Source organism: Tasmannia lanceolata, unplaced genomic scaffold, assembly GCF_043159265.1.
Source record: "Tasmannia lanceolata isolate RefF3 unplaced genomic scaffold, GAP_Taslan_0.1 ptg000013l, whole genome shotgun sequence".
Classification (NCBI taxonomy): Eukaryota; Viridiplantae; Streptophyta; class Magnoliopsida; order Canellales; family Winteraceae; genus Tasmannia; species Tasmannia lanceolata.
The window spans coordinates 48117762-48178709 of record NW_027518690.1 but is presented as its reverse complement, the minus strand read 5'-3'; the positions used below and the strand labels follow the sequence as shown (position 1 = coordinate 48178709).

At 39.5% G+C, this 60948-nt stretch overlaps 6 protein-coding genes across 7 annotated transcripts; 5 read left to right on the top strand and 1 right to left on the bottom strand.

The window, feature by feature from the left end:
• Positions 1-2383: 2383 nt before the first annotated feature.
• On the top strand, positions 2384-9280 carry LOC143890390 (transcription factor GTE4-like). The gene is made up of 6 exons (XM_077395038.1): positions 2384-2444; positions 2590-4231; positions 4317-4362; positions 4473-4586; positions 4739-4812; positions 8887-9280. The coding sequence occupies exons 2-5, from the start codon at positions 2642-2644 to the stop codon at positions 4795-4797; spliced, it is 1809 nt and encodes a 602-aa protein (XP_077251153.1). The 5' UTR covers positions 2384-2444; positions 2590-2641; the 3' UTR covers positions 4798-4812; positions 8887-9280.
• A 3913-nt stretch (positions 9281-13193) lies between these two features.
• Positions 13194-19462, top strand: LOC143890388 (diiron containing four-helix bundle family ferritin protein, putative (Protein of unknown function DUF455)). Of its 2 annotated transcripts, XR_013255183.1 has the most exons (8): positions 13194-13698; positions 13952-14193; positions 14889-14985; positions 17599-17782; positions 17871-17952; positions 18043-18091; positions 18169-18354; positions 18612-19462. XR_013255183.1 is itself a non-coding variant. In XM_077395036.1 (7 exons), the coding sequence occupies exons 1-7, from the start codon at positions 13249-13251 to the stop codon at positions 18238-18240; spliced, it is 1176 nt and encodes a 391-aa protein (XP_077251151.1). In that variant the 5' UTR covers positions 13194-13248; the 3' UTR covers positions 18241-18515. The 2 variants fall into 2 exon arrangements, 1 of the variants encoding a protein (XP_077251151.1); XM_077395036.1 differs by lacking the exon at positions 18612-19462 and having other exon boundaries at positions 18169-18515.
• A 526-nt stretch (positions 19463-19988) lies between these two features.
• Positions 19989-20822, top strand: LOC143890389 (signaling peptide TAXIMIN 1). The gene is made up of 2 exons (XM_077395037.1): positions 19989-20422; positions 20520-20822. The coding sequence occupies exons 1-2, from the start codon at positions 20316-20318 to the stop codon at positions 20641-20643; spliced, it is 231 nt and encodes a 76-aa protein (XP_077251152.1). The 5' UTR covers positions 19989-20315; the 3' UTR covers positions 20644-20822.
• A 9477-nt stretch (positions 20823-30299) lies between these two features.
• LOC143890386 (pyruvate decarboxylase 1-like) lies at positions 30300-35914 on the top strand. The gene is made up of 7 exons (XM_077395034.1): positions 30300-30996; positions 31591-31754; positions 32586-33147; positions 33367-33455; positions 33569-33686; positions 35165-35353; positions 35458-35914. The coding sequence occupies exons 1-7, from the start codon at positions 30532-30534 to the stop codon at positions 35626-35628; spliced, it is 1758 nt and encodes a 585-aa protein (XP_077251149.1). The 5' UTR covers positions 30300-30531; the 3' UTR covers positions 35629-35914.
• Positions 35915-37475: 1561 nt separating this feature from the next.
• Positions 37476-46502, top strand: LOC143890387 (malate dehydrogenase, mitochondrial). The gene is made up of 7 exons (XM_077395035.1): positions 37476-37930; positions 38033-38206; positions 38845-39013; positions 39108-39169; positions 39533-39660; positions 42020-42137; positions 45990-46502. Exons 1-7 carry the CDS (start codon positions 37655-37657, stop codon positions 46128-46130), a joined length of 1068 nt encoding a protein of 355 aa, XP_077251150.1. The 5' UTR covers positions 37476-37654; the 3' UTR covers positions 46131-46502.
• A 2958-nt stretch (positions 46503-49460) lies between these two features.
• LOC143890385 (protein trichome birefringence-like 39) lies at positions 49461-55384 on the bottom strand. Its single transcript, XM_077395033.1, has 5 exons — positions 55040-55384; positions 54758-54929; positions 52635-52810; positions 52302-52460; positions 49461-49861 (listed from the first exon to the last, which is right to left on the bottom strand). Exons 1-5 carry the CDS (start codon positions 55333-55335, stop codon positions 49567-49569), a joined length of 1098 nt encoding a protein of 365 aa, XP_077251148.1. The 5' UTR covers positions 55336-55384; the 3' UTR covers positions 49461-49566.
• Positions 55385-60948: the final 5564 nt, after the last annotated feature.

Here is a 60948-nt window from a genome sequence, read left to right as displayed (position 1 = left end):
TATGGTGGAGATCCAAATGCAACGCCCTTTTAGATGGCTCAAGACATAGTAAGTCTCTAAATGTAATGTTACTTTAGATTGAATCATCTGATAGCAAAATGCTAGTAGACATGCTCCTCAATACAGCCAGGCCTCCTTGGATCATCCAATACTACTCGTCGGAAATTTCCTGCCTTATGCAAGAGCTCACTCCGACTATTTGTCATGTATAGGCAATTACATTGAAGATACTTTTGCTAATGAAGTTTGTTAGAGCCAGAAGAAGCAATGAGATACAATAGTCTAAGGATCTCCAACTTCCGTCTTTAGAGTTGATTAATTGATTTTCTTATTTTTTGCAGCCTTTAGATTATATATGTGCTCTTTGTCTTGTAAGCCTGTCTGGGCCCTTACCCATTGGATTTCTTTAATAAAATCTTTGGGTTCAATCCGGGGCCTCACTACAAAATTCCCGGGTAAAAAAAGCTACCCATTCAGAAACGACTTTATAGAAAATCACTTTTACAATCAACGGTTAGAGGCCATTTTTGGCTCCTGAAAGTCACTTTTCTGATCAATGGTAAAATAAATTTTTTATTTTTGGTTTCCGCAAGGGGCATAGGAGGCATGGATGTGAGATCCAAACAACTAGTGGGCTAGGTGCTCAATGATCGAAATTACTTATTTGCATTGCTATGGATGAAACAAAGAGAACAAAACCATGCATACTTCAAATCATGACTACTAAATGGCCACTGAGAATATACAAAAGCAATGGTTTATATTCATCAAGAACGTCTGTTAACTAACCAACTTCTCCAAAAGCTTAAGCTGTTGGAGAAAGGCATTATTTATCTTTTATACTTTAACTCTCCCCACACGTGTGGCCAATTTGGCAAACACGTGGCACATGTGGTCTCATTTTGGGTCGACTATCGCATGTGAATTTTTGCTATCCGGGAGGTTTGAAATCGAGACCTTTGGCTCTGATACTATGTAGAATTTTGGATATCCAAATTTCATTTCTTAGAAGAGAAAAAAATGTTAACTAACCAACTTCTCCAAAAGCTTAAGCTGTTGGAGAAAGGTGTTATTTATCTTTAATACTTTAGCAACGTCTCTACAAATTAAAGGGTTAGGATCATCCAATGAGGGTGCATTTTGAACTGCGGCCCATCTTTAGCGATCGTCTTCCACCCCAAGATTTGGACACTTCTACCCTTACGAAATTTACCTGTAAGGGCTCTTAACCTTCCATAAAAATTCAATTTCATTGCAAGATTCTACTATCTATTTTTCTAGTCCTTAAAACGATTGTTAGAAACTAAAAATGTAATAATCTATAGCCTCCAACAAAGCTATTATGACATATGGGACTCAACTTTGGTGCATTCCCCATCTATACGAAATGGTTTGGATCATAATGTAAAAACTGTTTTGGAATAGTTTCTATATGAAAATGACTAGGATCAATAGTCAAGTGATAATGGTCTCGATGAATGATGGACAACATTTGTGTGAAAATTTAACTGTTCGATAAGGGTATTTTTGTCATTTTACTTTCATATTTTACTAAACCGGATCCCAAATTCTTTCCTTGGCTAAATGATTAACGACAGACCCCTGCTTAATGGGCAAATAACAATGATAGCAGCTTTTTGAGGAATGATAGACTGAAGGGCGCCCTTGCAAAAAACCAGTTACAAGGGCGCCCCTATCAGTCCATGTGAGCAAAATTTCAATTATAAGGGCCATACAAACATGAAAATAGCGCTGACAGATATAAAATTAGGGAAATGGAATCAGCACAACCATGTTTTGATATTTGCACTAACCCGCCTTGTCTTTTATTATTTTAAGAGCTGTCAAAGGTTATTAGAGTTTGCAAAAACCTCCCACAAGCCAACTAAAAATGAAAAGACAAGCTAGGTCTGTGAGAGGGAGATGATATTTTCACCCCTCTGCAGTACGCATGCGCTCCCCTTGTAAAGTGATTTGACGTGCAACTTTAACGTTTTTTTGACGTCAACTCACATTAAAAGTGGGGCGCATGCGTACTCTAACGGGGGTGAAAATATCATTGCCCTTGTCAAATTACTAAAACATAAGGAACGCACTTTGTTGAAAAAGGACAAATGGAGTCGTCTTCAATTTTATTAACCTCTTGTTTTTTAGCACTGAATTTTTCGCCCTCCCTGTAGGATGATGCGCCTCATTTTAAGTGAATTGTGAGCAGACTTTACTCTTTTTGACGTCAAATCACGTTAAGAGGGGGGCGCATCATCCTACAGGGGGAGCGAAAATCGAACGACTTGGATCATAAATGGATATGACACCTGTTGATTTATTGTGGGCCCCACCCTCTTTACCGCCTTAAATTCGACTCCTCCGAACAACGTCACTCAAAATGCTTTGTACAGTTGTACTTCCCCAAAATCAGACTATAGCAGGATGGGTTCAAAAAGGTTAGAAAACCCTAACTTTTTCTTTATGTTCCCTTTTTCTTCATTCAGGTATAAACCCTAATATCCTCATGTTCTTTACCCCGTCGAATCAGGGTTTTTCCTTTTACACCATAGCATTTCCTAACTTAGGGTTTCATTTATCCAGTAACACAAGATAAAAAAGGGCGAATTAGGGTTAGGGATTGTTCATTACATGTATGGCGACGGGGCCTTTGGTTGGGAACGGTGGCGATGGTTCTCGCGAGAAACACAGATGGACAGAGAGCAAAGTCTACACCAGAAAATCCCAAAACAAGCCCTCAAATCCCCCTTTTCAGCCCCTTTCTCAAACCCTAACTTCCACCACAAATGATGGCAATTCATTTCAGCACCAAACTCTTTCTCGCTTCGACGCCACTTCCGATGATTCATCCAGTCTCCGGCAAGTCTCTGTCACCGTGGCCAATGCCCGCGAGCCAAATTCCGTCCGGCCGTCTTTCCTCCGGCCAGAGAACCTTGTTACCATTAGTCTATCCTCTAGGTCAAAACAGGAGATTAGGGAGATTAGGCGGAAGCTTATGAATGAGCTTGATCAGGTGCGAAATCTCGGGAAGAAGCTCGAGTCTAGGGAAATGCAGCTCACTGGTTACTCTGGAGTTGGTTACAGTCATTCTCAGATGTCTGAGAATGATGGGTTGGATAATGGTGGTGGGAAGAGAGGGAATTTGAATTTCGAGGTCGCTTCGAGGGGCCCACAGGAATTGCGGGCGTTGAACCAGCTGAGTGTTTCAGTGGTAGAGAACTGCCAGGCTGGCATGAGTGATGTATTTGAGAAGGAGAAGAGGACCCCCAAGGCTAATCAGTACTATCGCAATTCAGAATTTGTTTTGGGGAAGGAGAAGTTCCCGCCTCCTGATAGTAACAAGAAGTTGAAATCCAATGGAAAAGGGGAAGGGGATTATGGGATGGTGGTGGACAAGCATACCAGACAAGTTTTCAAGCATTGCGAAAATTTGCTTTCAAAATTGATGAAGCACAAACATGGGTGGGTGTTTAATACCCCTGTTGATGTTAAGGGGCTTGGACTTCATGATTATTACAGCATTATAAAGCACCCGATGGACCTTGGCACCGTGAAGTCGAGGCTGAATACGAATTGGTACAAGTTCCCTAGGGAATTTGCGGAGGATGTTAGATTGACGTTTCGTAATGCGATGACATATAACCCTAAAGGGCAGGATGTGCATATCATGGCGGATCAGCTGGCGAAGATATTCGATGAACGATGGGCGGTTATACAAGCTGAGTATAATCTCAATCCGATATTTGTAGACCAAAATGCTGGTCTCCCAACCCCAACCCATATGATGAAAAAGGCTCCTCCTGAATTTAGTAGGACTCTTGATAGATCAGAATCAACGTCACTACGTCCTGATTCCAAAATGAATCCTATGAATCCCACAAATTACACTCCGACTGGTCGGGTTGCTGCTCCAAAGAAGCCAAAAGCCAAGGATCCCCACAAACGGGACATGACCTATGACGAGAAGCGGAGACTGAGCACGAACCTTCTGAATTTGCCTTCAGAAAAGCTTGATAACATTGTCCAGATAATTAAGAAGAGGAATTCAGGACTTAGCCAGCATGATGATGAGATTGAAGTGGATATTGATAGCTTCGATGCAGAGACCCTTTGGGAACTTGACAGGTTTGTGACCAATTATAAGAAGAGTTTGAGCAAGAACAAGAGGAAAGCTGAGCTTGCTATTCAAGCTAGACGTGAAATTAAGCAGAATGTGCTAGAAACGGTTAGCCACAGAATCACTTATCTCATTATTTTCTCCTTTTTTGAATGAGTTAGTGCCTACTTCAAAATTGTTTTGTTCTTTACAGGACCAAGTTACAGTCGCTGTGAAGGCACCAAAGGGTGGTAAAACAGGTATATAGCTTTTGAAAACATGAGGCTTATTTTTGGTAGTTATTCTGTGCCATTCATGAGTCAACGTATTTGTTATGGCATGATTTTTTGAAATCCATGGGGTACATCAGATGAAAAGAATGTATCTTCCTCATCTCCTGTGCAAGGAGAAACACATGGGCATAATGCAAGTAGATCAAGTAGTTCAAATAGCTCTAGCAGTGACTCCGGATCCTCTTCAAGTGGTACTCTTTTACTCTACAATTAGCTTAATTGTGATCAAATTTACTATGGTTGTGTGTTTGGTGTATCTGTGAAAACACTCTAATATCATCTAAAGTGTGGTCTTGTTGAAAGTCAGATTGAATATTGGTTTTTTTCAATGAGTGCTGTACAGAGTCTGACAGCGAAAGTTCATCTGCGGGATCGGATGCAGCTCATTCACCTAGGAATTGAATGGGTTTAATTCAGGTAGGAATAAATCATGGTGGGAACAAATTCCTTTAGATTTTTGTTTGTTGCATGACTCATATCTTATTTCTCAAAATCTTGATCTTTATGATTGGCGACTTTCACATCATTTTTTTTTTTGAACTCTTCTTCATATATTTGAGTCTGATAATGAAATACAAAGCATAATTTGACCTTCGTGGTTATCACAATTTGCAATATGGTTCTGTGCTAATACGTGACCTTGCACTGTTGTACTTGCTTTTGGATATCTTTGTTATTTTATATAAGTTCATACGTGACCTTATCTAAAAAAACACCCTCCCACACCCACACACACCAACCCCCCCTTTCTGTTTTAAAAAAAAGTCAATTAAGCGTTGGGGATTATCTTTTGGGACTAAATATGACTGATTGCATGGAGTTCCCATATTGTGTAGAAAATGTGGTTGGAGAGGCTTGTTTCTTAAGTGACCATTTCTTTTTAAGCCATGAAATGTGCGCTGTACTTTTGTGCACGGTCATTTGTTCTGTGTTGCAACCTGGCTATATGCCTTCATGCTGTCATGGTCTATACAAATGTGCAAACATGAAGCTCAGAGATCATTGTGTATGCAGGTAAGTTTTGTGGCAACCACTTCAATCAATTGCTTGTATTTATATTATGTAGTATGTATTTGTCATGGTCTATACAAATATCCAATCATGAAGACAAGTAATCATCGTGCAGGTAAGTTTTGTGGATACCACTTCAATCAATTGCTTGTATTGGTATTATGTAGTATGTTATTGGTTTGTTTCATGTATATGCATTTTTGCATCTTATCAAGTTGAACATGTCACAATTATTGTTCAGCCCCAACTTGATACAATTGGGATTTGGCCTCAATTAATAAAGAGTCTGATTCAGTTCTGAATTGATCTGGCTTGACTTAGTTTGCTTTCTATGAATCTGGTAAGTTAGGCATGGCAAACCTAAGTCACAAATATCGTTCTTGAGAATTTCTCGGCAAGGAAAAATCTCGGGATTGATTAGATTTTTTAAAATATTTTTGGGGTTTTATCTTGAAAACAAGATAAAAATAAAATTATTTAAAATACCATTCAAAAAAAAAAAAAAAATTATTTAAAAATATACCATTTAAGAAAATATAAGATACATTTCAAAAAAAAAAGGAAAATTGAAATTAAAAACTATCATAAAAATTTCACGATATTATAGCCGTTGATAGGCAAAATGGTGGGCCTCACTTGATACATGGATTTGAATTGGGTTAGTGGGACCCACCTATCAAATCATATCACTGAGCTTCATGGGTATTTTGGTCCTTTTACTAGGTATTTTTCATCTTTTTATATAAAAGGAAAGTTTGGTCGTTTACTAGTCAAAAAAACCATGGGCATTTTGGTCACAAATTGATGGCATGACCTGATTTGCAAAATTCACTCAAAGGTAGTGACCCTATTTGCAAATTGTGAAACTACAAGACTGTTTGTGCAAATAAAGCAAAGTAGAGGACTTCTTTTGCAAAAACCCGTTCTATTATTAACACTCATTGGGCATTGAAAGACTTAGAACTGATAGATGGGAATGCTTGCTAATGCTGCTTTTATGAGTGATGCACCCCCCTCGCCCCCCCCCCAAAAAAAAAAAAAAAAAAAAAAACCCACTCCAACAGAGACACCTCGTTTCGCTTCCACGTATCCTGTCTTTTTTTTATCTCTACTAAACATACCAACCTCCCCTCATCCCTAGTTTCCGCATGCTTGCTTTTGATCACTTCCCTCTAAGAGCATTCTATTTAGTTTCGAAGCACCAAAGCCATTTCCCAAAGAGAGCCTTATTCCTTTTGATGGAATTTCTAATTAGTAAACCTCCATTATTTAGGCATACTTGAGTCTAGTTCACTATAAAGAAAATTTCAAAAGAGAGAAAGGAATAGAAGATGTCAAACCACCCAAAACTTCGGCTATGCTCTGCAAATGATTATGATCCACATTGCTTCCTGCTATTGTTCTTTTACCCAGGTTGATTTTCAAGCTTGAAACCACTTCAAATCATCTCAGAATAACATGGAGATTATGGATCTGAACCTTGGTTGCGTTACATAAATAGCGTCATCTGCAAACTGATGATGTGGAATGGAACCCAAACCGCTAAATCCCCCCACCCCCCCCCCCAAAAAAAAAAAAAAAAAAAAACCCACTCCAACAGAGAGACCTCGTTTCGCTTCCACGTATCCTGTCTTTTTTTGATCTCTACTAAACATACCAACCTCCCCTCATCCCTAGTTTCCGCATGCTTGCTTTTGATCACTTCCCTCTAAGAGCATTCTATTTAGTTTCGAAGCACCAAAGCCATTTCCCAAAGAGAGCCTTATTCCTTTTGATGGAATTTCTAATTAGTAAACCTCCATTATTTAGGCATACTTGAGTCTAGTTCACTATAAAGAAAATTTCAAAAGAGAGAAAGGAATAGAAGATGTCAAACCACCCAAAACTTCGGCTATGCTCTGCAAATGATTATGATCCACATTGCTTCCTGCTATTGTTCTTTTACCCAGGTTGATTTTCAAGCTTGAAACCACTTCAAATCATCTCAGAATAACATGGAGATTATGGATCTGAACCTTGGTTGCGTTACATAAATAGCGTCATCTGCAAACTGATGATGTGGAATGGAACCCAAACCGCTAAATCTGACCCATTCCATTTGCCTCAAGTCTCACTAATGTCCTGCTCAATGCTCCTCAGCTCTCACTAACATCTTGCTCAAAGCTTGTCCTACGATCGTGAAGAGAAAATGGGAGAGCAGATCACCTTGTCTTAAGCCCCTTGAGCTTTGAAAAAATCCTTTAGATGAAAAGGGTGAGAATGAAGGGTTTGAAATGCAAACCATTATCAATTTCCTCCATGTCACTCAAATCTTATTTGTCCTATCATGTAATCCACAAACGTCCAGTCCACATGATCATACGCCTTCTCGAAATCAATTTTGCATACCACTCCTGAGATTTTCTTCTCGTGCCATGATTCCAAGCATTCTTTGGTGATAAGAACCCCATATAGGATCTGTCTGTCATTCACAAATGCTCCTTGGAATGGAGAGATAATTGAGACCATTCATGTTTTGAAAATCTTACGATTTACACTTTAAATCAAATCTCATGCATGATTATTTGAATCCCGCGATCAAATTTTAATTTGTATGATTCTTACGATTTTTTATTGAATCTAATGATTCGATCGTAAATCATACGATTCATATGATTTATCCAAATTAAGTTTTGTATAAAAGAAAATAGGACCTTCTTTTGAAAGACCTCATTTACTTCCTACATTACAAGAAGCCTACGGAACCGAAGACAGAGGAGTAGGAGTTCGAACAAATCGAACCAGTCAATCATAGTGCAGGTGCTTGAGGGCATTACTTACATCGATGTGGGAGACGATTATAATGAAGACAACACTGACGAATCCAGTCTTTTATGATTGATATTTGATGTTTGAGACTTTGACAATTGATATGATCTTGCGTCTTTTGGAAGGCTTCTTGTAAGGATTGATATTTTTCTTTAAGATTATTATACAATATGCATGGGTTTGGGTGAGAAATAGATGATTAGTATGTATTAAGTTTGTTAGCAAACCATTCGTATTACAATATTGAATGGCTAATCATGTAGTATCTATTTGAATTAATGAATTTGGAAAGAAATGAATGATTGGCTATCTTTATTCTTTAATTTGTTTATAACATATATATATATATATATATATATATCTTACGATTTACGGTCTGAAACAATTCGACCCCTATTACAATTTATAAAACATCATTGACTTTAAGCGTCCCACAAGCTTTTTTGCTAGAATCTTATATAAGCTATTGCTTAGACTTATGAGTCTAAAATCCTTAATCTTCCTGGCCCACATATTCTGATTCTGCGTTGCTTGCTGCATCGAGAATAGCTTCTCCTTCTGAACCTTCGTCATTGTAGGAATACCTGCAATTGGTACACCTTGATTGATTCTTATGAAACCCAAAATAACATTAACAACTGAAGTAATCAATTGTTTGTGACCTGTTTGCAGGACCAGAAGACCCGCAATTGGTACACCTGGATTGATTCTTGAGACGATCATTCCTTCTTGGGAAGGGTGGGGCAGTGGTACAGCACTCCTTGTTAACTCCGAGAGCCTCATCTTCCTCTGAAGAAAAGGATTATTGCCCTCTTATTCAGATTTGAAGTCGGTGAAGGCTGTAAGCATAACTAAGACTGCTTGCCTCGTTCATTAAAAGAACAAAAAGTACTAAGGGTGGGTGGTACCCATGTTAGTCTTATTTTCGAAATGTTTCCCATGTGAATTTGTATGTTATTGTAGGATTGTGATCCAAACGATGGTTTTGCTTATCATTCCTGTCCCAAAGTAACCAATGTACATCACTAACTGCTTCTGTTCATCTTAGTTTCAGCAATTTGCTCCACTCTTGATCCTGTAGTAACTCTTTCGACATTCTTGTTATCATACGGTTCAGAGCCGCAATGTGGTGTTTCACATCAAGAAGATGGTAATTCACATCAAAGGCTACAATCCATTCTACAACTGCAGGCCCCACGTGATAAGCGAATAGTGAAGATCGATATCCCATTCTTTTGCTTTAATGATATTGGTCTTCTGACTGATGAGTTAGTTAACTCAGTTTAACTACTAATTTCAACGGTATGTTTAGCTCTAGAAATTCATTTTGGCTCCCTAACAATTCTTTTTTTATTTGGTTAGAGTCATGACTTTTTTAGTTTCTTTTCCTGTTTATTTTCACTGCTTGAGTTTGTTATTTCCGATATCATAGTCATGCTTCCTTCTCATCTCTTACCTGAAACCTTTGAACCATCGGCCTCCCTAAGGCCACTGTTTATACAGAGCTTATTTGTAACCTGTTTTTTCCTTTTTTGTTATTTGATGTTGATAGAGAGGTCGTGGTATTGAACATAGTAGGATTTCTGGGATAACGTGGAATTGTAGGATCCCTTTAAAGATTGCTTAGTGACTTAGACCAAAGGTATAATTGCCAGTTGAGATTGATTTTTTTCTATCAATCCATATTTTTAAAAGAAACAGCCCGTGAGAGCCATTTGAACCAGATGTTTTATAACTTATTAAATTCGTAGCAATCCCCACGATTCCAATAAATTGGAAGGGGAGAGACTTTCTGAATGGAATCATTTTTGTGTTAAATTGAAGACTTTCTTCCCAAGTAATTTACACATCAATTTTGTAGTCTTTTCATGCATCATTCCTTTTTGTGTCAGCATTTCAGCAACATTCTCATAATTGTACTATGCATCACATAATACCACCCATTTTACAAACACTTATTCATGTGACAAAGAGCTAATAGAGCTGTCATGCCTACTTGCTTATTAATCTAAATTGGCAGAGGCAAGAAAAACAAAAGCTTAAGAAAGCGGTACAATCCGAAATTAGAAGGGTGTAAACCCCTTAATGCATATTTAAGTCAGATATCTTGAATTATCATTAGTGAGAGATCAACTTATCTTTTAAGTTTGTTAGCACTGAGTAAAAGTTAATGCATCTTTAATTTTAGGCTCTTGTAATATTTTAAGATGTCATATGATTGCTCGGGGATATGATGATTATATCATAGTAGAGGTGTTAATGATGATTTGACATTAAAATGAATATCCATTTGTGGGGCTTGTTAGAAATTGAGTGATTTTGAGCTTTGATGTATGGTGAAAATTTCTTCTTAGGCACTTATGTTGGTTGTGTGATGAGGATCATGGGTGTGTGGGACCCAATAAGTGGCATATTTGCTCAATAAGACTTTTTTCATATTATTTTACTTTTATGCTATATAGTTTTAGGGATTTTTTTCATGTAATTTTATTTTCAGTTGCCTGTATGTAGGCTGATGTAGGAGACAGGAGGCTTTTGGAATAATATTGATTACAGATTTCTCCCCTAAATTTCTCTTTCTATTCTTCTCCTCCTTCCTCCTCCTCCCTCCTTTTTCCCTTTCTTTCCCCTTTCTTTTACTCCTATTCTTCTTCGTTTCTTCTTATCTTCTTCTCTTCTTCATTTTCTTCTTATTCTCTTCCCCTGGCCTGCACCATAGTGCTTTCATCAGTCATGAAGAAAGTGTTCTATGTGCGGCAAACTGTGCTCCTCTTTCGTTATAATGTTTATATTTTGACTATTGGGTGTTGTCAAGGATCCAAGAGGTAAATAATTTCAGGTTCGACACGTTTGTATTGTGATTTGCATCTCCTTTGTGTTGGTAGAGAATAGAGAATTGGCAGCAAGGACTGCAAGAAGAACAACCATTGGTTATGACATTTTCAATTGAATTGGTCCCCTTGCAATTTTTTAAGCTAATCCTCAATATTTTTTCTTATCAAAATTCGTCATTGATTCTAAATCTGATTGAAGTTTGGTTATGTATGAAAATACTAATATTGTAAATGAAAGAGTATTAATTAGGCGTACTTTTTTCGTATAAAATCCTTAATCAAAATCTCTCTCTCTCTCTCTCTCTCTCTCTCTCTGATCCAAAGCCCCAACGATTTAGGTATTAACTTAAGCCCAGAGGCTAGATGCTTACATGCAGTTCAGATTAATTCACATTTTTACAAGCTTTATTGTATATGGAATTGTTGGCAGATAAAGGCTGATTTGAGTGAATACTATGGACAAACAGACTAACAGTGGACAAAATATTTTAACATTTTCCAAAAGGGAATTGCTAGAGACCGTTGCAGAAGGCCCTCGAAAGGCCTGCTGAGAGAGCAGCAACACACAGATCACTTTTCAACAGATTTTCTTTTTCATTTCATTCATATGAGGTGGGTGCTCTCTCATGCAACAGCTGGCCCGCAAAATTCCTTCTGCCATGGTACCTAGCAAATTCCTTTCCAAAATTCTAAGTGGACACTTCGACGGACATGACTCACATTCACATAGGTCATTTAGGAGATTTTATAGGGTGAGTGCACTTGAAATTCAGTATTTTTTTTAAAGGCCACACACCATAGATCATCTCCTAAGATGTTTCTAACCCTCCTGTCCGTAAGAGGGGACCCTACATTGTAAAAACCTCTACAGATCAGAGGGTTAGGTTCATCCAAATGGGTACAGCCCATTTATGTGGTGGCCCAACAAATGAATTGTTAGGATTATCCTCTTAAGTCGTGTAGTTTTATAAAAAGACTTAGTGTGTGTTTGGCGTACCGTTTAAAACACCGTTTGGCGTTTGAAACACCGTTTTGGGGCCAAACGGCCGTTTGGGAGTGTTTGGGTGTGCAGCCACCATTTGAAACACTGTTTGAAACACCGTTTTGAACCCTCAAAACGGCGTTTTGCAAACGGAGGGAGTGAGGTCCGTTTGCAAAACGCCGTTTTGAACGGAGTTTTTGGGCTGTGGGTTTTTACGTGTTTGCCCTCACCAAAACCCATTTTTACATATATGCGTGCGACTTTATGTGTTACGTCAAATACCAAAAAAGTGGGGGTGTTAATATCATTCTTGAGGACACAAATTTGTTAAATTGTTAATATTTAATTCAAAACAAGGGGCTGCTGATATCATTATATGATCTCTTAATTTTGATTCTTTAAAGACAAAATAATTAAAAGAAACTCTAGTTTCTTACTTTCTTCATCTACTTTGCAAAGTTGCAAACCCACTCGTCCTCCTCACTGCCTCAACGCCTCCATTCGTTCATCAAATCCGGCAAATCCGGCCGTTAAGAAGAAGAAGGAAGAACCCCAAAGGTATAGCCATTTTTTTTTCTGGCAATGATGTTTAATTTTAATAGTGTTTGAATGAGATCCTAATGACCTTTTAATATTGGGCCTAATGAGAGAGTAGTTGAGTTACATTGAAGCCAACCAAACAATGCCCTTTTTGGTCATTTTACCACTAAAACTCCGTTTTGGGGCATTTGCAATCAAACACACAATACTTCCGTTTGCCGTTTTGATCTGGCCAACCAAACATGAAAACGCCGTTTGGCAAAACACCGTTTTGCAAAACGGCGTTTTAAACGCTATTTCAAACGGTATGCCAAACACACCCTTAACACCCACCCACTCACCATATAAAAACTTGGCCATAAAAAATGAAGGTATTATCTGTTGGGTACTTTAACCTGGTAGAACTCGTCCCTAAAAGCTAGCCTTTGGAGAGAGGGTGCCCATTCCCATTCACATTCCCATTCCCATCCATCTTACTTTACCGATATGGGACTATTTGCTTATGTGTGGAACCCAGCATTATCACCATATTCCCCGCTGATGGGTCCTACATTATGGTTGATGGCCGTTAGATTATACCCCCATTTATCAGTAAGTTCTCCTCCTTAATTTAAATAAATTCCTCTGGCTGAAGCTATACGCAGTGAGCTATATTGTATTCGTACGAGCCCAATAGGGATGCAAATATCAGTTCCAGAACCAAAATTCTTAAACCCTAGAACAGAGGGAACTAGCATCCGAAAGAGCATGAGGAACCTGGTTTTGCCGTTTAAGACAATGCTCTCACTCCCCGCTCAATTGAGGTTAACAAAACCCTTGTCATCTCCTCCCTCTTCTTCTCTTCAATGCCAATGGCCTGGCCTCCAAAGCTGGAGAGAAAGCTCTCTCAACGAAAATAGGAGATGGGGATCCAACGGTCCAGAATCATCTTCTCTCGAAATCGACAATATATCAACGGCTTCGATCTCTTCTCTAGCCGAGTGGGGAACCCTAATCCTCTCCACCAGTGACCCTCTTGCTAAATCGAGAATCTCCCATCTCGCTTACTCCAAATGGCGCAGCGAAAATCTCCCCCTCGGAGTTTCCAGACCGCCCGACCGCCCCGCCCGTCTGCCCAATCCTTCCCTGGTTTGTTCTATGCTTCTCCATTGTATCATCTTTTGATCCAATGAAAAAACTATTCTTTGTGGCATTTCATCGAACATCTTCGTAGTGTTGTTATTTTGGTGAACTTCTTTCATTTTAAGATAATTTCAGATGTGGGCGAGACAGCTCTAGTACCCAAGTGCCTAATTTTGATGTATCTGGGCTTTGTAACTGTGGGTTCCTTTAGATTCTTGGTGTTTGATTGGATTTTTTTTTGTGTGTGTGTGTAATTTAGGTTTCTCCTAAAGAAATACCGGCTCCCAAGAATTCGGGTCTACCGCTGAATGCTTATATGCTCCACAATCTCGCACATGTAGAGCTGAATGCTATAGATCTGGCGTGGGATACGGTAGTACGCTTTTCTCCATTCAGAGATGTTCTTGGTGATGGATTCTTTTCTGATTTTGCACATGTTGCTGATGATGAGAGCCGCCATTTCACTTGGTGTTCGCAGAGACTGGCCGAGCTGGGGTTTAAGTAAGTACAACTTCTTCAGTGGTTGGTCAGAATAACTCTTACTGATTTTTATTATTGTATAAGTTTTTCCAAACTGCATGGACCTTTGTGGATTGAAACCTATATTAGAAAATAGTTCCTTTTGTTGAAGTTATACTTGATACAAATTGTGTTAGAGGTGTGTTGAGTTCTGGGGTTCTTGATAAATACATTGTTAGATATGTAGGATGAACAGTGACAAGATTCCGTAGAGAAATGGTTGTACAGGGTTCATGTCAAAATGGCTATGTCGATTACTAAACTCAATTCATAAAATTTTCACAATGCAATAAGAGCATATTTCATTGATTGAGCACTTCTCGTTGTGTTAGTTTTGTTTTTCTGTCTGTCAATGCATGTATCGTGACTTTCCAGTTATCCATCATTTAAAAAGAAGTCTGTTAACATGTCAAACCATACCACATGTATCTGGCCTTTTTTGATTAAAATCACTTTTTCTCATTTTATTTGTTTGGAAGTATCAAAGAAACATTTCTCCAATAAGCTGTTATGTGCCATTGATATTGTGTTGAATCTTGTAATTAATCTGGTACCAATAGAATCAAATTATCGCTGAGCATAGTTTTCCAGCAAAGTGGTGTACTGTTGAAATTTATGCAATTTTCGTACTATTTCACATTAACTAACAATTGTTGTCTGTTTTCTTCTACCTATAGATATGGAGATATGCCTGCCCATAACTTGCTTTGGAGGGAGTGCGAGAAAACGTCTGGAAGCGTTGCTGGACGCTTGGCTGTGATTCCACTGGTTCAGGTATTCCCTGCTTTAGTGATCTGGGATGAATATTTTCACTTCGAAAAATCAAAAATACAGTTTACTACATTCTAGAGAGGTCTCATCATGAAACAGCATTTTGCTTGTCCACTTTTTCTCTCACGTCTACTACAGTAGGACTTGTTGATATACTCGCAAGTCAAATGGATGATCTCCAACATCTAACAGATTTGCATGCTAATGACTACCCAGCATTATGTGCACACTGCAAACACCTGATAAGCTATGATTTAGCTGACACTTTGAATTTAGTGCTAACACACGTGTCCTGCCGTGTCTGATAGTCCTTTGGACACTTTTAAATGTATTGCTAGGAGTCTTAGACTTAATGTGGGCGTGTGGACACGTATTTCTGTAATAATCAATAATTTTGTGTATGTACATGTCACCATTTCTACATTTTTAGATGTTGCCATGTCAGACAACTCACATATGTGTTGAAACTCTACACGCGAATCCATATTGACAAATTATGATTATATATATACCTTCTATTTTAGCCGTGTCTCCGTTTCTAAATTTTGGGGGTTTGCCGTGTCTGATACCCCGTGTCAGTGTCGACACATGACACTCGTGTCCGTGTCCACCAATCATAGCTGATAAGTATTGAATGGTCTACAATTTTCAGTTGCCTTGTGTATTATGAGAAGTGTACTTCAGTAAAGAATTTGAAGCCTGTGAGATGTTCTACTAGTGGAGTTCTATCAAGTTGAAAGATTCTCCCATCCCTATGGATAGTATTGGGATTGATGTCTTGTTACCCATGTAAAGATTCTCCCATCCCTTTGATTAGGCTTCCTAGTATGAATAGGATAGAGAGAAAGGGAGAGTTAAGTTTAAGCTTTAGCACTACATCACACCTCTGACGTTGGTTGTTCCATAGAGGAGTTTATCTTCGTTTATGCTCTGGCACTTGTATTTTCTTGTTTAGTAAGGAAATCCATGCAAATTGTATTTTTTTATAGTTTTTGTCAACTAGTGCATTGTGCCTAATGACAGAATGAGCATGTGCTAACTGAAGCCAGTCAGCAATCAATTCCTAAGTGCGTTCTGAGGTGAGGGAGGGAGGGAGGGACGTGACGACTTTAAGATATTATTATGAATAGTCATACAGTTCTTTAATGGAATCTGTGTATTCTCTTCCAGCATTTAGCTAATGTTTTTTTAGAAGATCCTGAATTTGCTTTCATTTAATATCTATTTTCTTTAAGGGAGATGATATTTTCACTCCCCCTGCATTTGCATTAGCATTACGCATGCGCTTCCCTTATAACGTGATTTGACGTGAAAAGTGGGCAACTTTAATGCTTTTTGACGTCAAATCACATTATAAGGGGGGCGTACGCGTAATGCCGCCCGGGGGGGGGGGGTTGTTAAAAATATCATCGCCCTTCTTTAGTAGTGAATTCCATGATTGTGATTTTTGGTTTTCAGGTTTTTATTAAAAAATATATCTATTTTATTTAATAGTGAATTCCATGATTGTGATTTTTGGTTTACAGGTTTTTATTTAGAAAAACACATTCTTTTCAATGAGTACATTCTACCGGCCACTTAAGATTCTATGAAGCACGGGTACGGGGTGTGGGTACAACACAACACAAGACGTGGGTACGTGATTTGCCAAAAAAACCGGGTGCGGGTACGCCAAATATAATAATATATTTTAATATTTTATTATATATGTATAAAAATTTAAAAAATAATTGTAGAGCAATCAAATAACAATAACATCACCAAAATGGAAAATTCTAATATTACTCTTCATTTCATAAGTGATTAAGTTCCATATTTCATAACATGAGGCATCAATACATCATTCATTAGAAAAAAAAGTCTGTCGCCAGTGTGTTGACCAGTGCCTGACAAGATGTATAATTTTTAGAGACTTATGAATTTTTAAAATTCGAAAATATCCCACCGTTTGGAAGTTAAGAAAGTTAAAATTTTGACCCAACCATTTTTCTTCGAATTTTGTACTAGAACAAGAGAGTTGACTTTTTTTCCTTTTAGATTTGGGTCTTGAAACTATTTTTAATAAATCGAAATCGGGGGTATTCCATTATTTACATGTAAATCGACATTTACTTAAATGGTGTACATGTAAATACCGAGTACAGGAAAGGAGAGAGAAGTACAGGAGAGGAAAGAGAAGCAGCAGGACGTGTCGAGTGCGCGTGGGTGCGCACCCTAAACGCACCCGACAACCAAAATTGTTTTTTTTTTCTTTTTAAAATGGGGGTACGTACCCGGGGCGTACCCGGACGTACCCGCACCCCATACATGTCGGGTACGGGTGCGGGAGCCCTGGGAGAGTACCCGTGCTTCCTAGCTTAAGAAGCATGCATCCATCTATAGTCTTCTTTAGAATGTGGTGAAAACTTGCGTTCTCTCATGGAAGCCACTTCATTTATTTTATAGAAAGAGCATCAGATACTGTTCTTTAGAAAGCGACGAAAAGAAAGGAATAATGATGCTATTGATCGAGGCATTAATTTAACTTCATTCTGATACATTCTGCTTAAATTCCGAAGTGAATTATACTTTTAATTTATTTGTTGTGGGATATGTTTCTGTGTGTAATTTTACCAGGAGGCTAGAGGGCTTGATGCTGGGCCTAGGCTAGTCAAAAAATTGGTTGGTTTTGGGGATCACAGGACATCAAACATTGTGGCTAAGATTGCTGATGAGGAGGTTGCACATGTGGCAGTCGGTGTGTTCTGGTTTTTGTCTGTGTGCCAGAAACTGGGGCGTGCACCTTGCAGCACTTTTAAAGGTAAATATAACCTTAAATTTGACACAAACTTTGAACACTAACTGTATATTCGAACACAAACTTCGAACACTAACTGGGTTGTCTCTAGACTTGTTAAAGGAGTTCAACGTGGAGTTGAAGGGTCCATTCAACTATTCAGCTCGGGATGAAGCTGGAATTCCCCGCGACTGGTAAAGAAATCAGAGAATATGATTGCCTTTTGAAATTAGCTTTCAAGTCTAGAAGTGCAATATCTTTACTATATTGTATGTCAAATCTAGGTATGACAGTTCATTTACAGAAAAGAAGGATAAGGAAGAGCTTTCGGAGGTACAATTTTCCACTAGATAAACATTGTGCTTGTTTAAGTTTATGTTCAACTGAGATTGGAAAAACTTTTTTGACAGGTTTATGATAGGCTTGCTTGTATTATTTCTATGGAGAAAGAGAACTCAAGTTTGGAAAGTCAACTGCTATGACTTTTTGATGACTTAGAAGAGTCGCGCTTCATGCAAGAACTACGAAACGAATCAGCCACTATTTGATTCTTCGAATTCTACTGTACATTCTAATCAAATCTTTGTAAACCCCAGGCAAGGGCTGTTTCAATGACTAATCATTTGTTTAGGTTGAACTTTTTCTTATATATGTGTTTAGAAGCCTTGTTTGGTGGTTTGTCTTTTGAATATATTCCTTTACAACTTCTTATCTATTGTAGCCTTTGGAATATAGGAGATGTCACTGCTTACTTTTCTTTTTCATCTTTTACAAAGTACTGTAGTCTGTCATCTGACAGAATTCAGAACTCAAACTGACTACCTTGTTGACCCCTCTTTTTTTTTTTGGGTAGGTAAGCTGGGATCGAACCCCGACCCGGACCTTGTTGTCCCCTCTTGATGTGCAGTCTGAGCACTTGTTTGCAGCCACAGTTACACCCCAGGCAATGGTTCGCTTGAATTTAGGCTATTTCTCATTTTTTTTCCTGGGCAATACTGAACCAAAAGCAGGTGAGGTTCAAAGGTAGTAGATATTTCCAACCCCTGTATTAATCTTAAAACTCTTTCAAAGAGCTTTCAAAGACAGTGGGTGGAAGCCAACAGCCAATGGAAAAGTTTGATAACAAGGAGATGGAGTGGAAGGATCGAAAACAAGAGTTAAAAAAATGCATGCAGTTCAGGTTTTGCCCAACACTTAAAGTCAGTATTGCACCAAGAAGCTGGTTCTGGTGGACCACCAGACTAGCAACTCAGGTCATCCCCATTGGAAGGTTTCCATTGGGGAGTCTTTTTCTCTCCTAAGAGAGGAGTCTCCTCGGCATCATCATGGACTCCTCCGAGTCTACTCATTTTTACCTTGGCTGTGTTCTTGTCCGAGTCTGCGCTTTGCCCTACAAAGCCAATCAAAACTCCTTTGATTCTCCTGAGTTATGATTGTGTCAACCGAGTACTCAGCCACGTCAACTGGGTACTTGACTGCATCATGCCAAAAAGTATGCCAATCTCAAAGTCACCACTTACCCAGTTCGAGTTCTTTGATAAAAACTAGAGCAAGAAACAAATTCAGTCTGAATTCTTCGATAAAACCTAGAGCAAGAAACAAAATCGAACTAGTTGTCGTATTAAAAGGGAAATAAATGTGGGGGACTTGTACCAGCAATACCATATTTTTTTTTGGGAGCATGTTCCGCTTTCTTTTTCTGGCTATTTAAGCCCCCTAGTTGTAATTCTTCTTCTTATCAATGAATACTGGTAGGGGTCCTGCAAGCAATACCATATCTTGATAGTGGCACTACATTTATTTAAAAGGGATTTGCTCGTCAATTTCGCGGAAAGCCATTTCGCAGCTGGCTTTTGCATGTGAGAACAGCCACACAGGTTAACAGGTTGACTTTTAATTCACCTGAGGAAGCCAGCCGCGGAATGGCTTTCCGCGAAATTGTCTAGCAAATTAGCTTATCTTGACTATTACAAGTCTCAAGATGCTATCAACATCTAATTAGAAATGTGTAAAACAAAATTATTAGTTATTAGAATATTGAGTTATCGACTACTCAAGCAACGGTTTAGATTCAGTACCCAAAAGTCATCGGACTTTGATACTTATGATTATCTGATAATTGGAATTTATTCTGGCCCACACATGTGCAGTTCTTATAATCTTATTATAAAGTCCAGTGAGATGATAAATTCACACCCTTTGAAAGGAGGGGTATGCCGATTCACGTTAATGGGGGTGCGAATTATCCTACAGGGGTGTGAATTTATCATTGCCTCTACTCATTATTCTTAAAAAATAGATTTTCTCTAGCAGTTTTGTGAAGAGCTTGAGGTGGATGGACGTTTCCTCCTATTCTGAGCATAAGTCAGTAAAACCTCCTTTTCTGGTTTCCTTTTCCTACACAAGGAAATTCCAAATTTTCCTTACATATGCAGTCACCAAAACGTGTCTTTGTATTATCCGTCATAAAAAAACAAAACAAAATAACAAAAGCCTCACAGAATAGATACTAGATAGAGATAAAAGAAGCCAAAGAACAGAGAAGAATAAGAAAAAGATGTGTTGCGATGGAGATTGCAGGCCTCTGGGCTTTCTCTTGGGTCTCCCCTTTGCTTTTCTCTCTCTCCTTGTTTCCATCATCGGCGTTCTCATCTGGATTGTTGGGTTTGTTCTCTCTTTCCTTCTTTTTCTTTACAACTTTTCGGGTTTTGAAAGATGGTTTGTTTTGATTTTCCTTTCTGGGTTTTTTTTTTTTTTTCAGGTTAACGTTGACATGTATATGCCCTTGTTGCCTTTGTGTGACCATCTTAGTGGAGCTAGCACTCGAGTTGATCAAAGCCCCTCTTCATGTCATGGAGTGGTTCACCTCTAAGATCCCCTGTTGAAACCAAAACAACAGGTTGGACATAAGTTAGGGCTTTCTGAACTTTCCTTGTTTTTTTCTTCTTCTTCTTTTAATATCAATTTAGGGTTTGATGGGTTTGGAGAGATGGATTTGTTGTTGTAGATTTCACCCCTTGTGTGGGGGATTTTGTTTGTAATAATTAATAAATTGTTTGGATCATTAGAGTTGAATTGAACATGACGAATTCCTAAACGGGAATTAAAATTGCGTAGAGAGAGATTTGGATTTGGGCAACGCAAGATTCGTGCTGTTATGAACTCCTCTTCACACATATTTCTTCAATTAAATACGATGTGTGTTTGGTAGAACTATTTCATGGTCCTTGAGAACCGAGCCAAAGTGAGAAGATAGAAATTCTGCTCAGTACAAGCAAAATGAGATGCAAAAAGACCACTTTGTTTTCGCTTTGTTTATACTTGAGGACCCCAACATTGCAGTATCAAACAGTGTCCACGGAATGACAAAGTCCAATGGTGAAATCTCTACCTCTAAATCAGAGATTGAAGAAGCTTTCGTCAACTACTTCAAAAACACCCTCAACTCTACTGACTCTCACTTCTGGCAGGTCCCTGACCCTTTAAAGGTCATCTCCCCCCTTCAAGCTTCTACCCTTACCGACCCTATCTCCAAAGAAGAAATTGAAAGAGTCATTCACCAAGCGGATGGAAACAAAAGCCCTGGGCCCGATGGGTTTAATGCTGACTTTTTCAAGGCTTTTTGGTATCTCATTGGGGAAGAAGTGACAACAGCTATTCAAAATCTCTTCCATTGTGGTAAAATGCTCTCGGAGCTAAATACCACATTCATCACTTTGATCCCTAAATCAGCTGATGCAACCTCCCCAGATAAATTCCGGCCTATCTCTCTCTGCAATTTCTTATACAAAATTATCACCAAAATTCTAGCTTCCAGACTTAGTGGAGTCATTAGCGACATCATCAGCCCCAACCAGTCAGCATTCATAAAAGGTAGGCTCATTCAAGATAACATCCTCCTTACCCATGATGTCATGCACAACTTCCATTCAAAAGACTCCAAACAAGCCATCTGTCTTAAACTCGACCTCCAAAAGGCTTTTGACAATGTAAATCTCCAAAGCCTTTTGACTTTCATGTCCAAACAGGGATTCAATGATACTTGGTGCAACTGGGTATCTCAATGTATCTCCACCCCCTCCTTTTCTATCCTCCTAAATGGTTCCCCTAAAGGCTTCTTCAGATCCTCAAATGGTTTGAGGCAGGGAGACCCTCTGCCCCCCCTCCTATTCACCATTGTCATGGAAATGATGTCTTGTTTCCTAAATGAAGCTCTATCTATTGGATCTCTTGGAACTCCATTCTCTAGGGGCAAAACAAAAATTTCTCACCTCCTTTTTGCAGATGACGTGATGATTTTTGCAGATGCAAACCCATCCACAGCTAAAGCAATCCTTAGTTGCCTTGATAGATTCAAAATGTGCTCTGGCCTCGACATTAACCGAAAAAAAAGCGAAATCTTCTTCAGTAAAGCCTGCATCCATGGTAGAGAGACCATCCTTGATATTCTAAAAGTTCCTGAAGGCACCCTCCCAATCAAATATCTTGGTCTCCCCCTAACCTCCTCCAGGATGAACTCTTCTGATTGCATCCCCCTTGTTTCTAAAGTTAGGAAAAAGATCTCCACCTGGTGCAACAAAAACCTATCCCGAGCTGGGAGACTTGAGCTGATCAAATCTGTCATTAACTCATTTCAGATTTATTGGTCCTCTTCTTTCAACATTCCAGCTGGGGTGTTAGATGATATTGAAAAAATCCTGAGAAATTTCTTTTGGAGTGGAGAAGATAGGCACAAAAAATTTCATGCCATCTCTTGGGAGGTCATTTGCACTCCCAAAAGAGAAGGGGGAGCTGGTATGAGAAGAATCAGAGACACCAACCGTATTGGCCAAATGAAGCAATTCTGGGGGCTGATATCGAACAGGAAATCCCTATGGAATGACTGGGTCCTACTCAAATATGTAAAAACACAAAGCATTTGGCAAATGAAGATGCCCAGTCATCCTTCATGGGGATTTAGGGGAATCCTCCAAGCCAGGGACACCATGAAAAATCACATTTGCTATTCTGTTGGAACAGGGGAAAACATTAACTTCTGGGACCACCCTTGGCACCCTGAAGGGACTATATCCAACCAATCCTCTTCTGCCTCGCTTCTAACCAATATCAGTAAGAAAACCAACCTAAGTAGCATTCTCCTTAATGGCATCTGGGATCAGATGTTTGAGCTCCCCCACCTCGTCGTCCTAAAAAAGATCATTTCTTCTGCAATCATCCGTCCTGGTTACCCTGATAAAGCTATTTGGAAACCTTGCTCAAATGGTATTTTCACCTCAAAATCAGCCTGGAACGAAGTCAGAATCAAAGCGCAGAAAGTCCCCTGGTGCTCAACCATTTGGTTTTCAGGAAACATGCCCCGGCATGCTCTCACAGCATGGCAAGCCATCAGCAACAGACTCCCAACTAGAGACCGTCTGTGTTCCATGGGTATTACAACTGATCAAGCTTGCCTTCTATGTAACTCTGGGCTTGAATCAGTAAATCACCTTTTCTTTCATTGCGCCTTCTCCAAATGGATTTGGATCTTTCTGCTCTGGAGATTTAAATACAAAAGGAAAATTGGCAAAACTCTGTGTGAGGAAGAGGCATGGGTAAGAAATCAATTCAGGGGCTCAAACCAAACTACCATTGCCATGAAAGTCTCTTTTGGGGCAGCCATATACTGTATATGGCAGGAAAGAAATTCAAGACTCCACGGAGGTACCCCAACCCACAAAAGAGATATTCTTCATTTGATCATCGACAAGATTCAATCTAGAATTAGATTCCTCCACCTACATGACAATCATTCCCCCAGAAGTCTCCAAGTTGCTCTCCATTTCAATATCCCTATCCATCTGAAACCTGATCTTATCCGAACCTGCTCCTGGATCAAACCCCCTGTCGGTGTTGCCAAAATTAACACTGATGCATCCCTTTCTGTTAATGGTGCCTCCTTGGGAGGTCTCATTAGGGACCCCAACTCTGTCCTCCCCCTCTTCTCTATTCCTGCTTCTGGCGACGACATCACAATCTTGGAACTGAAAGCTATTGACTATGGATTATCTTTGGCTCAGGAAAAAGCCCTCATCAGAATCTGGGTTGAATCTGACTCCCTCAATGCAGTCAATATTATCAACTCTCAAGCCCCCCTGCCCATGGAAGGCCCTCACCTTGTTGGACAAAATATACCTTGGTCTTGCTGACTTTGTTGACTGGAAAGTCACTCATGTTTGGAGAGAAGCAAACTCAGCTGCTGATTTCCTTTCAAAAGAGGACTGCCCTTGCAAGGGTGATGACATCCCTCCGTCGTCCATCCCCATCTCTCTCAAAGATATTATTGCATCTGATTCCGCTGGAGTCCCCTACACAAGGACATAGCTATGTATCTCTTATGGTTTTTATTGTCTCTTTTGTTCTTTTTGTTTCCTGGGAGCATGTTCCCCGCCTGTTGGCCTTTGAGCCCCCTTAGATTGTAATTCTATTTCTCATTAATTTTAGCCGGTAGGGGTCCGCCTAACCCCAACTTACTTACCACAAAAAAAAAAGTCACCAAAATTGCAAAATGGGTAGTAATTACTCCCCTTCTTAATAGGGATTAAGACTTTATTTTTTCTAGCTTTGAGGCCCACATTATTAGATGATCCAAACTGTTCATTTGTTGGGGGCCAGCTTAAATAGGCAACCCTCCAATCCATAGAGATTTCTAATCATCTCCATCGGATAATACTAACCATATGATCTTAGAGGTTTAATATAAATGACAATATTAGAAACCTCTACAAATCAGAGGGTTCCGATTTTTGGTGCACAGCCTGCATAAGTCCTCGCCCAACAAATGAATGGTTTGGATCATCCAATAATGCGGGCTTGCTGTTTTTTTTTTTTTAACTGTTTTTGTATGTGCATGCAAATGCCTAGTTTACGGATCCATCTAAAAAGCTAATCCCCTTTTAAATGAACATAAACTATGTACATGACGAGTCAAATATTTTATTTTGATGGATCGATACTCAAATATGAGTGTGTGGTCACACAAGGTTAGATTGAAGTGGAAACATGCTTCAGGAGTTCCGTGGAATCGTAAAATACTTACCAAGTTGAAGGGAAAGCTTTATAAGACAACTGTGAGGCCAACCATGTTGTACGGCTCAGAATGTTGGGCCACCAAGAAACAACATTTACATAAGATGAGTGTAGCCGAGATGCGAATGCTTAGATGGATGTGCGGACACACAATGTTAGATCGAATTAAAAATAAAGACATCAGTAAAAAGGTGGGAGTGGCACCAATTGAGGAGAAGATGAGAGAGCACCGCTTAAGATGGTTTGGGTTTATCCAATGTAGGCATTTAGATGCTCCAGTGAGAAGAAGTGACTCGTGCCACGTTGATGGAGTAAAAAGAGGTAGGGGCTGACCGAAAACAACTTGGGTAGAAACAGTGAGGAAAGACTTGAGGGCTAGGAACATAACAGAGAATGTGACCCTGGATAGGATATAATGGAAGAAAATGATCCATGTAGATGAACCCAACTAGTGTCAGGATTAGACTTAGTCAATTTTACCCGAGTAGATCCTTTCACCTTCTTCATTAGCCGACCCCAACTAATTTGGGACAAAGGCTTAGTTGAGTTGAGTTGAATTGATGGATCCATATTCAAGGATCTTTATGGCATATTTGGATGCATTCAGACCATGTTTGGCCACCATGAAAAACAAAATATTCCTTAGAGTATTTGTGGGGCAAGCTGTGAGTAGACTTGGCAAAATTGACCCGTGCCCGCAGGTTGTCCCAACCCACCTGTAAATTTGCAGGTATGGGTTGACATTTGAGTGACCCGTCAAAATTGACCCATGGGTCACCCAACCAGCCAAAACAGTGGTTGGATTGGGTGAACCCGCGGGTACCCGCAGTAGTTCGTTTTTTCTTTTTCTTTGTCTTTTGGTTTGAGTGCTTGCAATGATGGAATTAAATTGAATGCACCCCCTATTTTTCAAAATGGATAGTACAACCCACACCATAGGATGATCCAAACCGTCCATTTGATGGGCCACAACGTAAATAGGTTGTGCCCAGAAAATCATTACCATAGGATGATTCTAACCCTCTGATCAAAAGAGGGACTCACTTCTACAGATCCTTTTTAGATGTGGATTTCCATCCATCCTGAGATACTTAGCTTTTTCAATAGTATTTATTTCCACTTTACAGTTTGATTTTTCAGATAAGTGCTTACTAATTGATTCTCTACTAATTGTTTCTCTGAACAAAATTACTTCAGGTATATGCATCAAACAGCATTTCTCCTAGCATTAAGCCACCGCCAATTGATGATGGCACCCCAAATGTGAGTGTAGCAGATGTATTTGTTCATAGATCACCAAGCATGTAGGGCGCTCATCCAAGGACTGTCCCGGTCCAGCATCCCCAATTCCCCATACAACTTCTTGCCGGCAAACCTCCTCATAAAAACCATGCAATTTGAATTAAAAAGAGAAAAATAAATGACTTCTTGGCTGATAACTCTGACCCATCTCTGATCAGTTGTTATGGATAAAATTTCTTCATTTAATTTGGATTTGGGATGACCCTTGTCGTTTCTATCATTGTGATCGACTTAAATCACAATCTTGGGCAATCAACATGGAAAAACTTAGGGCCCATTTGGGCTTGGATAGGCGGATTTTAGAATTCAGGTTTTAGTTTGAAAAAGTGTAAAAGAGGCTTCATGATCAAGCTGATGTCTGCTGCGACAGCGTTTCTTGGATTTTAAGTGAGAGATGTAGGTTTAGAAATCTCTCCCACATCCTAAGATTTCTAAAACCTGAAAAGATGGAAAGATCTGTTGCTCTCTGTCGAAAAGAAGAGCGAGAAATCAGAAAACGACGGCGGATCTCTTTCTTCTCTTGTCTCCCGTCTACAATTTTGAAGAAATAAGGATTCTAAAATCCACGTATCCAAACGGTCCCTTAGTTTCATCAAGATACATACTTTCTCGGGTTCAAGATCAAACCCGTTGTATTTCCCATTGTTCTCCAATGCTCCCATTGTATCCTTTTGATCTTCTTTTGTCTTGAAATACATGAGATCTTGCCGTTTTGCTGTGGATTACCAAAAACAATGAGAGGTTTCCTTTTGGACCATGGGTGATTTCCCATTTCTAGAGTCCTCATGTGAGTGGATGAAAAAGACTCCCATCATACTCCGTTCCTCCTCTCCCTCTATCCAAGACCTCTCCCAAACTCTAATTATTAATGAACCAAGGTCCACAAGATTACAACCATTGATCTTTGCAAATGGCCATCTACCGGTAGGATTTTTCTAACAATGACTCCCTTTCTTTACACACATCGTATTGTAAATATTTATTTCACTAATTAATTTACTTTCTGCCGCCATTAATTGCTACGGCATCAACCCACAAAAAACCTGGTTCTCTTATCATAATCACCATCTTCGTCGTGATCATCATGTAATTTTTGGGCTTGCAACTTGGTAGGAAAGCAGTGGAAAGAAAAACCTTTTCCATGTTTTCATCACTTTTCTTTTGATTGATTGTGCATTGGACTTTTTAGGATGACACTCATTTTTCAACCTAAAGTTTCTCAATTAAAACCATGTACATGATGACTTTCCTTTTCATTCAGAAAGAAATATTAGGCAACATTTGAACATGCATGTGAGGTCATTTGACTTGTAGTCATTACTATATGATTTAATATAATTAATCTATGTAGACCTCTTAGTTTACCTCTTAGTTTATTTTTTTCCTGTTAGGCATTCCATTTTAGCCTCGCTAGTAGATCACTGATCTATCTATATTAAACCCGGGGTCTATTTGTTTTTAGTCATTAGGCTCTCTATGAAGGCCTTCACTAGTACATGACTCATTACTATATGTATGAGCTTGCATTTATTTTTGTCCATTGGACACTCCATCTTACTCCTAGTAGAGGGTCATTACTGTTTTTTTTTATTTTTATTATTATTATTATTGCACCCTTTATGTAGGCTCACTAGTAGGGGTGTAAACGAGCCGAGCCGAGCCGAGCTTGGCTAGGCTCTGCTCGGCTCATTAAGCTCAAAGGCTAGGCTCGGGCTCGGCTCGGGCTCGAACCAGGCTCGGCTCGGCTCGGCCAGGCTCGGCTAGGCTCGCGAGCCTATCGAGCTTTGGTTATATTCTGGAATATATGTATCAAATGGACGGTTTGGATTATCACAGTGGATTATCACGGTTTGGATTATCAAGGGTGCGAGATTCGCACATGCCAAGGTGGGTAGCAAAGGTTGCTAGCAAAAGCGAAATAATAAAAAAAAAGTCATCATTACGAAAAAGTAAAATATCTGAATGTATATAGTTTTAAATGAAAAATTACCCGGAAATTATGACAATTACCAAAAAAATACAACCAACCGGTAGGAAGTTATGATAATTATTGAAAAAAGTCATGATTATGCCTCAGCTGCTACTGCCTCAGCTGCTACTGTATTATATTTATATATGACTGTTTTTCTTAACGAGCCTTAACGAGCCGAGCCGAGCCGAGCCTGGCCTAATTCAGGCTCGGCTCGTTAAGCTTAACTAGCCTAGCAAGCCGGCTCGGCTCGGCTCGTTAAGGATTCGAGCCGAGCTTTTTTCAAGCGAGCTTCCGAGCCCGAGCCAAAATTGACACCCTTACTCACTAGTATATAATTTATAACTTTATATAAACCCCGTAAGTTTTTGGCCATTGGGCCGTCCATCTTAGCCCTACTAATAGATTAGTTATTAGCACATGCGTGGGTCATTAGGCCATCTACTAGTAGGTCTTACTAGTATATATCTTAGCCCCGCTAGGATGTAGCCCATTGTCATTTTTGTCCATTAGGTCATCCACGCAGACCTTACTAGGATACAACTCGTTACTTTATTGGCATCATTGGTTTTTGGTCATTGGTCATCTATTGTAGCCACACGTTGGTCAGTATACATGTGGGATGCATTATTTTTTGCCATTAGGCCATTTATTTATGCCCGACTTACAACCATGGTTTTAAATTTAGACCGAAATCCGAAATTATTGATTTCGGTGGAGACCGACACCGAAATCAATAAAATCCGAAATGGTATTTTATTTCGGCCGAAATTTCAGAATTTGGGTTTTTCCTAAATTTGACCCAAAAAATCTGTTTTTTTTTTTTTTAAATTAATTTAATATTTCACATATTGAATAAAATATTGGTTTCGATTTTTGTACCAGATTTCGGTCGAAAATTTGAAATTTCAGGGGGTACCGAAACCGAAATTTTAAACCTTGGTTATAACCCACTACCACATATCTGGCCTAACTGGCCATATTAATAGCCTTTATCTTCAATTTAATCCTTATGCATGATTTAGATAGTTACATCTGATGAGAAATTGACGAATCGTTATTGTATATTTTAGAATTTGATGACATTTATTTATAATTTCAGATTTTCAGGAAAGAATTTTCTTTTCCCTCTCAACATTGACATTTGTTTCCAGTCATTTAAAATGCAAGTGGTTCCCATTATTTCACATGAAACCCATTGTTTCTGCAAACGGAGCATGGGTCACTAAGTTGGTATATAGAGGAAGTTATCCTGCGTCTCCCCCTGTTTGTATTGGCGTGTTAACTCACTCTTACCCTAATGTCTTACTTTTATACTTTTAGAACCTTCTTTTAATTGAGACTTGAAATTTCCATCGACTAAAAGGCACTTTTATTGAATAATTCTAACCATCCTGATGTTCTTTGGCGGAAAGCCAATTGCTAGGCAATTTGGCGTTAAGCCATTTTGCGGCTTACTTTTGCATGAAAGAAGAGCCGCGCTGACTCATTTTTCCATAGATTTTGTCTTATTCATTTACTTCTTATGAGGTGGATGTTCTCTAATGCATAGTCAGCCGAGAAATGGGTCTCCGCGAATTTGCGTAGAAAATCCCTTTGGCCTTTTATTAGGAGTCTCTTCGCTGCCTCTTTTAGCCCATGTCTTTGGTAATGCTTTTTTCGCCTCCTCTGTATGATTATGCGCCCCCTTAGCATTCTGTGACGTCAAAAAGCGTTAAAGTCTGCCCACATTTAACGTAAAGGGGGGGCGCATAATCCCATCGTGGGGCGAAAAAGTCATCTCCCTGTCTTTGGCAATGATTTTTTCCTTGCCAGAATCGAAGGACTTTCTCGTCAGAAATTACCCTAAACGGGGCGTGATGGGATCACGAAAATTGGATCATCCAATCAAGGTGGGATAACTGAAATGTGCCCGACTTGGGATCAACGGATCCGATCATGTCCACGTGGCTCAGGTGAATCCCATAGATATCTGTCAGTATAGACCCCAACCAGACAGTATCATTTTGGTAAATTTTCTTGAGCGATGATTTTTTCGCCCCCATGTAGGATTATGCGCCCCACCTTTTGTAACGTCATTTGACGTCAAAAAGTGTTCAATTCTGCCCACAACAATTCATGCTATAATAAGGTGGGGCGCATAATGCTACAGAGAGGGCGAAAAAATCTAATGCCATTTTCTTTCTCAAAAGCAGCCACTGTTTTCCTTCAAAATCAGATTAGAAAAATCAACCGCTGATTAGAAAAAATCTAAAATAAATCATCCCCTTTCTCGGTTCTTTCCTTTCCCTGGTTTTTAAATATCCAGCTTTCCAGAAACCCCCCGGATCCAATCAACCCATGGTTTCATAAAACCGCTTCACATCCTTTGCTCAGTAGAACATATAAATCTCATCTCACCGAGCCAAACCCCAACAAAAAAAAAACCATTCGAAAAATGGAATGCAAAATCGACACGGGAGACTCAATCGTACCGGTACCGGTACCGGTGAACAAATCGAGCGGCACGCTGGGAAAACACTTGGCTCGGCGGCTTGTCCAAGTCGGCGTGAGGGACGTGTTCTCTGTACCTGGTGACTTTAACCTCACTCTATTAGATTTCCTTATAGACGAGCCAGAGCTCAACCTAATCGGCTGCTGTAACGAGCTGAACGCTGGATATGCAGCCGATGGGTACGCACGTTCCAAGGGTGTTGGCGCGTGTGTCGTCACTTTCACTGTTGGGGGTTTGAGCGTGATTAACGCTATAGCTGGAGCTTACAGCGAGAACCTACCCATAATCTGTATCGTGGGTGGGCCCAATTCGAATGATTATGGTACTAATCGGATCCTCCATCACACTATCGGACTCCCGGATTTCTCTCAGGAACTGCGTTCCTTCCAGACGGTCACTTGTTTTCAGGTAAATTACATTTTTTTTTTTTTGGAGGTTTTTGGAAATTGGAAAGGATTTACTTTTCCAAAATTTTCTACTTTGTAACTGTTTGGTTATACACGGAAAAAGATAACTGGAACCGGTTTATGTTTTATTTATAGTGATCTTCAATTTATGATGATATCCCTCTAAATAAAAAATAAACATTTTATTTCCCTCCAAATCATAGAGAGGAGAATTTTTCTTAGGAAAAAAATTTCAGCCAGAAATGTTTTTCCTGCAATCCAAACAGGGTCTTCAAACTTTCTCGAATTGAAGAACATAGGAGCATTTTTGGGTAACATTGGAGAATGGTTTTGGAAACTCTGAAAATTATTTGCATAGAAACTTATATGTAGATGGTTTTGAAATTAAATATGATTGTTTGCAGATAATGCTTATGATAGTCTTAGAAATGATATAGTTAATGGCTTCTAATAATGCCTTAATGTTGCATTTGCAATAAAATTAGATTAAAAGAAGCTTATTTGCAAATAGAAATTGATTTTGGTGGGATCCAAAGAGGGTCTTACCTTTGTCAAAATCGCATTTGTTTGAACTCTGTGGACTGTTATTGAACAGGCGGTGGTGAATAATCTGGAGGATGCACATGAGCTGATTGACACTGCTATCTCAACCGCATTGAAGGAAAGTAAGCCTGTCTATATTAGCGTGAGCTGTAACTTGTCGGGCATCCCTCATCCGACTTTTAATAGGGAACCAGTTCCTTTCTTTCTCGAGCCAAGGTTCGTTTTCTCTGTTGATTCTTCTCTATTTTCTTCTATGAGTTGGAAAGAATGACCAATGTATCTCTGCTAAAAAGGAGCTCGTGGAAAATTACAATTGTTTCGTCCAAGTTTTGACTACCTGATAAATATCATTGTTCATCCAAATTACCAGTGGGATTTGTGTAAGACCATGCCCATTTGTTTTATGTTGACACCATCAGTTAATTGGTTGGAAGTCTGGAACTGGAGTATATTCTTGCATGGAGCTCCTTTTGTGCCTTTGCTGGAACCAAAAGATCATAGGGAGTGTCTTTTAGGAGGTTGTAGATATCGCTGAATCGAACTAATAAACTATAAAATTATGTGCTTTTGTTTTGTTGATTACTTTGAGTAATGAATCTTGTTTTGGTTAGTTAACGATCTCATAAGTTGCTTTTTGAGTGTCAAATGGAGAGTACATTGTAGAGTGTCAGTTCATAGAGTTCATATTTGGTTTGTTGTTATCATAATGCTCTTATAAGTGAATCAAATGAAGTCTTTTTTCTTCTTTTTTTCCAAAGTCAATTGGTCTGTATGGTCTTTATATTTTGTCTGTGATGGACCTTGTGCTTTGAGGTTTTTTTGCATCCTGGTTGTCCGCTTAAATCTTTTCAAAAGATTGGACTTTGGGATCTGTTAGTTACCTGTAATTCTCAACGAGGATATTTTCGTTGATCCCTATTTCTTGACACAGACTAGTCTTAATGAATGTCTTTGTTGATGATCTGTTCAAATTACCATACTTTTACAATTTACAGGACAGTTGGGGCATCTTTAAAATTATAATGACCAAGCTACCCTTGTTCACAGGTCGAGCAATCAGATGGGACTAGAAGCTGCGGTGGAGATAACAGCAGAATTTCTAAATAAGGCTGTGAAGCCAGTGATTGTGGGTGGGCCAAAGATACGGGTCGCCAAGGCCCAAAAAGCCTTTGTAGAGTTAGCTGATGCTTGCGGGTATCCAATAGCTGTTATGCCATCGGGCAAGGGTCTGGTGCCGGAGCACCACCCGAACTTCATTGGAACATACTGGGGTGCTGTCAGCACCAGCTTTGTCGGTGAGATTGTGGAATCTGCCGATGCGTATATCTTCATTGGGCCCATCTTCAATGACTACAGCTCTGTGGGGTACTCTTTGCTGATCAAGAAGGAGAAGCAAGTGATTGTGCAGCCCAACCGTGTGACTATTGGACATGGGCCTTCCTTTGGTTGGGTTTTCATGGCGGAATTCTTGACAGCACTGGCAAAGAAGCTGAAGAAGAATAGCACTGCATTGGACAATTATCGTCGGATTTTCGTCCCTTCTGGTGTTCCTCTCAAATGCGAGGCCAATGAAGCTTTGAGGGTCAATGTCCTCTTCAAGCATATCCAGGCAAGGATAAGAGTAACTTAGCATTGGGGTTGGGCCTATATCTCAATTGGTTGAGGTTTTGTATCTCAACCGTGAGGGTTCGTAGGTTCAATCCCAGCTTACCTACGCTAAAGGCTTTGTAGTTTGCCGTATTTCTGTTACTCTCCATCAATCTTTTACTGTTTCATTAACATGGCATGCCCATCACTTACGCTTTCTTTAACCTACCTTATGAAATAGGGTATGCTGAGTGGAGATACAGCAGTCATTGCAGAGACGGGTGACTCATGGTTCAATTGTCAAAAGCTTTGTCTGCCAGAGAACTGTGGGTAAGAGTTTCCATTTCAAAGTTCCTACTTGCAAAAGTCATTTCCGCCCTGACATTTCCTTTTTCTTCTGATCAAGACCTTGATGTTGTTAGACTTACAATGACATTCTGCAGATTCGAATTCCAGATGCAATACGGATCTATTGGATGGTCAGTGGGTGCTACACTTGGATATGCACAAGCAGCCAAAGATAAGCGTATAATTGCTTGCATTGGTGATGGGAGCTTTCAGGTCAGTTGCAGTTATGGCTTCTGTATGCCTATTTACATCCTAAGATGAACCCAATCTTGTGGAATCTAAAAGCTAAGACATGTGGTATTCATGTTTTCAACAATTATGAGGCTTTCCAAGTTAAGGATTCTACTTGAGCAGGCACAGACCTTAACCTAGATCATTGTTTTTAGAGGCAAAGGTTAGGTTGATGCATTATTCCTCTTGAGGCGTGAGGCTTACGATTGTTCTTAATTTTTATATAAATATATAAAATAAAAAATTATATAAAATACTATGATGTGTGGACAGGGACACGAGTGTCGCGTGTCGACACGGACATGGAGTGTCGGACACGGCTAAAATAGAAAGTATATATGATACAACAACAAATATTAGTTAAAAAGAGCTATAAAAGTGTTTATAATAGTTAATAACAAAAGAGATAAACACAATATGCAATAATAAAACATAATGTCACACTTGACACAACACAAAAACATGCCCACACACTCACATTAAGTCTATCACTTATAACACTACATTTAAAAGTGTCCAAAGGAGTATCGACACGGGTGGACACGCGTGTCGTGTCGGACACGGCGGGACACGGGTGGACACGCGTGTCGTGTCGGACACGGCGGGACACGGGTGGACACGCGTGTCGTGTTGGACACGGCGGGACACGTGTGTCGGCAATAAATTCTAAGTGTCGGCTAAATCATAGATAAAATATGAAAAGTTACTAAAACTTTTATACACACATATAAGGAAAGAAAAAGTTCCTAAAACACAAAAATCCTCATCAATCACTTAAAACCCATTCCTTCTTGAAATTGGTTTTAATAGACCATACTAAAGCTAACTTAAGTATTAATCAGTGATTATAGGAAGAAAAAACAAAACAAAAGGGTAAATATAAAAGAAATGAGGAGTCTTTTTTTTTGTTGTTGTTGTTGGGGGGGGGGGGGGGGGGTCACATCTTTCAGCTTTTCACCTGAAAGGTGTATGACTTTCGTCCCAAGTGAAAGGCATACACCTTTTACGCTTAAGAACGCTTCACCCCCTCGAGGGGCAAAACATTTTTTTTTAACACTTATGGTGTTTTTGGAATGCATTGCCTTGCGGTGCGCATTGAAACGTCATGTACTTAAATGCAAATGGTTGATCCTAAATATGTAACATTTTGGCATGCTCGTGTTTTGCACATTAGACATGAAATGAATCATTTAAAATAAGCAGGGGTCTGGTCTGTTTAGACTAACAGTTGCGGGTCTAGATCAACTGTCGCAAGTCATGGGAACTACCATCTGCTAAGTTGGTGGATAGTCAGGTCCAGATGTTCGTCCCTCACGTTGGCATCCATAAGTTCTTGGCTTGAATTTATTGTTAAATCCACTCATACTAGAATTTCGCATTATCAACCCGCACTGAAATACGGAATATCATTCCTCCTTCCATTGTCCAGTTGATGAATGGTAATACTTCATTTCCTTCAGGTAACAGCGCAAGATGTTTCAACGATGCTCCGATGTGAGCAAAGGACCATTATATTCCTCATCAACAATGGAGGATACACTATTGAGGTAGAGATCCATGATGGGCCATACAACGTGATCAAGAACTGGAACTATACTGGTCTTGTCGATGCCATTCACAATGGTGAAGGCAAATGTTGGACTACGAAGGTTAGTATTACCAAACAATCTCTTGCATATAAATCAACAAAAACTTCTCCATAAATGGCGACCAGATGGAGTAGGATGACTGATCAAATCATATCAAATTGCAGGTTCGCACAGAGGATGAACTAGAGGCAGCGATAGCGGAGACTACAGGAGCAAAGAAAGATTGCTTATGTTTTATTGAGGTTATTGTGCACAAGGACGACACAAGCAAAGAGTTACTGGAGTGGGGATCCAGAGTTTCATCTGCCAACAGCCGCCCTCCTAATCCTCAGTAATCCACATGAGTTTGTGACTGGGAAGTGAAGATGCTGAGTTTCATCTAAGAATTATGATTGTAAACCTATTGTACACACAGAGTGGTCTAGTATACCTTGTGTTGTATGTTATGGCAAATTTTCGAATAATCTGCTTGTATTGAATTTAGTCAATGAACAAGATGAACTTATGGTCTTTTTGGATGCCCTGGATTGCGAGGTTTGGATTTGGATTTGGGTGCAAACTCCATGGTTTGTATTTAGCTCAAATCCCTATGATTTCATAAATCTCAGTTTTACCTTAGCACATTGATTTTTGTATTATACATTGGAGATGAGATTTTCAGCAACGTCGGTGATCTGATTTGGATCCTCCCATGATTTCATCCCCAAATCCCAGCTTAGATTTATGGATTACGCCATTGGTTAATCTCTTCAGTTCCTTGTCATCCCTAGCCTACGATAACATTTTCTGCCCGTCCCCAGCCTCATTGACCTCAGCCTTACTGAAAAGAGCCCCTTCTACCTGTTCTTCATTGAAATCCAGATTTTCTCAGCAATTTCACCAACAGATTCAGGTTCACCATCAGAAATCTTTTTAAGATATCTCTGTATTCACTGTCTTCTTTAATAGGAAATGAAAATGTTTGGTGTGCTTCTTGATATTGGGAATAGTATAGAGCATCAATGCATGGAGCTTGTGAAATCTCTCCATTAAATCTATGCCAACCTAGTAACCCTCCAGACAATTAACCTTGTTGGAGTGCATAATGTAAGGCCAGTGGCTCATTGCAACAGCGTTTTCTTTTCAAAGCAGTGAAAAAAATAAGCTAATTCAAATTTGATTTTTTTCCTATTTTTTCGAGGACCCATCTCTCACAACTGACCCCATCAATAATGCATGAACTGTTTTTACACATTTGGGATTCATTGCTTCACTAGTAGGAGAGGCAAGTGGAGTTCGTGTAGGTCTTTGGTCCCGGAATCTGATTGTTGAAACAATGCCCTAAAGAAGATTGCTTTATTAGGAGGGGCAAGTGAAGTTCGTGTAGGAATCTGGTCCCCAGCTGAAATCTCAGTATGCTTGTTTTAGTGAGCTATAACCCCGCCCTGATGGATAAAATCCTGCCCCCACCCCCCCGCCCCAACGATTTCCGTGAGAATGGTTCACTACTCGAGGATAAATTCACCCCCTGTTAACATTTTTTTCTTACCTTTTGAAAGTTAAATAACGTAATTCAATCTACATCTACGTTACAACTAATGAACTTGACAAGGGAGTTTGGGTCTCGGTGTTGATGCTTCCCTTCTTGTTGCACTCCTTTTCGTGTTTGGTTGCACAGAAGCCGGGGATTACTTGGGGGTTTTACTCGACAATTGGGTGCCACATCAGCAAAACTCCATGTTTGGTGGATGTGTCCTCTTTTTTTCTTGAGGAAAGTGTTCATGGATAAAAAGTAATTTTTTTTAGAAAAGCGTTCCTGAGCTGCAGCGTAGGGAGCTTAACTGCACTTAAGTTGTTTATAAAGCCTCCCATCGGTTCCTTCTTGTGGACCTGCTATACAAACCAATGTGAGGCTTTATAAACAACTAAAGCCCAGTCAAGCTCCCTTCGCTGCAGCGCATGATCGCTTTTCTTTTTTAGCTATGGATATTTTGAGAAAGATGTTTTTCCTCTCTCCCCACTCCTTTTCTTCAATGTCTATGTTGGTAATGAGATTCTCTACCACTACTTTACCAGGTTGGCAACCAAACACTACTGTACAGTGTACAGGTGGTGAGTTACCGTTGACTCCCAACGACTAATCTTAGAAAGGAAATGCCCAAACAAACCCGTCCGTCAGTGCTATCGTCATTTCAAGAGGGGTGGGAATATCATTTACCTCACCTAAGAATACAGTATCACGCCCAAAGCGGCGGAGTTATCGAAAACCCTTCCCCCTCTTAATCCCGCCATAAATAAAATCGCGTCACAAAAATACTCTCCTCATTTTCCACCTTTCCTCTCAAAACCCTTTTTTCCCATTCTTCTTCATCTTCTTCAACAATGAAGGGCTCCATGATCAGATCCATCACTACCGCCGTTAAAACCCGTTCCTCTTCTTCTTCTTCTTCATCCTCCCACCTCTCTTCTGTCAGATCTTACTCTTCCGAGTCGCTCCCCGATCGTAAGGTGGCAGTCTTAGGCGCGGCCGGCGGCATCGGCCAACCTCTAGCCCTTCTTATGAAGCTAAACCCTCTCGTCTCCAAGCTATCCCTCTACGATATTGCTGGAACCCCTGGCGTTGCCGCTGATGTCAGCCACATCAACACTAGATCTGAGGTCTAGGTTTTCTCTATTCTAGGGTTTGTTTTTGTTTGAATTGCTATTCTAGGGTTTCTGTCTTCCGATCTTTCCTTGATTCAACTTTAATTTTGGTTTTAGGTTGCAGGCTACATGGGAGAGGATCAACTAGGGCAAGCTCTAGAGGGATGTGATGTTGTCATTATCCCGGCTGGAGTCCCGCGTAAGCCTGGAATGACGCGTGATGATCTCTTCAACATCAATGCTGGTATTGTTAAATCCCTTTGTACTGCAATAGCCAAGTACTGCCCTAATGTAAGTCTCTCCTTCAAATTCCTTTCATTTTTTCTCTGCTTTAGGCCCTGTTTGGATTGCATGGATTCTCTAGAAAAGTTTGGAAAGGAAACATATTTCTAAAATTTTTGATTTTTTACACCCAAAATGACAATTTGAAGTTTTGAACCAACCCTGTACATTTATTACTTAGAGAGGGGCCTTTAATTTATGATAATATCCTTATAAACTAACCATAATCATATCATATGCCTCTATATCTTAGAATGAAAGCATTTTCCCAAGAAAAGAAAAATCCTATCAGAAATGTTGCTTTGAACCAGCTCGGTTCTTAATATATTCTTTTTCTACCGTCTCAAAAAAAGAAAAAGAAAAATCCTATCAGAAATGTTTTTCTTGCAATCCAAACAAGGCCTTAAAGGAGAGATTTTTCTCTCCTTCAAGGGGGCCTTCAATTTATGAAAGTACCCCTCTAAATTAACCATAATTTTATCATTTCCCTCTAAATCATGGAAAGAAAAAAAATTGCGACCAAAAGGATTTCCGCCAAAAGTGTTGTTCTTGCAATCCAAACAGGGTCTTATTGTTCTGATTGTGTTCATGGTTCTTTTCATATCGAGTGGTTTTTATTTTAATTCTTTCTTATGGCATGAAATTAGGCGCTTGTTAATATGATAAGCAACCCTGTGAATTCCACGGTGCCGATTGCTGCTGAGGTTTTCAAGAAGGCAGGAACTTATGACGAGAAGAAGCTTTTTGGTGTGACTACGCTCGATGTTCTTAGGGCAAAGACTTTCTACGCGGGGAAGGCGAAAGTTCCTGCAGCTGGTATTCTCTCTCTCTCTCTCTCTCTCTCTGTTTTGTTTCAATGGTTTGGCCATTTGAACTAATTTTAGTATGGGTTTCATTGTCTTTTATACAGATGTGAATGTCCCTGTTGTTGGTGGACACGCTGGTATAACTATTCTCCCTCTCTTCTCGCAGGTAATTTTCTCTCTCTTTGTTTTTCCTCTGTATGTTACCTTATGTCTTTGATTTTTGTTGAAGTATAAATTATTGAATAAGACCAACTCTAACAGCTTAAGCTTTTGGAGTATTTGGTTGTTTCACATGGTCTCGGAGCTATTGCCTCACGGCAACTCCTGGGTTAAAAACCCAACTACTTCTCGGTATTAAAAATCCAAAAGAGTGGCCACACGTGAGGGGGAGTGTTGAAGTATAAATGATTAAATAACACCAACTCTAACAGTTTAAGCTTTTGGAGTAATTTTTTGTTTCATAATTTTTAGAGCTATTGGCATTGCAGTCATTGATCATGTGTTGCTCTTCCGTTTTTTTATTTTATAGGCAACACCACAGTCCAATGTTGCTTTGTCGGATGAAGACATCATAGCCCTTACCAAGCGGACACAAGATGGAGGAACAGAAGTTGTGGAAGCGAAGGCTGGAAAAGGCTCTGCGACGTTATCTATGGCGTAAGTCTGTGTAGAAACTGTTGGATCTGTATTGTTTGAGATTGAGTTTTCTCTTCTTACAGATTCATTTATATATTGCAGTGTTTCTTTCAAGTAATTTTTTTGAAAACGTATTTGGTTGTTCTGTAGTAGCTAGAAACTTGTGGGCACTGAGGTAAAGCCATTTCTTACGAAATTTGACTTCTATGATCCAATGAGACCCTGAGGATCTTGATCTAAGTGGGTGGGACATGGACAAAACTTATGGGTCCATTGGAGTGTCCCTTGTGGGGCAGACGCAAGTCTGATTTAGTTGGATGGGACCCAGACAAAGTGAATGTCTGGCATTGTCCTATGTGCGAATTGATATTGTCAAAGTCGGAAAATACCCTTCATTGTTTTGTACGTACATGCTAAACGTAGGGTATGTTCAGTATCATATGGATCACATAATCATCTTGCCAATCATCAATCGCCGCACTTATTTATGTGTTCAGAACAGATCTTTCGTCTTCTTCACTTAATCACCGTTCTAATAGTAAAAACACACACTATCTTCTCTTTGTGGGGAACTGAAAACACGCTGAATATTCTGACTTTGTACAAAATTGAGATAAGGGGAGCAGCTTGGATAGGCTAGTAGTAGAAGGAGGCTCCCTAAATATTATCACGTGGTTAGACCGGAAAAGTCCCTTCCCCTGGAGATTTGCAGACTTTATTGATGAGATCATGGATCGGACGGAGGGATTCTAGGTGGCCTTTCAGCATGTCAGGTGCGCAATAAATAGTGAGGCGGATCGCTTAGCCCGCTCGGGGTAGCCTGTGTTAGCTTGGAGATTTTCCACTTCCTTCCCCCTTGATTTGGCTTGTTTTTCTGTATCTTTTCTCGTTTATTCTCTCAGTGTACTCACTTTGACTTCCTCGGTCGTTTATGAATAAAATCTCCAGCATTCAAAAAAAGCTTGGGTTCTATTTTGGGATTTTATAATTGTTCATCTCAGTTTTTCAATTTTTATGTTTTGATAGTAAGTTAATGGTGCTTATATGACTTCAGTTAGGAGATTTGAACCTCAGATTGTTATGTCCTAGGATAGCTATTGCAACTTGACCACTTAATATAGAAAGTGGGTTTTATTATTATTTTGGTACTTCTAAATTATAGGGTTCAAAAAGAGTTGACACCAATTTCGATCTTTAGGTTCCTTATCATGGGGATTGGGTAAACAACAGAGAAGTTGTTAGCTTGCTATTTAAGGAAAACTACGTAGTTTTTTGGGCATTTTCTTCTGATAGCTTTTATTGGATTCCCCTTTAGCTATTTTTCATTCTTCTTCTTCTCCCTTTTGTTCGTTTTCGTGTTAATTCTCTACTATGGATGTTTACAAGGTGAGATCAAGGCTACTGTTATTGGCACTACCATGTTTTGATAATTGCACTTATTCAGCTTATCTTTTCTTTTTAAATTGGCTTCTGATAGCTTTTTGGGAAATGTAATAACTTTTTATGGCTGTTTAAATCATAGAAGACAAATTTTTGCAATTACTAAAACATGGTAGTGCTAGTATAATATCTCACAAGAAATACATGAAAAGGGGAATAGATACTGCATTGTCATCTTTCTTATGACATTTTTTTTCTTTTTATCTGAGGTATTAGAACAAGTTAGAGTCTCTGTAATGAAGAATGGCATATACTATTAAAAAAAAGCAAAAAGAATGGCATGCACCCATGATTTGTTTTTCATGCGTGTGATTTGAATCGTTCAATCAACTAGCTGGATAGGGGATGCAGTTCGCTCCTTGTTCAGTCTTCAGGCTCAACAGCTAGGAGTTTCACCTATCCATCACCCACCCACTCCCTCCCCCCCCCCCCCCCCCAAACAACCACGACCACGACCACACACACACACACACACAAAAAAAAAAATTGTTGTGGCTTTGACAATAGTAGCATTAGTGAGGAAAGAGAAGTGACCCGACTTTGTATCATTTCTGCTTCTTTGAGCTTTTGCAGCAAGGATGAGTTCAACATATGCAGGTTGTGTTTGCACAAGTCATAGGTGATTTTAGTTACCAGGAAGTTAGTCATAGATGCTTTTCTTGTTGCAAGCACAACCCATGCTTTTATTTAGTTATGCTAATCTAGCAGTTTTCACGCTTACTCAGAAGAACGCTCATTGCTTTTGATTATGGTTTTTCATTACTTTCAAATGCCTGTTTGCCTCGCTCCTGCTCTCTTTTGTATCTTGAACTCTAGCGTTTGGAGTGCTTTGCAATAAAATGGGTAGCATTCAGCTCCTTGAAATTGTTACTAATGGATGCCACATTTTAAAAGTGGAATATGATTATAGTTTGTGATTAAGCTATGGAACTTCATGCAGCTATGCTGGAGCCATCTTTGCTGATGCTTGCTTGAAGGGTCTTAATGGAGTTCCGGGTATTGTGGAATGCTCTTACGTGCAATCAAGTGTCACCGAACTACCATTCTTTGCATCTAAGGTAATCTATTTAAGCCTATATATATTATTTCTTATGGTGCCAAACATTATATTTGTATATAATTATAGGGATTTGCTAGGGACCATTGCAGAAAGGCATTTCGCGGCTGACTGTTGCTTGTGACAGTAGCCACCTCAAATGAATTAAATGAACAAGACAAAATCTGCTGAAAAGTGAGCCTCTACGGCTACTCTCACATGCAACAGACAAATGTGAAATGCCTTTCTGCGAAGGTCCCTAGCAAATCCCATAATTATAAATATAATTATATTGTTTCTCTTATGGTTACAGACGTTATATTTTTTTAAGCCTATTTATTTTTACATTATTTCTTTGCATCTAAGGTGATCTATTTAAGCCTATATATTATTTCTTATGGTGCGAAACAATATATTTATTGCAACATTTTTCGATGTATTTGTGTACCTGCCATCTTTGATCTATTAGTCAGAAGTAATTATTTTTGCTGTTCAGTGCTATGATCTTCGCATGTCAGTTACAGACTCGTAGGCGTATATGATGCTCACTACCATTTCTTACACCATTACTGTTTACTATAGCCAGGATGGGGTAGTCATTCCCTTTTTTGGTTTTGAAAGGGAATAGGGTACTCATTCCTTGGCTTCTCATTTGATTAGTGAATTGAGATATCATTTTTAAAACTCCTAATAACTAATTTGTGGTGCTAAAGAGGCTTTTAAGTTGTTTAATGTGTGCAGTGAAGTTTTTCAAGGTCTAATCAATAGTGCCACCACTCAATAATGCAACTAAAGTAAGTCAAGAGTTTGTATATGTTATTAAAATTGGGTCAAAATGTTTTTGAGCCTGAGCTGGTCAATCCAAGTGAGAAAAAATGAAAACCCAAAACAAGATAAATTTAAATAAACACTAAATCTAGAGAGTATTCATGCATAGATCTGGCCAAACTAGACACTCCCAACCGTTAAAAAAAGGGCGGCCCAGTGCACGAGGCTCTCGCCATTGCAGCGAGGGCTAGATATACATAGCCTTACCCCTGTTTTGCGGAGAGGCTGTTTCCGTGACTCGAACCCTTGACCACCAAGTCACAATGGAGCAACACTCCCAACTGTTATATAGCCCCCCCCCCCCCCCCCCCCCCCCCCCCCCCCTCAAAAAATAAAATAAAATCCATATTAGTGGTAAAAAAAGAAGAAAAAGAGTTTAGTATTCACCTCAAAGTTGGCTTGATTGTATATGAGAAAAAACCTTATTGATTGTATCTTGGAGGCTTGATTGTATCATAAAGGCAAGTCCAGTTCCTTAAACAGGGTTGGAGCCACGTGTCAAGATCTTAACAAATGGACGATTTCCCCCCCTAACGATAGTGCCATCAAACAACAGTAGAGTATCTCTATTTGGCTTCATTGTATCTTGGAGGCAAGTTTGCGGATCCTTACTAATGTGGCAACTCCTCTTTGCAACCACTAAAGGACGGTTGCATACAGATTTACACACATCTCAAATCTTGCACTTTCTCACCCTCACCCATTGCTCTCACAATAAACACATGCACTCCCACTCCTATTGTGGGCTCACACTCCCACTCCCACTCCTATTGTGGGCTCACTCTGACATACCTAAGGGATTACCACATATACACTTGTACACCCTCACAAGCTGCAACATGCACTCTCATATTACAATACACACTCACATTACACATACTTCTAACTCCCAAAACACCTTGAACATAGGTGCTTATGTCCACCCCTGGATCAACAGCGCTCTCTGGGATGATCACCGGTGCATATCAATTTGTCTTTACAAACACACACCCCCCCACCCCCCCCAACTGACACGCCCTCCCTTAATGGAGCTTAACCACAAGCTCGTGTGCTCCTCAGACCGATGCCAATGCTAGAATTATGGGCAGCAATCACATCTGTCGGCATAGTGGCATAATAAGCATGATCCATGATGCCTGGATCAAAGACAACCCTCATGTAGGGGGCCAGGGTCCATGGTCGATAAGGACCTTTGCCGTCTCTACTTTTGTTTCCATTTGTTCCTTTGCAGTAACTGACCATCACCTGTCTCATCATGGCCTCATAATCTCCTAGTTGTCGTTAGGGGTGTAACTTGGGTCGGGTTGAACCCGATTTTTGGGCGGGTTGGGTTGACCAAATTCGGGTTGGGTTCAGGTCCGGGTTGGGATTTGGCAACCCGACCAAAATTCGGGTTGGGTTGGGTATCAGGCAACCCGACCCAACCCGTAACCCGACAAAGAGTAATACACGTTTTTTACTTTTTGTACTTTGTAGCTTCTGACGTTTTGTTGTTTCTTTCCATCCTTTGCAAATATAATAATAGATACTTATAAAAAACAAAAAGTAAAGGGCTAAAGTCACTAAAGTAAAAACCCTAACCTAGAAGAGATCTCAACCGCAAGATTGAAGCATGCAAAAATCGATTGATTGGATGATCTCAACCTTCTTTTTTCTGGACTAAACACCCGCATATCCTTGTGATTGTGATTGTCATGTTTTCCTCGCATCACTTGCAGTTATTTAATACGTGCATGTGTTCTAGTAGTATTTTACTATTTTTTTTCCTTTGGTTTTGAACTTGGGTGCCATTTCCCTTACTAAATATCTCGTCTGAAATGTCTAAACCCGACCCAACTTGGGAATTCGGGTTGGGTTCGGGTTAGGGAAAAACCAATTTGGGTTGGGTTGGGTTAGCCATCCCGGGTTGAAAGTCGGGTTGGGTTGGGTTAGGGTTGGAGGTTGAGCTCCTCGGGTTGGGTTGGCCTCAACCCGACCCGAGTTGCACCCCTAGTTGTCGTCCCCACTAATGGAATGCTTCATTGGATAGGGTCGGTCTTCTGCCACATAGTCCCTGACACATTTTTGTTGGATGGACTTTGTTTCGTCATAAACAAAACCTCTACGGAGGGGAGAGGAGTATATCGTTGTCGGACTGGAAGGCACGGGATGGAAAAAAGTCCTCAATGCTTTGCTATAGAACTATCTCTAGAAAAGAGTCTCTTGATATTGAATCTCAAATATGGAGGATGGGGTAGTTTAAATTTTGAAGTTTTTTCTTTGATTTATGACCCGTTCATTCATAATCATGGAATAGGAAACTGAGCTCAGTTGACTGCCACTATGAAGGACTTTCCAAATTGTTTCAGGCAGGATCCAATAACTAGAACCATCAAAAGGAAAGGCCCCTATTGGTCTAGACATTAGACATAGCTTGGAAATTCATCTTTAGTTTCCAAATTGAGTGTGTTGAAGTTCATCTTTCGTCTGACAAATTTGCAAATATTTCGACTTTCACACTAGAAGATTCATAATTTGATTGCACGCTTCATCTTTCATCTGAAAAATTTGCAAATATTTGGACTTTCACACTAAAAGATTCATAATTTGATTGCACGCAGTACCATTGTGCATCTTATTGGAGGTTGGTGTGATAGATACGAAACAATGAGATGCAATTGCAAAACTGATAGTTAAACTGCTAAATATTGTTAACTCGTATCTATTTCTAGAAATGTAAAGCATCCCTTATATCCTTTGGTTAATAGATTGCTAATGTGGTGCATTATTTACCCAAAATGAGTTATCACTATTTACCCCTCTGGCTGCACAGTGTTATTAAAGTTACATGAACTTAACTTTTGCCTGATCGTTTACGCCCTTTTTTTTTTCTCTTTTGAATCCAAAACTGATTATTGGACTCAAAATTGCATTTAAACGAATCCAGTAATCAGTTTTGGTCTCAAAATCAATCTCGAAATCCCAAACGAACACGGCCTTTTTTTTTTTTCTTTTAATGATGCTTGGAGATGTTTGTTAATACATTGATGTTTGTGGAGTGGTGTAGGTAAGGCTGGGGAAGAACGGTGTGGAGGAAGTAGTTGGGTTGGGACCTCTCTCTGACTACGAAAAGCAAGGTCTGGAAAATCTCAAGCCTGAACTCAAATCCTCAATCGAGAAGGGGATCAAGTTTGCCAAAGAGAATTAATTTATTGAATCATAGGGCTCCGACCCCCACCCCCAATTTTGGATGTGTATTAGGAGGTTGCCAATAGACATTTTAGTGTTTTACCCCTTTCTAGGGGCACCTTGCGGAATTAGCTGTTCTCGGCTGCAGCAACTTGAAATCTGCTCAATAAGTTCCAATGGAGAGGTGCACTGATGATAATGTTATTTTCCCCTAAATTGAAATCAAACTCATGATTTGAATCATGGGTTCACGAAAAACACATCCATTAAGCTATTCCTAATGATTCATGAGTGCCGAACGGATTTTATGTGTTAATTGGAATTTTTTCTTTGGACCATTTTAGAATGGATAAATGCTATGGAGTTCTCGTGACTCCTGTTTTGGGTGAAAGATGTGCCCTCTCCATTTGATTTGCTTATAAAATGGTTTGAATTTAAATGTGATCATTTACAAGTAATAGTTATAATAGTTTTGGAACTGATATTAGCATGGTTTTAAAATTTCGGACCGAAATCCGAAAATTTTGCCGAAACCCAAATGGTCATCTATTTCGGTCGAAATTTCATTTATCCCAAAAGAGAGAAAAATTCATATTTAATCAATTCGAATGTGTGGAGGCAACATTGCAAAATTACGTAGAACTCTGATAGGAAAAGCGAGGCTAAGGAATTCCATTTTTCTTATTCGGACTAAAGACAGCATTTCATCTTCCTTGTACAACATGCAAAAAGGGATCAGTTTATACAGCATTTCATCTTCCTTGTACAGATTCTTTCTGGGTAGCGTCCTTGGTCTCATGTAGGGCAGACCCTCCTGAATGCTTTGCCTTCTCATATCGTTCCTCCGCCGCCCTTATGGCCTCCATTGAGTTCTGCTGTGCGATTTGCCTATAATCCTTGAGCTCGTTTGGATCAGCATCCGTTGCTTTGCCTCCCGCAACACCCTTTTGTGTAGCTTGATTTGAAGCCATTGTAGATATGTGACACTTCTGCTTGTGTTGGGATGAGTTTGATGATGATGGTTAGGGAGAAGAGAAGAACGCTTTAAATAAGCAGCAGAAAGGGATTTGAGATGGATGGTTTTATTTCGGGCTTGACATCTGTTGTGCTTTCTGTCCACGTCTTCCAAACGTGGAAACAGTAGAGGTGACTCATCAGACTCTTTTCAACTTTCTGAAAGGAGTTGCTCATGTCATGTATGTCTCATCCAATCAATCATGCCAGGTATAACTCTATAGCCCTCCGATGATGTATAGAGAAACCTCTTTAGATCGGAGGGTTAGGATCATCCTATAGAAATGCTTTTTGGGGCACAACCTATTTACGTTATGACCCATCACATGGACGGTTTTGATCATCCTATAGTGCGGTCGGTACAGTACTTTTTGAAAAATAAGGGACTGTAAGGGCTTACACGATATAAAATCTCTCCTCTTAAAAGGCCATCAGTTTATATTTGGCCATTCCGTAGGAACGCTTATTATTTATTTTAAAAAAAGAAAACAAATATATCAAATTTTAATGACGAATCAATACCGACGGTTTAATTTTAATTACTGCATGGGGTTTATCTTGTAGTGAAATATAAGGATCCATCACTGTATATTAGGGCTGCAACTCGGGTCGGGCGGGTAGGGTTTTGGAGAACCCAGCCCTACCCGAGAAATATCTCAGGTCGGGTCGGGTTTTTTTTTTCCGGAAAACCCACGATTCCCAAACTCAGCCCTACCCATGATAAATCTCGGGTCGGGTCAGGGTTTTTCACGTTGACGCAATTTTTTAAGGAATACTCTTGTTTGGCAAGGCAACTCAACTCATAGAAGCAGAAATTGCACTCACATTGCACTTGAATCAAACAATGATGTAATTACACTCACATTACACTTGAATCAAACAATGTTGTAATTACAATCACACACTTGAATCAACTCAACTCATAGAAGCATAAATTACACTCACATACTATAACAATGCGTGCGTGGGTTTTCACTTTTAACTTTTAACTAATAATAGAAAAAAAAAAATACATACTATAACTTATGTAACTCGGGTCAGGTCGGGTCGGGCCCCTTCAAACCCGGCTTGACCCGAGATTCATGCGGGCTTTTGGATGCTCAACCCGGTTCGACCCGAAATCCGAGAAACCTGAACCCAACCTAGGCTATTTTCGGGTCGGGTCGATGCGGGTTGGGTAAAACCCGGCTCGAGTTGCAGCCCTACTGTATATCATTTTTTCTTGGTGTATACCAGAAAAAAGGGCAGTGACAAATCGACCCCTAAGATATATGGGGGTCGATTTATCACTCCCCCCGAAAAAAATGAACTCTAGTCGCATTGCGCAGAGCACATGAGGCTATACAGTACACTATGCCTGCTTTGTGATTTGTGATGCAATTTGTGACTGTTTCTATATCTATTGCTATAGGGACATAATCAGTCCTCCAAATTTCTAGTAAACTCCTTCCCAATCCTTCGTACTATCCTAAGGCAGTCTGCATACCTACATGCCTGTTAATTTCTTATTTGATGTTAGTTCTACTTAGACGTGCAAGGCTTTGGTGTTTTACATGCGAGATAAATTTAGCCAATTTTCAAATTGTTCATGATGTGCAGATTACACGGGTTTATGTAGTGGGTATTTCGGTTTTCTACTTAGAGGGTATTTTCCTAATTTTATCGATGTGGTGGCATTGATATATAGGCCACGTATTTAGGTTGCAGGTGCTGTGAGCCACACATTAGTTAAGGAGAGTTTTGTAACGCTAAACCAAAATGGTGAATCCTGTGACCAAGACCTTGCTCTCTAGGTACTAAATTACTACCTTAATACTCCAGTCCAGACAGAGTCCGAATGTTTGTTGACACATTAAAATCTTTGTTTCTCAACATTGTTAATGAGGCTTTAAAGAATCCCTACAGTCACGAGCAGCTCACATGCAATACTAGTCACTTCGCTTTCTACTTTCTTCTCCGTAAATGCCGACAAATTAGTTCTGTCACGGAGTTAAAACAAGTGGCACTACAGTCTACAGTCCTGTGATCCATGTATTGGGGCTAGAGTATTTATGACTACTCTTTCACACTAGAGGGGGCTGTCCAAAGTTAAAAAACGGGGCGAATATATCATTTCGATTTCAAATTTCCTTTATAATAGTAAAACACTGTGCAACTTCAGCCCTCACGACATCCATCATTAAGCCCAAGTAACCACATGAAAATCTCTGCAATTAACTCCACCTTCTTTTTTCCTCAATGGCAATTCACACACTACCCTTGTTGTTAACAACCCAAAAAGGAGAGAGAGAGAGAGAGAGAGAGAGAGAGAGAGAGAGAGAGAGAGAGAGGAAACTACAGTGAAAAAAAAATACACCTAAAATTCGAAAATAATTTGGAAGATGAGCAACATTATTTTTCTTTCAAATTTAATTTTGGTTATAACACTCCCTCCATTATCTTCAAAGGATGAGGGCAGAGTATAGAAGCTGGTTCCATGTATCCGGTAGGCCAGCGATGCACCAATGGCTACAGTCCATGCCTGCGTGGTCCCCGCTGTAGGCGGATGGGTGTGCATCTTTTCTAAGCTGAGAGAGCAATGTTACGTCCAGCAAATACACGGGTTTTGACATCTTATTCAGCACATTCTTTAGCACTATGGATGGAGGAAGCTCACCGCCCGGGTACACTGATCCGCTGACAGGCAGTGTTTGCTTGTAGCAGTTCTTCGCCTTCAGGTCATTCCAATCCTTTCCGCTGGTTATGAGCAAAAATAAAAAAGAATACCCAAGTAAGAAGACGAATTGGATTGAATCTGAACCATGAGCTTTTATATGGTGCCCGACCGCAAAGTACCTTGCTAGCAGTACCACCCTTGATATTTGATCCACAGCAGACCATTTTTTCAAAGTCTGCTGTTGGACATAATATCAAGGGTTGAAGTACTGCCCACAAGGGACTTCAAGGTCGGGCACCATATAATTTCGCCCGAACCTTACCCAAATACAAGCTAAAAAACAATTGAGTTAAAAATTGGAGTGGGATCAAATACAAGCTAAAAAACTAGTGAGTTAAAAACAAAAATTGAGCAGGAGGGAGAACCAGAAAACAATCCCATCTTGCATGCCCAAAATTAATAAGCATGTTGGAGACTTTGCTCATGTTGGATCAAATATCAAGGGCGATAATGTTATTATGTGTTTGTACGCCTACTCATCACATAAAATCCTCACTATTTCACGAGAAATTATATGATGAGTGGGCCCGCAAACATGTAAAGGTGGTACTATGGAAGTACCATCCTTGATATTTGATCCAGCAGCAGCTTCTAAAAAGTGAGAAATTGTTGGATCAAATATCAAGGGAGGCATGGTGCCCACCTAGGGGTGGCAATGGTTCGGTTTCGGTTCGGTTCGATCCCCAAACCGAACTGAACCGAAATTTGAATTGGTTTGGTTTTACCAAACCAAAACGGAACCAAAACTGAATTTTCGGTTCGGTTTCGGTTCGGTTCCGCCAATTTTGCCACCCCTTACTCATAATAATTGGAAATATTCGATTTTGGTTCGGTTTGATCCCCAAACCGAAATTTGAATCGGTTTGGTTTAACCAAACCGAAACCGAATTTTCGGTTCGGTTTAGGCTCGGTTCGGTTCGGTTCGGCCAATTTTGCCACCCCTATGCCCACCCATCATATAAAATCTCCTGTTGTAGAATTCATTAATTGGCTTTATAAGAAACAACGTAAATATCATAAGAGACAATATCTAATGGGAGATGATAAATTCACAACCCCTGTAGATTGATTTGCACCCCTTTAACGTAAATATATTAATGTCAAAAAGCATAAAAAAGCATCAGATTTAGGGCACTGGTTAAGGAGCATTTAAAGCACCTATTTTCATGTACCCACACTTTTATCCTCAAAACACATTTATTATTAGAGAACGGTTTCCACAATTTCATTTCTATTACGAGAAAATAACAAGAATACCCCTGTGTCATAAAAGATAATAGCCAAAGTACCTTAACCCATTTTCCATGAGATTGAAATATTTATTATTTTATATGAGATAAGCTTATTTTTGTCATTTTCATGAGATAGTGTATTTTGTCATTTTTATGAGATAGTGTTGTTCATAGGATTGATGATCCTAACCTTCCAATCTATGCATTTTTTTTATTCCTCAAATCAAAGGGTTAAGATCATTCTATGGAGAAGATTTTACGGGCCCACACTATCTACATTAGGGCCCAACAAATGAATGGTTGGATCACCCACCCAAACAATGTCGGCACGTGTATTTTTTTCATTTGTTGGGGGTGTGCCCAGAAAATATTTTTCAATCCTAACCCCGATCTATGTAGTTTTTTTATATTGCGGTGTCCTTTTTAAACCTTCTCAAATCAAAGGGTTAAGATCATTCTATGGAGCAGATTTTATTAGAGAATAAAATTAGATCTGAATTAGAGAATAAAATCCGGGCCCAACAAAATGAATGGTTGGATCACCAAAAAAATGCGGCTACCAGTATTTTTTCAGGTTGCACGTAAGTGCAGAGCCGTCCACCATGTAAATTGTCTTGCATTAGATAGGTCTTTTTTATTATTTTCTATGAGATATAAGTGTATTGGTCATTGTTTATGAGTGAGTGGTACTTTGATCATTTTCTATGAGATAGGGTCTTTTAATTTTCATGATATATGAGTTTTTTTTTTTTTTTTTCCGAAGAGATATGTGTATTTAACACTTTCTATGATATATAAGTATTTTTGTCATTTTTCATGAGATTTAAGTAGGGATATTTTTGTTATCTTTTATGAGATAAGGGTATGCTTGTTATTTTGTCATGGTGGGGGTATTTTTGTAAAAACCAAACCCAAGCCTCTTTTGTTGAAATTGTAATTATGGAAATAAAATCCCGACTACAATCGTTGCTCTAGTGATAAATGTGTTTGAGGATATATGCGTCATGCGTGGGATCCATGAAAATAGGTGCTTTAAATGCTCCTTAACGGTAAGGGCACTCGTTAGCAAAACCCTTTATTTATAATAACACAAGAATTGGTTTTTCTATTACTAGCCTTTTATGTTCCCAAAGACAATCATCTTTCTCATTTAAATAAACGAGTAAGGTCCCATCAAACCCCAGCTTACCTATTTAAAAAAAGAAAAGAAAAGAAAAGCAAAGCTTACATGTAATGGGTTGGTGAAATCCCTTGGAAGAAGACTCTGGTGTTGGCAGGATCAACATAGGTGTCCACCCATTCAGCCCAAGTGGTGAGCCCCTTTTGAAAGGCAGTCAGACGATCCATGTCTTTATATACAGTCTTTCCTTCCTGCAAGTAGTCCCATCTGCAAACAGCCAAGGTCTTCTTTTTAGCTTTTTTTTTTTTTTTTTTCCCCTTTTGTAAATGATATTTCCACCCCTCCTTTTTTGTCTTTTCTCGAAAAATGTCATTTATTGGAAAAGACAAAAAAAGGTGGTGGAAATATCATTTCTTCGTTATGAGTTTGGGCAGATCCTACGGTTGACTGCTTCCTTGGTGGAGCCACCAATGCCACGTGTTAAAGATCAACATGTCCATGCCTCTCCATGCATTGCCTGTTTCGATGGAGTCCAGTTTCAAGACCCGCCCTATTCCCTCTCCTACCAAGTCTACAAGATAGGTACTACGATAATACATCACAGACACTCCATAATCCTGCAAAAATGTTGTATTTGTTCATTCAGCTCAGCCAATGGAGAGGCAGGAAAAACTAAAATGAAGAAAAGTGTTGCAATGCCCTTACTTGAAATGGGTAAATCCGCCCCTTTTGATTACTTGGGACACCCAGCAGCAGTGTATCAATGACTGCAGAGGGGCTGATGTACTTCACATCAGAAGGATTCAATGGGGCTGATTGCCATGTACGGCTACTGGGTGTCCCAAGTAATAAAAAAGGGGTGGATATATCACTTCCCAAATTTAAATGTAATTTTGTGTCCAGTAATAGATATAGGGCTGACAGTCGGTTGTCATAATCTGAAACGCACAGGGCCTAAGCCTTTTTTTTTATACTTGTGTTTTTTGGATATGAGAAAGGGTATTTCCGTGTTTAAATTATGGGCGATGATAAGTTCGCACCCCTTTAAAGGAGGGTACGTGTTAGACTTTTAACATCAATTCTTGTTAAAGGATGCGGATTATCCTACAGGGTGCGAATTTATCGTTGCCCTAAATTAGTCAACGCTGACGGTTTTTTTGCAAGAATTGATTTTAAAAATTACTTTTAGAGACAGTTTTTTACAACCCGTATTTATAAGTATTCAGGCCCTGTTCATCTTAGATTGTGACAATCGATTGTAAGCCCCAATTCTATTATTTGACTCAAAATTATGTTTAATAGTCAAGTACATTAATCGGTTTGGGGCTCACAATCGATTGTCACAATCTGAAACGAACATGGCCTTAGTTTTTGTGTAATATTCAGCGACAGGACAAGGGTAGTGTTAGAGACAGCTTATTGTTTCTGTCACTTAAGTATTTTTTCGTACGGATTTTATGATCCGTCACTAGCATAAAACACGTATTGCCCCATTTGCATACAAGATTAAATTAAAACAATCTAATTAGCAAGTAAGGGTAAAGTTATCATGAGGTTCTTAGGTAAGGGCACTTTTAGCAAAAGCTAGCTATCATTTGAGGTTGATAATGTTATTAAAATATATAAGGTTCATGAGAACTTCCTCGTAAAATCCCTCAACTTTTCTACACGCATGTTGCAGCTTTAATTCGAAAGTTTGTCAATGAGAGAAACATCGAAGTAGAAGTGGTGTATATAAGACAAGAAACTACAAATAGTTTAATGGCTAATCGCTTTATGCTAATGAAGGACAGACAGACCTTGGTCGAGCGGTTGTTGCTAGTGGGGACTGGGGAGCACCACTGACAAGGTTGGTACTACTTTCTATGCGGGGACCCCCACCGACTATTCCGGTGCCTACTAACTTAGTGCTACTCGGTGCCCGCCACTACTCCAGTTGTTCAAAGTAGGGTCCGACATGTTATAACTTATAACTCAACGATTTTAATGGCTGGCCACACTGAAAATTTGGGGTAAAGCAAAGCCAAGGAAAATTTACTTCTACATACTGTCCTTAACTAACAAAAGATTGGAGCAATTTTAGTCACGGGGGGGAATTATAGGCTCGTTGGTCTTTTCGCAAATGCTGAAAATCACATGCAACAGTCAAGCTAGAGAGAGAGAGAGAAAGAGAGAGCTAAATTCTCACACAATGGTTCAAAAAAGGGGAGAAAAATAACTTAAAGGAGAAACTTCTTAAGGTACTTGAATGAATGATTGGGCATATATAATTTTCCTAATTAAAAAGTATAGTGTCTCCCACTAAGACAAACGAAAAAGAGAGTGGGGTGCTTCTAGTTTTCTAAATGTCAATGAAATTCTAGTCATAGCAATTTTAGTCACGGGAAACATGTATATAGCCAACTTGCATGTATTATATTATATTTTCTAAGGGCACCTTTGGCTACCATAAAAATATAATATGCAAGTTGGCTGTGTTGAATTCCGAAAAGAAAAAGGTTCCTCATCATATGAATTCGGTGGAAGAAGAGAAGGCAAGTTAAAAAAAAAAAAAAAAAACTAACCACAAATGTGAGTGTTGAGAGATCATCTTTCTTCACAAAGGAGGTTTTAGACTGGGGAACTGCAGCGTGGAGCATGCATGTAAGTGATTCCCACTGGTTCAAGCTCAGGGAATCCCCCACAAACATTATCTTCTTCCCTCTATATCTCTCTAAGAAATCCAAACCATTGAATCTACAACACCCAAAAAGGAAAAAAATAAAACAAAGCATACATAAGTGGCCGGGGTTTGAAATTAAAAACAGTTCTTATTTGCTTGTGGATAGAGAGATGATAAATGGTACCTTGGTAACTCGCACATGTTAGGCTTCCATCTAAATTTCAAGTACAGATTATCAGGTCGGCCATATTTTTGGCAGTTGAATTCAGGATCAATGAAGGGACAGGTAGAGGAATCATAAAGAGGATATGAAGCATCATAAACCCAACTCCCCTGAAAAAAATTACAGCTGGTTAATTGTTTTCTACCCCTGAAACTACTCTCGTTGTGAAAATGCTTTGCCCTGGCCTGTTGGAGAAACGAAAGGAGCAAGAAAAAAGGTAGAAAAGAGGAACAAAAGTTTCGGAAACCAAAACCCATCTCGGTTTTCGTTCCGAGAGTAAAATGATGGAAAGGTAGGAAACAAGAGAGAGGAGATGTGTATATAAGCTAGTGGGTTACTGGGTTGGGGCCAAAGATTCTTGGGTTCACATGCTTTGTGACAAAATATCTGATATTTTTTGCAGAATGGATTGGGTTTTGAGTGGAAATCTTGCATTGATGTGAGCACGTAAGATAGAGAGAGAGAGGGTGGAGGGGATTGGGTTTGAGCTAAGGACCAGGAGCTTGTTTTGGGTGGGACCGGATAATCTTGTGCTATGTTGTGTCTCACCAGTCACTGCCGAGTCTAAAGTAGGAATCCTTACTTTGTAGGTTGGTGCTCTCGTCGGGACCATTTTCTGGAAGTAAAGAAGGGGTAATAATGACCAAACGATTTAGTGATTTTTGCACCCTTTTTTTTTGGTTCTATGCTCAAGCGTCACGATAAGAACGGGATCCCGTCTCCCTAGCAACCCTCCTCACTATGAAAACACTTCTAAAACGGGATCCGGCGGTGGAAATAAAGAAGGGCAATAATGTCCAAACAATTATGTTTCCAATCTGGAATTTAGGACAATAATTTCTATTTGCGAGAAATTATATGTTGCATGGCCGTATAGTACAGTATTTTTCAAAAAGTATTCTATAGCCCACTTCATAGGATGATCGAAACCGTGCATTTGTCGGGCCACATTGTAAATAGTTAGGAAGAAACGTCCTAGATCAAACGTATCTACAGGTATCCCCCCAAACGTTTCCTAATTGGGGTTTGCTAGGGTCCATTTGCAAAAGGCATTTAGTGGGGGTCTGTCGCACGTCAGACTAATGGAGACGAAAGCTGTTGTCTCCAAGTGCCTGCTCTGACATGCAACAGACGAGCTGTGAAATGCCTTTTGCGATGGACGCTAGCAATTCCCTTCTTAATTACCGATAGTCCCTTCTTTTGCCTTAAATAACTTTTAATTTTTTGTTTAAACCCATTTTACCCATCATCATATTACCCTTAGTTGTACATAATAATACATAAATCCCAAAAATCTCTCCTCCATGGCAACTTTAAATCATTAAATCTTTTCAAAATCTCTCTCTTAAATAAAGGCAACAACTCTCCCTCTCTCTCTATCCAGATCGGAGGTTTGAATCATCCCGTGAAGATGATCTAGGGGATATGACATATTTACGTTTTGGCCCATCAAATGAATGGTTTGGATCATCCCAAGAAGTGGTCCCCACTAGAGTTTATGAAATATACTGGACTTCACAGGATGATCCAAACCGTGCATTTGTCGGGCCCCATTGTAAATAGTTAGGAAGAAACGTCCTAGATCAAACATATCTACAGGAATCCCCCCAAACGTTTCCTAATTGGGATTTGCTAGGGTCCATTTGCAAAAGGCTTTTAGTGGGGGTCCGTCGCACGTCAGACTAATGGAGACAAAAGCTGTTGTCTCCAGGTGGCTGGTCTGACGTGCAACAGACCAGCTGCGAAATGCGTTTTGCGATGGACGCTAGCAATTCCCCTTAATTACCGATAGTCCCTTCTTTTGCCTTAAATAACTTTTAATTTTTTGTTTAAACCAATTTTACCCATCATCATATTACCCTTACTTGTACATAATAATACATAATTCCCAAAAATCTCTCCTCCATGGCAACTTTAAATCATTAAATCTTTTCAAAATCTCTCTCTTAAATAAAGGCAACAACTCTCCCTCTCTCTCTCTATCCAGATCAGAGGTATGAATAATCCCGTGAAGATGATCTATGGGATATGACATATTTATGTTTTGGCCCATCAAATGAATGGTTTGGATCATCCTAAGAAGTGGTCCCCACTAGAGTTTATGAAATATACTAGACTTCACAGGATGATCCAAACCATGCATTTGTCGGGCCACATTGTAAATAGTTAGGAAGAAACGTCCTAGATCAAACATATCTACAGGAATCCCCCCAAACGTTTCTTAATTGGGATTTGCTAGGGTACATTTGCAAAAGGCTTTTAGTGGGGGTCTGTCGCACGTCAGACTTATGGAGACAAAAGCTGTTGTCACCAGATGGCTAGTCTGACGTGCAATAGATGAGCTGCGAAATGCCTTTTGCGATGGACGCTAGCAATTCCCTTCTTAATTACCGATAGTCCCTTATTTTGCCTTAAATAGCTTTTAATTTTTTGTTTAAACCCATTTTACCCATCATCATATTACCCTTAGTTGTACATAATAATAAATAAATCCCAAAAATCTCTCCTCCATGGCAACTTTAAATCATTAAATCTTTTCAAAATCTCTCTCTTAAATAAAGGCAACATCTCTCCCTCTCTCTCTCTCCTGATCGGAGGTTTGAATCATCCCGTGAAGATGATCTAGGGGATATGACATATTTTACGTTTTGGCCCATCAAATGAATGGTTTGGATCATCCTAAGAAGTGGTCCGCACTAGAGTTTATGAAATATACTGGACTTCACAGGATGATCCAAACCGGGCATTTGTCTGGCCACATTGTAAATAGTTAGGAAGAAATCTCCTAGATCAAACATATCTACAGGAATCCCCCCAAACGTTTCTTAATTGGGATTTGCTAGGGTCCATTGCAAAAGGCTTTTAGTGGGGGTCTGTCGCACGTCAGACTAATGGAGACAAAACCTGTTGTCTCCAGGTGGCTGGTCTGACGTGCAACAGACCAGCTGCGAAATGGCTTTTGCGATGGACACTAGCAATTCCCTTCTTAATTACCGATAGTCCCTTCTTTTGCCTTAAATAGCTTTTAATTTCTTGTTTAAGCCGATTTTACCCATCATGTTGTTCATAATAATACATAAATCCCAAAAATCTCTCCTCCGTGGCAACTTTAAATCATTAAATCTTTTCAGAATCTCTCTCTTAAATAAAGGCAACATCTCTCCCTCTCTCTCTATCCGGATCGGAGGTTTGAATCATCCCGTGAAGATGATCTAGGGGATATGACATATTTACGTTTTGGCCCATCAAATGAATGGTTTGGATCATCCCAAGAAGTGGTCTCCACTAGAGTTTATGAAATATACTGGACTTCACAGGATGATCCAAACCGTGCATTTGTCGGGCCACATTGTAAATAGTTAGGAAGAAACCTCCTAGATCAAACATATCTACAGGAATCCCCCGAAACGTTTCTTAATTGGGATTTGCTAGGGTCCATTGCAAAAGGCTTTTAGTGGGGGTCTGTCGCACGTCAGACTAATGGAGACAAAACCTGTTGTCTCCAGGTGGCTGATCTGACGTGCAACAAACTAGCTGCGAAATGCCTTTTGCGATGGACGCTAGCAATTCCCTTCTTAATTACCGATAGTCCCTTCTTTTGCCTTAAATAACTTTTAATTTTTTGTTTAAACCCATTTTACCCATCATCATATTACCCTTAGTTGTACATAATAATACATAAATCCCAAAAATCTCTCCTCCATGGCAACTTTAAATCATTAAATCTTTTCAAAATCTCTCTCTTAAATAAAGGCAACAACTCTCCCTCTCTCTCTATCCAGATCGGAGGTTTGAATCATCCCGTGAAGATGATCTAGGGGATATGACATATTTACGTTTTGGCCCATCAAATGAATGGTTTGGATCATCCCAAGAAGTGGTCCCCACTAGAGTTTATGAAATATACTGGACTTCACAGGATGATCCAAACCGTGCATTTGTCGGGCCCCATTGTAAATAGTTAGGAAGAAACGTCCTAGATCAAACATATCTACAGGAATCCCCCCAAACGTTTCCTAATTGGGATTTGCTAGGGTCCATTTGCAAAAGGCTTTTAGTGGGGGTTCGTCGCACGTCAGACTAATGGAGACAAAAGCTGTTGTCTCCAGGTGGCTGGTCTGACGTGCAACAGACCAGCTGCGAAATGCGTTTTGCGATGGACGCTAGCAATTCCCCTTAATTACCGATAGTCCCTTCTTTTGCCTTAAATAACTTTTAATTTTTTGTTTAAACCAATTTTACCCATCATCATATTACCCTTACTTGTACATAATAATACATAATTCCCAAAAATCTCTCCTCCATGGCAACTTTAAATCATTAAATCTTTTCAAAATCTCTCTCTTAAATAAAGGCAACAACTCTCCCTCTCTCTCTCTATCCAGATCAGAGGTATGAATAATCCCGTGAAGATGATCTATGGGATATGACATATTTATGTTTTGGCCCATCAAATGAATGGTTTGGATCATCCTAAGAAGTGGTCCCCACTAGAGTTTATGAAATATACTAGACTTCACAGGATGATCCAAACCATGCATTTGTCGGGCCACATTGTAAATAGTTAGGAAGAAACGTCCTAGATCAAACATATCTACAGGAATCCCCCCAAACGTTTCTTAATTGGGATTTGCTAGGGTACATTTGCAAAAGGCTTTTAGTGGGGGTCTGTCGCACGTCAGACTTATGGAGACAAAAGCTGTTGTCACCAGATGGCTAGTCTGACGTGCAATAGATGAGCTGCGAAATGCCTTTTGCGATGGACGCTAGCAATTCCCTTCTTAATTACCGATAGTCCCTTATTTTGCCTTAAATAGCTTTTAATTTTTTGTTTAAACCCATTTTACCCATCATCATATTACCCTTAGTTGTACATAATAATAAATAAATCCCAAAAATCTCTCCTCCATGGCAACTTTAAATCATTAAATCTTTTCAAAATCTCTCTCTTAAATAAAGGCAACATCTCTCCCTCTCTCTCTCTCTCCTGATCGGAGGTTTGAATCATCCCGTGAAGATGATCTAGGGGATATGACATATTTTACGTTTTGGCCCATCAAATGAATGGTTTGGATCATCCTAAGAAGTGGTCCGCACTAGAGTTTATGAAATATACTGGACTTCACAGGATGATCCAAACCGGGCATTTGTCTGGCCACATTGTAAATAGTTAGGAAGAAATCTCCTAGATCAAACATATCTACAGGAATCCCCCCAAACGTTTCTTAATTGGGATTTGCTAGGGTCCATTGCAAAAGGCTTTTAGTGGGGGTCTGTCGCACGTCAGACTAATGGAGACAAAACCTGTTGTCTCCAGGTGGCTGGTCTGACGTGCAACAGACCAGCTGCGAAATGGCTTTTGCGATGGACACTAGCAATTCCCTTCTTAATTACCGATAGTCCCTTCTTTTGCCTTAAATAGCTTTTAATTTCTTGTTTAAGCCGATTTTACCCATCATGTTGTTCATAATAATACATAAATCCCAAAAATCTATCCTCCGTGGCAACTTTAAATCATTAAATCTTTTCAGAATCTCTCTCTTAAATAAAGGCAACATCTCTCCCTCTCTCTCTATCCGGATCGGAGGTTTGAATCATCCCGTGAAGATGATCTAGGGGATATGACATATTTACGTTTTGGCCCATCAAATGAATGGTTTGGATCATCCCAAGAAGTGGTCTCCACTAGAGTTTATGAAATATACTGGACTTCACAGGATGATCCAAACCGTGCATTTGTCGGGCCACATTGTAAATAGTTAGGAAGAAACCTCCTAGATCAAACATATCTACAGGAATCCCCCGAAACGTTTCTTAATTGGGATTTGCTAGGGTCCATTGCAAAAGGCTTTTAGTGGGGGTCTGTCGCA

What these genes read in the sequence shown, in the direction of transcription:
- LOC143890390 (XM_077395038.1), top strand. Translation starts at nt 2,642, where the DNA reads ATGGCGACGGGGCCTTTGGTTGGGAACGGTGGCGATGGTTCTCGCGAG. An exon ending in ACCAAAGGGTGGTAAAACAG is followed by an intron (nt 4,363 to 4,472) that starts GTATATAGCTTT and finishes GGGGTACATCAG; the next exon opens with ATGAAAAGAATGTATCTTCC. An exon ending in CTCCGGATCCTCTTCAAGTG is followed by an intron (nt 4,587 to 4,738) that starts GTACTCTTTTAC and finishes AGTGCTGTACAG; the next exon opens with AGTCTGACAGCGAAAGTTCA.
- LOC143890388 (XM_077395036.1), top strand. Translation starts at nt 13,249, where the DNA reads ATGCAAATATCAGTTCCAGAACCAAAATTCTTAAACCCTAGAACAGAG. An exon ending in ACCTTGCAGCACTTTTAAAG is followed by an intron (nt 17,783 to 17,870) that starts GTAAATATAACC and finishes GGTTGTCTCTAG; the next exon opens with ACTTGTTAAAGGAGTTCAAC. An exon ending in GCTGGAATTCCCCGCGACTG is followed by an intron (nt 17,953 to 18,042) that starts GTAAAGAAATCA and finishes TGTCAAATCTAG; the next exon opens with GTATGACAGTTCATTTACAG.
- LOC143890389 (XM_077395037.1), top strand. Translation starts at nt 20,316, where the DNA reads ATGTGTTGCGATGGAGATTGCAGGCCTCTGGGCTTTCTCTTGGGTCTC. An exon ending in GTTCTCATCTGGATTGTTGG is followed by an intron (nt 20,423 to 20,519) that starts GTTTGTTCTCTC and finishes TTTTTTTTTCAG; the next exon opens with GTTAACGTTGACATGTATAT.
- LOC143890386 (XM_077395034.1), top strand. Translation starts at nt 30,532, where the DNA reads ATGGAATGCAAAATCGACACGGGAGACTCAATCGTACCGGTACCGGTA. An exon ending in AGACGGTCACTTGTTTTCAG is followed by an intron (nt 30,997 to 31,590) that starts GTAAATTACATT and finishes GTTATTGAACAG; the next exon opens with GCGGTGGTGAATAATCTGGA. An exon ending in TCCTCTTCAAGCATATCCAG is followed by an intron (nt 33,148 to 33,366) that starts GCAAGGATAAGA and finishes CTTATGAAATAG; the next exon opens with GGTATGCTGAGTGGAGATAC.
- LOC143890387 (XM_077395035.1), top strand. Translation starts at nt 37,655, where the DNA reads ATGAAGGGCTCCATGATCAGATCCATCACTACCGCCGTTAAAACCCGT. An exon ending in TTCTCCCTCTCTTCTCGCAG is followed by an intron (nt 39,170 to 39,532) that starts GTAATTTTCTCT and finishes TTTATTTTATAG; the next exon opens with GCAACACCACAGTCCAATGT. An exon ending in TCTGCGACGTTATCTATGGC is followed by an intron (nt 39,661 to 42,019) that starts GTAAGTCTGTGT and finishes AACTTCATGCAG; the next exon opens with CTATGCTGGAGCCATCTTTG.
- LOC143890385 (XM_077395033.1), bottom strand. Translation starts at nt 55,335, where the DNA reads ATGGGTTTTGGTTTCCGAAACTTTTGTTCCTCTTTTCTACCTTTTTTC. An exon ending in CACCAAGGAAGCAGTCAACC is followed by an intron (nt 52,461 to 52,634) that starts GTAGGATCTGCC and finishes GGCTGTTTGCAG; the next exon opens with ATGGGACTACTTGCAGGAAG. An exon ending in ATTTCACCAACCCATTACAT is followed by an intron (nt 49,862 to 52,301) that starts GTAAGCTTTGCT and finishes GCTCATAACCAG; the next exon opens with CGGAAAGGATTGGAATGACC.